The sequence below is a fragment of the Sceloporus occidentalis genome, unplaced genomic scaffold (genome assembly GCF_023333645.1).
Source record: "Sceloporus occidentalis isolate IW3139 unplaced genomic scaffold, rSceOcc1.0.p SCAF_25, whole genome shotgun sequence".
Taxonomy (NCBI): domain Eukaryota; kingdom Metazoa; phylum Chordata; class Lepidosauria; order Squamata; family Phrynosomatidae; genus Sceloporus; species Sceloporus occidentalis.
Window position 1 is genome coordinate 857,515 of NW_028317005.1, and position 72,089 is coordinate 929,603.

The 72,089-nt window shown below is 39.4% G+C and overlaps 1 protein-coding gene across 1 annotated transcript; it reads right to left on the bottom strand.

The window, feature by feature from the left end:
- Positions 1-30,678: 30,678 nt before the first annotated feature.
- On the bottom strand, positions 30,679-44,851 carry LOC149300239 (solute carrier family 25 member 36-like). Its single transcript, XM_089485254.1, has 7 exons — positions 44,772-44,851; positions 44,183-44,353; positions 39,118-39,195; positions 38,057-38,157; positions 32,787-32,853; positions 31,626-31,918; positions 30,679-30,872 (listed from the first exon to the last, which is right to left on the bottom strand). Exons 1-7 carry the CDS (start codon positions 44,849-44,851, stop codon positions 30,679-30,681), a joined length of 984 nt encoding a protein of 327 aa, XP_089341380.1.
- Positions 44,852-72,089: the final 27,238 nt, after the last annotated feature.

The window sequence follows — 72,089 nt, forward strand, 5'->3', positions numbered from 1 at the left end:
GGAACTACTTCATTCATATTTTACTTCTCTATCAACACACCAGCATATTCATTTCCCTTCTCATTCATAGGTACCTCTTTCTACAGTTAGAACATTTATTAGACTTTGTAGACATTGGTTATGAATGATTTAGTGGTTCATATGCCACACTGTCACATTGTGTATTCATTCTAATTAACCTCTGTGGGTTCCTTCTATGGACAAATCTACTCACGACAAGCCAGGTTTTAGCTAGCAGCTTTAAACATTGGTGAAGATACAGATCAACCTGTCCTTGGATTGCAGCTTCCTACAGATACTACTCCTAGCCAAATATGAGATTACACATGGATTAGATTAAATGCTAAAATACAAATGGAGGACAGCCTTGGGGACTGTGGTGTGCTGGTAGGGTGACCACATTGGCCTTGTTTTCCAGGACACACATATTTTTTACATATTGCTGACCAGCCCAGATAAAGCGCTGCCCTGCAGCATGGTGCAGAGCATGTATAGACTTATGTAAGAAAACCAATTAGTTATACATCCCTATACTGCAGGGCAGCATTTTGTCTGGGTTGGTCAGCAATATGTAAAAAACTTGGAAAACTTGGTTGATGTGGTCACCGTATGTGTTGGACACTGTAAAAGGCATGACCCAAGTCAGCACCGCAGGACCTACCCCAGCAGCTACTGTCCATGGTGTGGGACACAACATACTGTGGAGACAGGGCTGGCTAGACACAGACCTCCAAAGCGTAAAAGGGCCAGTTGGGGAGATCAGAGATTTCCCTTGCAAACTGCCCATTGACCACCGGTTGCTGCCATCCCAGACCTGCTGCCCTAGGCCAGTATACACTACTGCTCAGGGGTTTATTCACAAAAGTGGGAGTTTGCAGGCCACTTTTCAGTGGAGCTCCAAATTCAACTCAGTTTTGTGAAGGGAAGCTTACTAGCTTGGCGTACCACAATGCAAAGTGAAGTTGGTGGGTTGAAACTGAAACTATCCTTCAAACTCCCACTTTAGTGAATAAACACATTTGACATAATGATAATGCTTTTAATATCTCCTTGATGTTGCAGTTATACTGTATTTTTGTCTGCTGCTGCCCTAGGCCTAACCCAGTAGCCCCTCCACAGGTGTCATCCTCACTATGGTGCATTGGGATATGATGTCATATGTCAGAGATCTCCCTTGTAAGTGACCCATTGAGCAACAAAACTTTTTTTTGGGGGGGGGGGTGATTTCTCCAGAGGGCAATCTTTCCTCTGGTTTTGAGGCAAGGAGGCTTTCAAACCACCGGACCAGCTGAAATAGTTGGCCTAGGCCAGAATGCACTGATGAATGCTGCCCTCATTACAAAGATAAGGAACCAATGTATATGGTAGCCACTAGCCATATTTTTCAGGTGTATTTGCTACTATGTAATGTAGTGTGCTATAAATCTAAAATTAAATGTCAAAAAGGTGGTAAGAGCCATGTTTATGGCACTCATTATATTATCAAGTAAAAGATCCAGGGCTTGACTGTCTTAGTTTAAGTGAAAAACCCTGAAAAAGTATCTATAGGGTTAGTTTTAACTTTTAGGCGTTTGTTCTCCTTTAAGAATACATATATATTTGTTATTCATCTGCGCCCAGTTTCTCAGCTCCACAAGCATTCTCTTTAAGTCTAGCATGACACAAATTGCCCAAGCAGAATACAAATGAATCCTGAGTGATTGTGTTTGAAATAAAATCCCAGAGCACCTGCTTTTGGAGCCAGAAAGAGTCATCCTTAATGAAGTGAATTGCAAGGAAGGTGAACAGCAAAGCCAGAGAAATAACAAGGAATTACACAAAACAAAGAATATTGTCTGCATTTATTCGAACAGCAAATTCTTATATTGACACAACAGGTTTTATACTATGAAGTGTGGTGATACAATATAGATCACTAGACATATTGACTGCACTAATTTCACCATGACACAGGAATTATTGATGCCGAGTCATTATATTCAGAGGCCGGTTTCCCGTCACGTACTAACGTACAATTCTTACCTTTTTAATGTATCTATCTTTTAATATTAAAGTTTAGAATCTAGGTTATCTGGTAAAATAGTAATGAATGGGGATGGTGAATTAAAAAAACACGCTAGGGCCGGCTAGGAAAAGCTGTATTATATGATTCATGCAAGCAGCTGATTCTTGCAAATTTTAGAATCACAGAAGATAATGCCCTCCCATATAAAAGGTGTTTTCTTTTTCTAGTGCAAAATGCAGGTGAGGCAAACAGCTATAGCCCCTGGGGTTGCTCTGATCCATCTACCCGAATACTTTTTGTTTTACTTGTAGTTGCAGAAAGGGGTCTAGACTTAATGCAACATTTATTCCTCAACTAGGTTCTTTCTGTGCTCCTCTTACAGATTTTCTATGCAGTTTCTTGCTGTTAAAGTGTTTCGAATAGAGATGGAGCACATTGATCATGCTGTTTGCTAAATGTGTTTTTAGTCACTGTATTACTGGCCCACGTGGCTGGACTTGGCCTATGATAAAGGTCAGTATCCTTACATGCATGTGTAAAAAGCACATATAAACATAATTTATTTAAAAAAACTTGATTATTTAATTATAATAACATTAATGTCTCTTTACCAATATTCAAGCGAGCCATGATGTAACATTTTTTATCTAAGGATCATGTTAGATGCCAATATTTTCCTGCTTTTGCACTGCAAGGTCGGTATTTTGTTTTTTCCCTTCCGCACTTTTTTTTGGGATTGTCATACATTTTTACAAACACTCATATTTTACACACTCACACCAACACACTCATTAACACACACTTACACCCTACACACTGTTAACACATAATCCCTCTCACACACACATACTTATGCTTACACATAAACATCCATGCTCACTTGTGTTAACATATACTCCCTCTCACACACTTATACATCCATGCTGACACATTTACCCATACACATTCATACTTACACACTTACACATCCATACCTGCACACACACACATACATATACACATTCATGCTTAGACACACACATAGACCGATCAGCCATAACAATATGACCACTAACAATCTTGTTATCAAGACACCTGTTAATGAGTGGGATATATTAGGCAACAAGTTAACATTTTGTCCTTAAAGTTGATGTGTTAGAAGCAGGGAAAATGGGCAAGCATAATGATTGTTGTGTATGGGGCAGCAGAGCCACAGACAAGTCAGGGTGTTTGCTATGTTCCTGCCTCCTGATCTGGTCCCAGTTGACAAAGGGCTGACCCAACCTGGATTAGTGCTGATAGTCCTGATTATGGGGCTGTTTCTAGGACAGAGATTTTGTGAATAATCTGAAAATGATTCTTTGGGATAATAATAGGACTAACGTTGTTGTCACTGTGGTTAGCCAAACGGAAATTAATTTCTCATTTTTGTGCAGGGAGGAAGGTGATAGTAAAGGCCATAATGATCATTTTGCATGTATATACGTGACAATAATTGTTGTCCGAGAAACCAAACCCTTTTATTGTGTGACTTAATATTTGTTAGCTTGTACAACATAGTGCAGGTAATAAATGGAGGTAAAGCTTTTTCTAATGACTGGCAATTTGCACTGGTTTTCTATACTGGCACGTGGCTCTGATGATAAAGAGTAGTAATTAGCTTGTCCTTTGTTGCCCAATAATGAGTAAAAAGTCTGTTCTAGAGGCTATTTGAAGGGAAAAAATACAACTCATTATAAATGAAATTAAGAACAAGTCCAGTCCATGTTTAGATCAATATGTCTTGTTTATTTGTCCAAACAGTTGTATACAATTCTGATGAGCATTTTTATAATAGACAGTCACCCTGATGTACTAGTCTCTGATCTATAGAAATCCTTCACTTTTTTCAGCTTAGATTATATCATGTTGTTCCAGAAGTAAATTGTAAGCAAACATCAGACAAGGAAATATACTGTATGTAATTTTTAAGGTAGATAATAACATAAACATGTACAAGCATGTACTGGGAACTCTCCAGGTTTTACTCTGGGTGAAGCACCACTTCTTCGGTTCTCCGGGTCAACACCAGAATCCTCTGGGTCGCGGGAGCAGGGTCTTGACACTCCCCACCCATTTGCCCTTTAAATGGGGGTGTTTCCCGCTGATGTCAGCAGGAATGCCCACTGAGATCAGCAGGAACACTCCCGACAGCAGCGGAACTGCCCCCCCGATGGCAGCAGGACTGCCCCCCCCGACGGCAGCGGGACCGCCCCCCCACACACCCGACGGCAGCGGGACCGCGCCGCCCGACGGCAGCAGGACCGCCCACTGACGTTATGGGACTGCCCCACTGATGTCAGTGAGCAGTCCTGGCCGTGTCCCGCAAGGGAAGGCTCCGGGTAGCCGGAGCAAAGAAGTTCCCAGGTATGGTGGCATCATCTGCCTGGACTTGTGTGCGCTGTCTGGGGGAGGTTTCCAGATTTATCACACACTCAGCATACCCTTGTGTGTGTGTGTGCTTTAAATATATGCATTTGACTGTAATGACAAGAAAAAGGGTGAATAGCATTCTGGTTTAGAGAGCACACCTGTCTTTACCGTTAACACATATCACTCATGGTAAAATGCTTGACATTTTTTAACATTGTGGGCCCCATAGGCTACTGCATAGCCTACCTGCTTCTATCTGTTAACATGATGTGTATGCAACGCACATAAATGTAAATGTGATATTTGCAATTTTCCAAAAACACTCCTGTTTTTCTCAAAGCTTGATTGGGCAATTTCCTTGTACTTTCAGCATATTAAGATATTTTTAGTTGAGTCGCTAAAAAGCTTTTTATATCATAATGCAAGAAAAACTTGTTGAGTGTCTTAGATGTTACTACATTGGTGTAGAAGTGAAGAACAGTCCTTTATGTGATCTGGAGAAGCTGGCCATTCACCTGGAGTTTGGTAAACTCAAGGGACTCCAGGGTCTAGCCATTTAAAAATAGACATCTATGAATTATACATGCTGAGGCACAAGGTTTGACAACCCATCAGTGTGTAACTAATTTAATCATACTAGTATGTATAGGTTTATGCACTACAGATCTGGCCTCCAATGTGTAGAATGCATGTGTGTCCATGGACAATCTGGCAAGACCCGAATGTTTAAAATCAGCAAATTTGTACAGAGCTGACAGATGCATTCATAAAGGAGGGTGGATTAAATTGAGCATGCAAACATAATTGGTACATTTAGTCTCTAAGACACAAGAAGAGCACAATAAAGATGATGACAGCAGAATTTGGGAATACAGGTGTTCTACTTGCATCAACATGAATGTTCCTTTTGTCTACATGCAACTCAGTAGATTGTAAAATAAGCATGCTCCAGTATATACGCACCCAGAATACCTGACTAGGGGTTCTACTAGAAGACCTTGAATATCACCTTTTGTATTGATTATTATACTCCGGACCAAAGCCCATGCATTAAACATATTGACTGTTCCGTGTTTCCATGAAACCTGTTGCTAGATTAAAATTGATTATACTTATTTGTCCCTTTTAGGTATTCTATGTCCTGCTAGTGATTGACAGTATTATAGCGGCAGCACTTGGATTACTGAAGTTCTCTGCTTACTTTTTCCAACTCTCTTGAGCTGTAGGGTAAGTAAGAGGCTAGAGGTATGGTTAAAAGTTGTACGTAGTATAAAGAGTTTTGAACATGGGAGATTCGTATTGTGTGGGCTGTGTATGAAGAGTTGAAAATGTGTTTAACGTTGACTCTTCTGTCTGCTAATCTGGTGGCAGATAATATACCATATACTGTACTGTTCTATTGAAACCGTACACCTGGCAATCATACCCTATAATCATTTGGCATTTCCAAAATTAGACTTAAATGTCTTAATTTAAAAAATAGATGTGACTACAAGCTATTGTGGTGGCTACCGAATGGGCCATTATTCTTTCTTAATAAAGCACAGTTTGTTTCAATGCACTCTCCATTCCCCATACAGAAGCATAACAAATTGCATTGAATTTGCAAATAATCAGATGTAAATTGCCCCAGGACACAATCCCCATTACTGAAATACATACATTTTGTTTAATTAACCTGCATTGCAATCTAGTATGAACTGATATGAACAATTACTCTCTTGCTTGAAATGCCAAAAGGGGATGATTTAATAGGTGCCTTGTCCTGGCAGGTAGACAAAGGAGTTGGAAGCACGTTTCTTTAGATCAAAGTGGCCATCTGTTTGCCGGTGCCAATTCAGCTCCACTTGAGGGTTTTCTATGAATGGAGCTACTGAATTCACCAAGCTATTCAGTTATATACACATTTCAACGAAATATGGTAATTTGTGCAATAGCTTTCACTTAAAAGCAGAAAAAAAAACACTGCAGAGGTTGTATTGCTGGTGGAACCCTCTCGATTCTATTTCAGTAGGCCATTAAAAGAGAGAGTAATGTATTTTCTGCCTCTCATCAAACATTAGACATTTTAGCCATTTTTTTATGTGAGTGTTAACAGCATTAGAGGAAATAGCCGGAGATTAACCTGACCTCAGTCATCTGTATAACGGAAGCTTCAGAAACATCTCGACTTAGAAAAATACATATTAATAAAAACAGCGAATACATTTTATAATCCTATTCTTATTTAAAACACATATTTCTTTTACAAAGAATGTTATGACGTACAGGCCAGGGTGCATACGTATTTCAGCTTCAGTCTTGTTTTTGGTCCCAACTATTACATTGTATGTAGCCATCAAACCAGTAACCTGGCTAGCAAACCACAGGCACCAATAGAGCATAACTGCTTGTTCGGTTAATTTATTTTAACACGATATAAATCAGTTTTAAATATTTAGTATAAGAGATTTACATTCTGGCTCTTTGTTAATAAGTATATATTATTTTAATACCTGACATTAAGACTGTTCAGATTTTTCTAGTTCTAACATCACCTCTGCCTCCACCACATGCATAGCCAGGGTATTTCTTAGAAGTTTTCCTTCATTTTCCCTAATGCCTCAGTCAAGATTGCAAAGGAATCCCACTATCGGGACAATTCAAATATGATAAAATCTATTGTTGAAATTATCTTAAAAATGTTAATGCAATACATTGAATATAACTGTATAGTTATCAGTTCTTCTCAGGTCACAGAGAGCTTGAGAAATAGCAGAATGCTGAAAAGAGACGCTAAAAGCCCTGCTTATCATGGATATGCTTAGGTGTAGTAAATTGAATATGTACCATAACTATGTATGGAAAATCTGGTGTCATGGAGACCAAGGATAATTTGGTGCATCATTTTTTGCCTTATTTTTTCTTTATTTATTGAAAGTGCCACAGTGGTTCTAAGTCCCAAGGCATTTATAACCAAAGACAAATATTTCTTTGGTGGAGATGGTTGGTGCTAGCCGCAACAACCCATGGTTTAGGGATGACTCTCTCCAGAGGAAGCACTGCCAACTGAAGGCTACCTGCCTCTATTCCTAGAGAACATCCAAACCTCTGAATTTTTGGACAGGAAGGCCAGGGAAAAGAAGCTTTTTCATGGCACCCCAAGTCTCACTAGCAAATGGTGATATAATTAATTGCCCCATGTTGCATCAAACATGAGTTAAGCACAGGATGGAAGTCATAGGGGTTTTTTTGGCTATGGAAACTCTGCATTTGAGCATTGATAACAAGGGATTTCTAATATTTTACAGCACTATGATGGGGGCTATATAAAACAATAAATAATAATGCATGATACTGGGTCTAGTGATATATTCTAGCCAAATGAAAAACAAATGTAATTGTCAAAACAGGTGACGATGTAAAGCAGGTCATTTTCCTGCCTTTTCTTGGAACACAATCACTGACTTATAAAAGAAGAAATAAGATGTGTGAGAATTGAATCACCTGAGTGCCTCTCTCTACCTCCTTCCCTTAACCGTGTGTCCTGTTGGGATCTGTAGCCCATCAGTAAACTTCAGTTCACAAAATGGTAAAGCAGATTAGACTAGCAGAGGTAAAATGCCAGGCCGGGAGCCAGGGGATCACAACAGGTGCAAGCTGTCTAGCATATGGTCCTCAGGAGCAGACACGCTCCACTTCCTCAACTGGTGCAGGATGGGAGATTGCTGTCTCAGCTTTTACATTATACTTGGTCATTTGTTTGTCTCTAAGTGCATTTGGGATACTTCCATTTGTACAACCCCTGTGTCATGTCAGGAGTCAGGTTAGATTGGAACCATGTTTGATGTTTTCTCCTCTATGAGAATAGTTCAAGCATATTTAAGTCAATCTGAACAGCCATGATTTATAGTTTCAGATACTTCATAGCATCCTGAATGCCTGAAGAGGGGAGTAGTGGGCAGGTATTTACTGAGACAGTTTATGACTGTATGCAAATAAGGAATTGAGAAGACTTGTTGTATTTTCAGCACACAATTAACGTTCTAAACACCTTTCTATGGTTTATGCACACAATATTGATTCTTTAAGGGGTGTACAGCACTGTGATACATTATACCTACCAAACGTTCTGTGCTGCTAGAAAAGGACATCAGGAGCAAAGAGGGGGTTGGTTCACAGAAATGGACTCCCCCCCCCAGGAAGCTTATTAACAGAGCAATGTAGAGTGTAAATCATCTCATAGAAGACTGTTCTTTAATCTGTTAAATGATAGATCACTTAGTTGTAATGATGAGCACTGGTGTTCTTGGGGGGGGGGTGCCAACAGGGGAATGCCACACTAGCACAGACCTCGAGCCTCGAGACGGTGACCTCCAGTCCTGCTGCTGCGTCCAAGACTTAGCACTGAGCTCAGAGTGTCCTTCAAGTGCACTGCTATATGGCTGGACTGAGGCGAGTGACATTGTGTGTCCCTTCATGATAACACCCCAATAGATTACCAGGGAACAAAGAAAGAAAGGGAGGAGAAATGCTGTGATAAAGCAGGGAGTTTTTGTTCTTGACTAAAAGAAAATCAATTAAAAATATAAAAAAGATAAAGCATGTAGAAGGGATACAATGGATATATTCAAGCATCGTAAGAAACAGGCAGCTGTATGATAATAAGGATCCACAAATATCCTCTTTTTAGAACAGTTTTTTCCTCACATCAACATCTGTCAATCAGACAATGCCATCTACATCTGCTTGTTTTTGCAAAGCTGTACAGTATATCCTAATATAATGTAAACAAATGCTCATATAGGTATGTACATAAAAATCCATTAACTTCCTATATATACAGGAGTATTTTCAAGAAAAGAAAAAGAACGAGGAGAAGTTTTTTGGGCACATGTTTGCAGATGACACTGTAATCAACACCAAAAAAAATCAACTCATAAATTGAATCTATATTACAGGATTAGTAGATACATTGATAACAAAACAAATTATTCCTAAATATTGGTAAAACTTGATAAAATATTGATAAAGTCTCCATGTTTTTAAGGACGATAAAAGTTACCTAAACGAAATGATTAACTTGTTAAACGCACTAAGATCTACCAATCCTACCTCAATCTTCCTCTCTTCCTCTTAGGAAGGGTCACCAACTGCCTTGCCTCTGTTTCAAACTGGAGTTTTGAATGATTCCTAGAACTTCTTTTTACCTAATGCTAATGTTTTTTGTTAGTCTCCATCAATGTCAATGACCCCTTCCCCACACACTAATTGCCTTGGTGTCACACTTGACTCTGACCTCTCATTCACTCCTCACATTCAGTGTGTTTAAAAACCCTACCACCTACTTCTCAAAAACATGCAATAACGGTTCTTGTTCATGCCCACGTTATCTACTATCTTGGCTACTGCAACTCTGTCTTAGATGGCCTCCCTCATTCCAGTCTTACATCATTACAATCCATCAATAATCCTGCTGCCATCTTATCTTCATTATCCATTGCTCTACTATCGCCTCTACCCTTTGTTAGTCTCTTCGGTGGTTGCCTGTACCCTTCAGGATTCAATTTAAAATCCTGACTCTCACTGGTTCCCAAGACTGCCTAAAGAAAATGGAGTCTTTAGACAAAGCTTATCTCTTCAGAGATCTCTTCTTCAGATGGAAAGCTGATTTCCATTTGAAAAAGAGACCTAAGCTTTACATATTTTTCTATGTTGACCAATAAAGGTTATCTTCAAATAAAGGCTTTACTCTGTGCCATAGGATATTAAAAGGTCAGTAATCAGATGGTGAGGTCATATAAGCTAATTAAGTAAAGTACTAACTCCCTTATGTCTGATCATGTCTAATTAAAGGCTTGTGTCAGATTAGTGCCACGAGTCTAGCCTGCTGCTGAATGAAGTGTAGATTCTTAACAAGAGCTAAATGATTTCTTTGGAAAAAAATATTAAATACATTCATAGTGAAACATGTCAGCAATAACACTCTAAAGGAATGTGGATCCGCACATAAGGTGTTGATTATTACCGTGCCTCTATTGGAGTTATTGGAGCGCTATAAAAATATACCCTTTTCTACTCCTGAGCTCCACCCTGTATGTAAGTGAATCCATACCCTGACACGTGTTTAGACAAGATGTTTTCTGTTACTTACCCATGCAACATATCATTGACAAAGTACCAGACACAGTTGTTTTAGTGTATTAGGATAAGTATTTTAGCCACTTTGTAGTAGAATCGATGTGTCTGAAATGACCTGCGCACTGTTTGCTAGACGCATTAGCAATTTCAGGAAAATGAGTGTGACAACGCTGACAAAGACTACTTCTTCACATTAGCACATTGATAAAGAACACAAAAATATGGTAATGCACATAAGGATTCTAAATTCATCAGGTATTTAATTTAGTACTAATAAGTTTGTTTAAGGTTTGTTTTAATGCTGCTTATTCCACGGCAAAATAATGTATTTTGATGTTCGAGTTTATACTCTAAACTATATATTGTCTCACATTAGAGTTTGTATTACACTGTACATTTAAACTATTATATGGGATCAGCCAAGTGGGTTGGTTATGTGAGAGGTCTCTCATCGGGCTAGCACCTTTTTGTTTGGGGGAGGGCAAGTAAATCCAAATAGGCTGTTTCTGCCACTGTACCTTTCCATGTAGACTACATTGATTAATCTCATAGTGACCTTACGGCATGCAAGTTCATAAATGTCTGAGTACGTGGTTGGAGAGTGATGCACCACCTTCAGTTCCCACCATACACTTCCTAAAGCTTTTTCTCTTCTAGAGGACTGGCTTAAGGAAGGGACATGGCTAGCTGTATACAGAGGCAGGGCTAGCCCCAGACAGCCCCCTTCAGCGGGAAACGGGAAGGTCAATCACCTCTCTCCTGCCTGGAGAAAGAAGAAACTGACCCAGGGAAGCAGGGCTTTACCTAGGGATTCACAGTCAAACCTCAAGTTTCAAGGTGTATCTACCACATTGGCTTTAATGGAGTCCTACCAATATGCCCAATAAACTAGTCTGGAAGTGACCGTCAAAATCAATATTCTTTGAGGTAGCCAACATCAGTCTCTAAAAATATAAACACTTATACATAAGCTGAGTGACCTCTTTATCAGCAGAAGATGGACATTTCACCTGTATTACAAAGTCATGGTTTGAGGTTAGAAAACTTTGTAGGGAACTGTTGGCTTGGTTGATTGTAGAATCTGCACACATTGGTCACTTGCATCCTAATTTTTGTATTGCTCCTTAGGTTAGTGCACATGTTTATCCAAAACCATAAACAGAAAATACCAACAAACCATGTAATTAGACAGTTATGCAATGCTACCGCCTAACGGCCAGGCAGACTATGCACATGGCACAACATAAAATTATATGGAAAGGGAAGAAAGCTGTCCCTCCACACTGTGGTATGCTTTCCAAGCAGTACACGTGTATTTCTGTACAATATATGAAAAACGTCAGCAAATTGTGGACACGCTGAACGTCATTGAAGATGTTTATTTCTTTTTGTGCGTAATTTATTTCATTTAGTTTTCCAATGGAATAGGGGAATTGTCAGCTATATCATAGATATTTCATTTTGGACTTATAATATAAAAGCATAAAACATAATTCTCCTTTCTTGGGTATATTAATAACAGAATAAAAGAAACATATACAATTGTGTAATACAGTGTATACACAATTGTGCACAACCATATAAATATATATATATTTAAATTGAAGATTAGATATGACACTCTTGACTTTAAGAAGAAATATTTTAAATCAAGAATACCTGAAAATCATGATAAAAGGATTTGCTTTAGATCTGGTAATAGGAAATATAATCTGGCCACAGATAGGATGCTGCAATGCGCAGTGGATATGCCACTTATAACAATTAAAGTGCCAGGGTCGACAAGTCATCCCCATTCTGGCCCTGTCTGGCCACAATGGTTGTTCACACCAGACTGTCCTCTTTCAGCCATAGATCACCACGTTACTATTTACCTCATATTGAACATGTCAGTTGGTCACGGGTGTTTCAATAATGTGTAAACAATTAAATAAAGCAACCTTGAACCATTAAAAATAGAACAAGTACAAAAATACATTAAAGAAAAAAAAACATAAACATTACCACTAAACGACAAAGCTAAAATGAGAAAGCCTGCAATTGCAAATTACATTTCTCAGTAGACACTATATTCAAGAGCTAAGTAGCTTTTATCGTCCTAGGAGATAAGGAAAGGAAAAAAATAATTAATCTTGAAGTTATTAAATGAAAAGTGTTTTTGGAGTGCTGCTATAGTGCTACTAAAAAGCCTGCATTAAATGAGCTATAATTTATGGCATCCCTTTTCTAGCATAAAATCTCATTAACAGAAATAAATAATAATATTAATAATAAAATACTGCAGGGATAAACTAGGGAGTGGGTATTAAAGGTTCAAAGCTTTAATACCTGCAAATACAGGGTTTGTAAGTCTTATTCGGTTGATCTTTACACTCTATGCTGTGTTTCCATGTGCTTTTTATTTTATACTTGAACTACATGAGAGAAGAAAAGAGAGTTGTGGCACAGTCATGGAGGGGACAAAGGACCTCTAGAAGAGATGATGGGGGAGGGGAACCATGCACAGGGTGTCTGAACACCTAAAGCCGGCCCTGATCACGACTTGCATGTCCGTTTCAGGTCACTTGCCGAACCCACACCATTTATTTGCTGTATGAGTGGCCTAGTATTGTGCTCCTCCCCTGTCCTGCGCATGGGGCATGAGAACGTCTCAGAAGGACACACTGGGTCAGAAGAAGGAAAGACCGCACTGCACAAGACAGCATGGATGTGGCCTTCTTGAAAAAATATGTATGTGGGGTGTGATTAACATCAGGAGACATTGCTGCACATAAATTGGGTTATTATTCAGCTGTGGCACCTACAGTATAGAAGACATTTTAAGCAAAATTTAAATTTGATTTTCTATTTTATCCCATAAAAAATGATTATGTGCGCGTTCATCAAATATAGAAAATGAGAAATCATGGTTTAACCAATTTATGGTGAATATGACAAAAAAATAATGAAAACCTATGGTAAAGAGGTAAAAGACTATGCCATGTAAGCAAAGCTTAGGGTGAAACCTTACAGGGATCCATTGCAAACCACTTCCTTGGGTATATTCACACATATGGCTAGGGTTAACCCCACCTAGGCTTTAAACGAGTCGGCATGGAGTGGTAGAGAGTAGGCAGAAGTGGCAGTAACTTGTGTGGAGAGTGGAGAAAAAAAGATAGCCCTGGGGAAGCAGCACTTAATCTGGAGACTCTGTGTCAGACGCGACAAGCATAGCAGAGAACTTCATGGCTTGCACATAGGGATGGGGCTAGCCAGGCAACCTTTAGTGGTTGATCATGGCTCCAAGACATGCTGGTATATTTAATTTAAATGTCTTCCTGCAGAAAGTCTCTGGGGTAGGCCTTCACAATGGAAAATTAAATCAATGGCATCTGCTGTTCCTAGAGAAAGGAAAAATCAATCCCACAGTGATTCACAGTATTAAATAAATATTTTTTTCTCTATGAGATTAGCTATTACTCAAATGATTAAAGGCAGACAAAAGTATATAAAAGTGTTCAGACCATTAGTTTAACAGATCGCAGCACCAGAAAAAAGCTATAATTATATATTAATTAAAGTACTTGTCAACATTGCATAACAGACACCTTGCAGGACCTGGTCAATCACAGAATATGCTTGCAGCCACACACTAGCGTGCCTATTATTATTATTATTAATTTAAAAAGCACCATCATATTCCATAGGGCTGTACAATGGGAAGGGATTTATTCACTAAAGTGGGACTTCTAATCAACTTAGGGTACTATGTACCCCAATGATTTTCTTTTGCAAGATGAGCTTGTTGGCCCTGTTTGATGCATTGTTAAATTAGTTGGAGCTCTTGAAAGTCAGCTCATTGATTGACATATTGACTTATACATTATACAGAAAATTGCCTCTCTTGCAGGACAAACTTGCCCAGTGTGCCTGATGGCTCTGCCAGACATGATCTCAAATTGTATGTTTTGACTACTGGATTTTTTCTTATAACCCTTATTAATTTGGTTGCCTGGTGCACCATACCATTATTTCCAGCCACTGGGTGATGTGCTGCTTAGTAGTGAAATGCCCGATAATGTATGCAGGAGGCAGTATTAGGTGGGGAGGGGGATTGTCAATAAAACAGGCAGAAGAAAAAAAAGTGTGAAAAAAAGAAGTTAGAAAAAAGAACATTTTTATAACTTATTTGTTATTTGTCTTGTTTATTTGTTATTCAATAAACTAAAATCCAAAAGACATTTGTCAAAAATAACTCCAAGTTAACCCCTTCAGTACCGGGACGTACCTGGTACTTCCTGGTTAACAGTCACCGGTAGACCGGGACGTACCAGGTACGTCTCCTCCAAAAAACACCCCCACATCACCACAATCGCGGTGATCGTGGGGGCGCAGCTGCTGCTGTCTACCCAGGAGTCCTGGGCAGACAGCACAGCCTGTCTAAGCCCGCCCCCAAGCCCACGATCACTCCCACGGAGTGATTCTCTAGGCAGAAACTGCGATTGCAGAAAAATCTGCAATCGCGGTTTCAGGGAAGGGTGGGGGGGTATTGAATGGGTCCCCACACAAGTGTGGGGACCTGATCCAACACCCCCCTGCTGCCTGATCGCTCCATGAGAGCGTCAGTGCAGCGTTAACCCCTTCAATGCCGCAATCGCGGCATTCAATGCCGTGATCGCGGCATTGAAGGGGTTAATTCCCGTTTTTTAGGGGGTTCTGCTGCTGGTGGTCTGCCTGGAAGCCCAGGCAGACCAGCAACAGCAAAAACGAGCCCCCAGAAGTCCTCTGATCAGTCCTGTAGGACCGATCAGAGAGACTCCTCCCCTACAATCTCCAGTCTATTGGAGATTGTGCCCCAGCTGCCAGAGGCAGCTTCAGGGACAGGGAGACAGGGTTCTTTGGTCTCCACATGAGTGTGGAGACCAGACCTCCCCCACCCTTCCTCAGTTAAACCCTACCCCCCTCTTCCTCAATTAACCCCTTCAATGCTGCGATTGTGTATGACCCCCATCGCAGCATTGCAGGGGTTAATATTAGTCCCCACAAGCTTGTGGGGACTAAATATCAATCAATGCTGTGCTTCAATGGAGCATCAGCATTGAAAGAGTTAAAAAAAATAATGTAAAAAATAATAATAATAATTAAAAAAAATTTGTAAAAAATAAATAAATTAAAAAAAATAAATAAAATAATAATAATAATAAAAAAAAAATAACAGCACTGACCTGAAAGTCCAGGGTGCTTCCAGGTCAAATGCTGGGCTGATCAGATCACTCCTGGCCAATAGGAGTGATCGGATCATTATGGTAGCCCACGGATGACCCTGCTCTACAAAGAGAGAGGGGTCATCTAGGGTAATTATGAAAAAACACAAATTATTAATAAATGAAAAAATCATAATTATTACCTGATGACTTGTCGGTGACATTTTAAGTCGCTGATTATTGATCGGTCTCCCTGATTGATGTCAGCGGCCTAAACCTGTCACTTACAAGTAATCTGATGAAAAAAAATATTTAAAAAAATGTAAATGCACATGTTCCAGTTTTGCCCTCATAGCTTCCTCAAAAAATACATGAACCATGCATGTGAGGCCTTGTTGGAACCGGGGGGTGTTGGTGAACAAAATGTGGTGTTTTTTTTCCAGTGTTACACATATGCTGTGCAAGAAATAAATTGCAACATTGAAATGTATGCGTTAAAAACGCAATAAAATAATTTCCCTGTGAAGTTTGGCAGACATCAGTGAAGAAATGGCTGGCTGAAAACTGTCAAAACTACCCTAGTTGAACACCTTGACTCGTCTACTGTTCATAAATATATACTTTTATGGGGTAATTTACAGTGGGGGGGCTTCCAAAATGTCCCAAATGGGATATGGGCCCAGGAAACCAATTTCTGAAAACTTGCGCATGTTCCAGTTATGGCCTCATGGCTTCCTCAAAAAATGCATGAACCATGCATGTGAGGCCGTGTTGGAACCGGGGGGTGTTGGTGAACAAAATGTGGTGCTTTCTTCCACTGTTGCACATATGCTGTGCAAGAAATAAATTTTAACATTGAAATGTATTTGTTAAAAACGCAATAAAATAAATTTTCCGTGAACTTTGGCAGACATCAGTGAAGAAAAGGCTAGCTGAAAACTGTCAAAACTACCCTAGTTGAACACCTTGACTTGTCTACTGTTCATAAATATATACTTTTATGGGGTAATTTACAGCAGGGGGCTTCCAAAATGTCCCAAATGGGATATGGGCCCAGGAAACCAATTTCTGAAAATTCCAAATGTGAAAACGAAAATGCGCATGTTCCAGTTTTGCCCTCATAGCTTCCTCAAAAAATGCATGAACCATGCATGTGAGGCCTTGTTGGAACCGGGGGATGTTGGTGAACACAATTTGGTGTTTTGTTCTGCAGTTGCACATATTCTATACAAAATGTAATATAAAATCTAAAGCAACATTGCAACATATGCAAAAAAAACCCCAAAAATATAAAAATACCTCAAAATTTGGCAGCAATTGGCGATAAAATCCCTATTTGAAAAGTGTCAAAATGACCCTAGTTGTACACCTTGACTTATCTACTTTTCATAAACATATAATTTTGGGGGGATAATCAGTATTTGTGACAACTATTGCAGTTATTAGACTACCATGCCAAATTTGAAAAAAATTACATTTCAAAAACGTGATGCATGCCTTGCAATATTTGCCCTATACTGGTCAAAATAGATAAAAATCCTGGCCATGTTGGGTGGTTTCCAAATCAGGACAAGTTAATGAATATATTTGGGATAATTTTTTCCCATTGGTTTAATGTGTGTACAATTTGTATGTATACAAAACTGTAAAAAAATGCGTTTTTTTCATTTTTTCCCCACTTTTTCCAGTTTTTTTCAAACAAAACAATGTACTACCCAGCTTACTATGGTTTCAAATGAAAGCCCTACTTGTGCTGAAAAAAACAATATATGATTTGTGTGGGTGCACCAATTGATAAGAGAGAAATTACAGTTGAAGAAAGACATGGCAAAAACACAAAAACGGCTCCGGTCCTTTAGCGACACCCTAGCTTAAAAATCCCGGTCCTGAAGGGGTTAAATATGTTACTGCACATTGTTTACAAGCAAGCTTTCTATCGATCCCCACAGTCCTATGATTGCTTAGCTGTTGAGATACTTTAATCAGTGATACGATGATATTAGGCTGGCTTTTAATGAAGCTTTAGCTTTGGCAACAGGGAGTCTGAAAGCATCTTTTATATGGAAATTTAACTATTTAAGAAACAAAGATGTTGACAGAAACTGGAAGTTAAGCTAAATAGACTTTTTCACAGCATGCTTCACCCTTTTTATTGAGAGAGATATCGCTCTGAGAATGTTTTACCTGGGCGGGATTTTCCATTAGGAAGACTACACAAGTCCATCAAGCCTTTAGGGTACTTCTGAAGGTGAGGGTGGCCATTAACGGTAGACATTTTGGACAGCTAGTTCTAATCCCAGTCCCCTTTCTGCTCAGGGCTGTGAATTTACCCTCCGAGCGCACCTACCCCCACCAAGGCATTTTAATAGGTTTTTTTATGCATAATGGTGGCAGTAATTTTTACTTAGGGACGTTACATTTATTTATATAGCCCAGCTATAACAATAATAAACTGGCAAAAAAGGAGAAGAGGGCCCTACTCTTGTGAGCTTTCTATCTCAATGTTGAGGGGAGGTGAAGCAGTAGGAGATTACTGCTTGGATGGGGATGAGTTGGTCAAGTCAGGATGATCTGTTGAGGTTGTTGGTTATTCAGATGGCTTGATTAGCATGTTCAAAAAACAAATTCCACTAGGGGGCGCTCATATAAAACAAAAAAGAAGAAGAGATACAAAATAATGGTGTAGATTGTAACAATGTGTACTTAGTAACACTATAGGTTATCCTGTGCACTCACAATAGTGACTTTTTTTTAATTGTTACTAAGTACACATTGTTATAATCTACACCATTATTTTGTATCTCTTCTTCTTCTGTTTTGTTTTATGTGAGCTGTTTCAACATTTGTTGACCTTATTTGCATGCGCATACCCAGAATCCCTTTTGGTTGTGGCAGCACCATGAGATTTCTGAGGGAACAACAAGCCTTCTGGCTTGTCTGGTGTCTGTAGATGAGTGTTTAGCAATTCTTCTACGTACCCCTAAATTTTAGTGTTTCAACATTTGGAGAGTGTTGCTGTAGAGAGGCAGCCTAAAAACCATTAAGGGGAAGAATTATTATTTTATCATTTTCTCTCGCAGGCAAACTATAATTATTTTTATACACTGTATTTTTTGGTGTTTCAAAATTTGGATATAGTTTGGGATATTTTTTATGTCACACTGTTGATACATTTTTTTTTTCTTTTTTGTTTTTTTCTTGATCTTTTTTTCATATATATATATATATATATATATATATATATATATATATATATATATATATATATATAATTGATTAGCATGTTAGCTGAGAGTGTTAGGAGGAAAGGTTGTACGCTTCTCGAACAAGATGGGATTTCAGAGAGCTTTTGAACGTACAAGGGAGAAATTGTGACATAACGAGGAAGGGAATTCCAGAGAAAGGATACAGTACGGGTGATGCAAGTCATGAAAGGAACAAAGAGAGCGGTTTCGGGTGTATTTGTATAGGAGGGTAGAGATATAGGGGGTGCTCTGTAGGTCAGAATTGTGAATTTGATTCTGGAGGGTATGGGGAGGGATTGTCATAGTGGAGCAGCAGATGAAGAACAGCGACAGAGAAAGATTAATCCAGCTGCAATGTTAAGGAATGATTGAAGCGGTGAAAGGCAGGAGGGGAGGTTACCAGTAAGTAGGGAGTTTTAATCATCCAGACGGAATACCACAAGGGAGTGGATGAGTATTTTGGTAGTTTTTCGTGTGAGGAATGGGTTAATTCGGGATATATTTTTCAGGACTAGCAGCTCTGCTCTCACAGAAACATCAACAAAAAACAGAGGACTATTTCTTAAATCTGGCTTTCATATACTTTAACATATGGCTTTAAAGATTACAAATTATCCTACATTCCCAGTTTTAAGTGGTCACTGACAGGAGTGTAACACAGGCCCCTGTACTTACTAATTTACTACACCCACTGCCACAAAGCTCCACACACTCACCTAGTTATTCTGGTGCAGATTATATAACAGGTTCACAAACTGATTTTCCATTGCACCAGTAGGATTTACCACTGTACCCCAGGACTCTTTAGTTTGGGGGGTAGCAGGTACAGGTTCTGGGTTTCTATATCTCCATAAAGGGGAAGGCCCAGGCAAAGAGACTCTTTTTTTTACAATAGCTCTATGTTAAAATAAAGTGATGTGTGCTTTATAACCAAATCTTGGGTCTCTTGCTTCACACACATAAATTATGTATATATATATACACACACACATAGGCTATATAGACATATAGAGGCTGCTTATGATTAAGCACTTCCTCGTGTAAAACGCGTTAAGCGTCTATCCTGTGTTTACATTCTGTGCCTGTCTATGTACCCCTCGTTTTGATTTTATGGTCTATGGACTTGAATTAATTTTGATACATTTTACAATGGATGCTTCCTCTCTATTCCTTGGTGTCAGCTGGCGACCAGTGATCCTTTGTACTTAGAGGATTTTTGCACCGGATCCCATACGCTTCAGCACCCATTGGGAGAGAGATCGCTACACTACAGGTTTGGAGCTACTCTCAAGTTTGTTTTTGCTATATTATATATATATATATATATATAAAGTCCAGAAATAACAATTGCACACCAAACACCACTATTCTGCCTGGTGCCAAGTAGCTGCAGCAGCGAATCATATAATATCCAACAATAGTTACCGGCACTCCAGGGACTTCTCCAGATAACTACACGAAAAACTCCGGTTTTCTGGTCAACGTTTCAGTCTATTTATTATAGACTTTCATCAGGACATCAGTTGTATACACCCAATACCTAGATTAAGCTATTAACAAATGACAAAACATAATGAGTGCAAAAATAAAAAAATATTACTACTAATATACTATGCTCTGCGCATACATATACACTGCCCTTACACATACAGTACCAACCCATACACATGCATATACACTGCCCTTACACACACTTGCCCATAGACACATATACACTCCTATCCTTTCCTGATTACAGTTGCGTTCTTGGGGTGGTGGTCTGCCACGGGTGCTGTTCATCATGAAGGTCTCACATTGGCAAACAAGGATGGGCTGCCCCCAGGCCGGTCCAAAATTGTTCACAAAGTGAACAAGCCCTTACTGAGCAACTCTGGACTAGACCAGGGAGGCAAGAATGAAGCGGGAGTTACATTATGTGTGGTAGGTGTGTGAGCATGAATGAGGATGTGTAATTGTGTGTTATCTAGGTAGAATTCATCAAAGCAGGACCACAAACTCATTGTTAATATTGCCACAATTACCCATCTTAAGGAATATGCTGCATTACAAAATCTTCAGCAGAGGGAGCCATTTTAGCTCTTAACCAGATAATAGCGCACTAGATACAATGTCCCATGGGAAAAAATAAATTTTTATTTGAACATAAAATGCATCTGTATGCAATAATGTAGGTTAGCACTAAAGAAAAGCTGTCTCTCTATAACTTTGTTCCAATTAACATCCAATATATGCAGACCTGGAGGCTACAATTCTCACTAATGATGTAACATGTTGGGTGATTTTCCCTTCTCAAGGCTACATTGAGCTGGTCAATGTCTGTATCAGTATATAGTGATGGGAGTTATGCTGTACCGCTGTCAATGTCTGGCTTAGTATATAGTGAAGGGAGTTATGCTGTACCACTGTCATTGTCTGGCTAAGTATATAAGCATGGGAGTTATGCTGTATGACTCTCTGTGTCTGGCTTAGTGTATAGCAATGGGAGTTATTCTGTACCATAGTTTGTTTCTGGTTCGGTATATAGTGATGGGAGTTATGGTGTACCACCATTAATGTCTGGCTCAGTATATACTGATGGGAGTTATGCTATACCACTCCGCTCAGATAGGAGCTATGCTGTACCACTCTCCACCAAGTGTTCACCTGCAGATACAAAGATTGATTTATCACCTTCATTCTCTGCATATCATGTTTTTATGGGGAAATTATTTCATAGACTATGGACCACAATAAAGAGACAATTTAAATTTTACTTAGATTTGGACTTTGCTTTATTCTCCCAAAGAGTGCTGACGGTCTTGCAAACAGCTTAGAAGGCTAAAAGGAGTAGTTAAGGAATAGGTAAAGTGATGTTGGTATGTTTTGGGGGTGTTCATGGCTAAGAATATTGCTGAATGATATCCTGTAAATATTACAGCAGCTTGTTTTCACTCAATAAAAAGGGGGAGCTAGCTTAAAATGTGTAAGTGAGAGCTACACAAGGCTACCTCTCAACATTCCCCTTTTAAGAGAGACAGTCCTGATTTTCAGAACTCTTTGGCCGAGCAACCTGCTGTGCTGATTTCAGGTAGTAAACATAGACAGGTTGAAGATCATCTCTGACCAGCTCAATAAGTTGTAAAAAATGCAAGACAAGTTTTATTTTAATGAATATAATCCTCCAAATTTAGTCACTCATCTAATCAAATCCATTCCCATTCAAGCAATATATTTATCATCACACATCTCAATTACACATAACAGTTATACAACATTGTATTATTTCCCATCATTGTATTCAAGCATCCCACAAATTCGAGCTATATATATATATATATGATACCTACTGTGTAGTGTTTTACAGCTCATTGTCAAACTTGACATTTAGTCTACATTTTCTAAAGTCTGTGTATTTAATTTAAGTAACATGTGACACCTACTGACCTATTTGATAATTACATGTCCTTCCTTGAAACCTCAACCAGGAATAAACATATCCAGTTATAAGCATTACTGTTTTCTCTAATATGTACAGTATCTAATTTGTCAACGTTTGTGTATTTGTATATATATGTTAACTAAAGTGTTTATTTGTGACCTTGCTGTAGCTGTGCTGGCTCCCAGCTGGGATACTTAACATCCTTGTATCCCTACTGGAAGCTAACCAACTACTAAGTCCTGTCTCTATGGACGAAATGTGTCAAGTGGTTTACTATCATGTTTTCTGTTGCACTGTGCTATTTTGTTTTTATATTGAAGGAATAATAGCTACATTTTATTTTTGAAGACCATTGCCTTTGTGTCTCCTGTGTAAAGCGGACATGCATTACCCATTTCTTTTTTTACTTCTGTTATTTCCCAGTTGTCAAAAATATATTTATATGCCAATATGGTTGAGATATTATTCCCTAGGCATACAATTAACAGCAAAACCATTACAGACAAAGTGAACAACACACCAAAATTATATCTCCATGGTTTCCGAGTTTGTACTGAACATATAATTGAACCAATAAATAAATCCAGGTTGTATTGGGAGTATTTACGTCAGTTATAATGGTAATAAGTCTTATTTTATTATTATATTACATGTTATATTATTATATTACATGTTGAACACCAAGAAAGCCTAAATGATCATAGGTTATTCTAAAATATTTCTCGAACAATGTTCTTTTAAATGGGACAATTATGTTGACTTCAGAATAAATCCGTTTGCATTAGAGGCAGCCTCAACATATTAATGAATGTGCAACAGGACAATATCCCATGTCTTCCATTTGCTTAGCAGTAATTCCGATGTCATTGGGGTTTATTCATGGGAAGTCTATTACTTTTACTATAGATTATGAAAGCAATTTTCTCCAGCAATTGAATTGTTCACGTTGTAGGTCACATTAAAGGTGGAAATTTTTTTTATATGATTTATCTTTGTCTCATTCTTTAACATCACAAGAACCTGCCATTTTAACAGGGGTGTGTAGACCAGGCCCGGACTGGGACAAAAAATAAGCCCGGGCATTTAAGACTGAGCAGCCCATTTTTATTTATTTATTTATTGTTAAAGCCCACCCTTCATGTACCATCTTTGCATTTCCCCAAATCACTTAAACATTCATGATAGACACAAACACTTACTCACTCATTCACACATACTCATTAATGCAGTCTCACAAATCATTCAAGCAATTCATCCACACATGAATTCATTAATTCTCATACGCATTCACACACTTCATCCACACATTTACTCATTCATTCTTGTACGCATTCACACTACCCCCCTCTCCCCATCCCCTTCTTATCTGCCCCTTCTAACTATGTTCCCCCTTATCACTATGTACCCCCCTTCCCCATTTCTCAATATGTACCCCCTCTCACTATCTATCCCCTCTACCCCTTTCTATCTAACCCCCCTCCCTTACCCTACTTACCTTGTTGCCGGAGATGTTTTAATTTAAGTCCTGTGCGGCCGCTCACCCCTAAGGCCAGCCCTGGTTGGGGCTGCCCGGCCCCCTAGAGTGGCGGACCCGGACGCAGTTGCTGCGGGTTTAAGGGGCAGGTGCCCCTTATGCCCTGCGTTAATGCGGCCGCATAGGCCCAGTCAGTCCGGTCCTGACTGAGCCTATTTTAAGGTAGGGGCCTGGATCTGCAGCTCCATCAGCCCCTACGTCAATCCGGCCCTGGGCCGCACGGCCCACCGGGAAAATGCCTGGTGTAGACTTTTTATATCCACTGTATGTATAACAGTTGTCAAACTTATCTATGTAGCAGGCCCTTTAATTCAATTCTAAATCATACTGGTAACTGTGAAAAATGTGCTGAAGGGTCCCATTCATTACAAAATCACAAAAAAACACAGCAAAACATTACTTGTATAGATGAAACAAAATAAAATTAAGATTGACAAATGTTTGTGTGAACAGGGATTATTTTATTTTAAGCTAAATTTAAACAAAGAGAACATTCATTGCAGATGAAGCACAACACGTTTATAATTTAATGCTGGGATCACCCTTTCAAAATCAGATGATCTTTAAAGCCAGACCATATATGTACTGCATTAAGCATTATATCACAAAACCTTTAAAAATGTTTGCATCTGAACTACTAAGATAAACAGTTCACGAGTAATAGAATACGGTTCAGGAATTCACATGAAGGTAAACGTAGGCATCGACTGCAATCATCAGGCATGTTCAGGAACTCTGCCATCATTAAAGCATTAGAAAAGGACAAACTGATCATTAAGTGGCCCTTGAGGGCAGCAAGATGGACGGAGGGGAAGGAGTTGAAGAACTATCAACAGCTATGGCTATATTTATCTTTTGGCACTAGGCCCAATGCAGGGCAGTACCACAAGCTTTGTCCTTACTACTGGGTGTCAGGTTTTCATGTTTTTTTTTAGTATGCAGTGCTGTCCTCCATGGTGTTAATGAGATTGCTGGGGGGATCAGGAATCTATCTTTTCCAGTCCATTAAGCACTGGCAGTATAGGGACCACACACCCTTGACCATGAGGATAAAAGAAAAGCATCTTCCATTGAGAGTGGATTAAATGAAAATAAACCAAAATGTTCTATTTTTTTGACAGCTGTGTGTGTGTTTTTTGGGTGGATCAGATCATATCTTAAAATAGGATGCTACATAGTTCATTTGAAGAAAATCTTATGTGATTTTACAAATTCTTCTTATGTTGGCCCAATAAAAAGTATCAATCCCAGCTGATGATTCCATGTTTGGAGAATATATTGGTTTTTTTTTATACATTTTGTTGCCCAGACTTAAGAATAAGCCTCTATGCACTTATTTTGTTTTAACACTTTAAACATGCAGCACTCAGATATATCAATATCACAATCTTTACTGATTAATGTTGTAGCAATAAAGTAATAATGATGCCAAATGAAGAAATGCTTTAGCGTGAACTTCAGCTGTTGACCATGTGTAATGGTGTGAATGGAAATGGCTTTCAGAAGCTAGATAAATGCTGCACAGGAAAGAAAGGCCTACAGCATGACTAATGTGGATAAATGTAGCATGGTGTTGAAGACTGTGTGTGAATCTCTATGATTTCTAATTGAGATGCTGTATGTACAAGGCAGGTGTGGCAATTTTATTTTCAATGAGCTGTATGGACCAGGTCTCTGCCCCATTGCATTGAAAGTACATGTTCCCAGACTTCCAAAGTCCCTAGCAGCTAAACTCAAGACTGCTATACTGGCTAACCCGCCATATTACTGAAAACATCTAGGCTGCAGAGTGTTTATCATAAAAAACCTTGCAGCGCATGGGGGAATTACTTCTCATTTCAGTAAGTGCACAAGCAAAGACATCCTTATATGCCAAAAACATACAGTATGTGTGGTGGGCACTAAAAATTATGTGTAAATGTAAAAAGATATTTCTATAATCTATAGTGCTTATAATTAAGGGCTATCTTTGAAAAATTTAGGCTATGGAGTGAAAGAAACACCTGACAACTGGATCTTATAAACTGTGTTTATGATGTCAGGACAAGTAACATGCTGTGGACAGAGGTTAAAACTTAGAGATAAACAAGTCTTTAGATTTCTACTAATACATATCGTAGGTGTTGTTCGGGGCATTATGTATTAAATTTTTTACATAAACTCAACATACCAATTGAAATCATTACATATGGCAATTCAATGTATATTAGAGTGTTGTAAGAAATTCTACATCCTAGCAAAACTAACATCAGCAATGAACTGCCAATGTCATCTAAAAATTGTTGATGGAACACTAATTCCACCTAGTGGACATAATGGTAACTGCGGCAATAACTGAATGAGGCTGACAATTATATTCACATATTCAATATATTAAAATCCAGCAAATTGTCCAGACCATTGTTATTAGGACAGATAGAAGGTAATAATCATTGAGTACTGTCTCCCTTACCCAATAAATAAGAATTTTTATCAGTGACCGCAATCTGGCACAAAAACGGCTTTAGCCCCTAATAAAGCCAGTTCATACATCAGTGAAATGCGTATGGTGCGCATTAGTGTTCTTGTTGCCATTTCCTCCTAGTTTAATTATTGTTATACATAGCACCACCAATTCTGTAGCACTATATAGGCTTGTGTTTATTAATGTATCTGAAGGTTATTGTATTGGTAACTTCTTAGGAGGGATCAATTAAAGTGTATGTTATGCACTGGAGCTCTGCATGCCATACCATTTTTTTTTTTAGTCTTTAGAGGCAGTTGTCTTTAGTGTGGCGGTCTCTTTCATGACATCTATAGAACTCTCAATTGATCTCTTATCTATCACTAGATTTGAAGTCACTGAGGTGCCCCTGGAAATTCCACTGATCTTTGGGACACATATTGTGATAGCATAGTTGCCGTTTTTAATGGTGCTTTCCAATTTAAACATCTATTACTTGTGCAACATTGATTAAAAGTTTGATTGATGTTTCATTTTATTTGCTTAGAGAGATATTTCCTGTCTAGAGTACTCAAATACTGGCTGAAAAAAGCAATTTGGCAGAATTTCCTAATCGGGAGGCTACTTTAGTTCCATTAAAACAGTATTTTTAGAACTCATGTAATATAAATAGGTATTAAGTCACTATTTTATTGCAGTCTATGCCAGGGTCATTAATGTCTTAAGTAAAGTTATTGATATGTTGTATTGATGCCCTTGTTGTATTTTATACAGTGAAGACCAATTGGGTATGTCGTTTTTTTGTTCCCTTTCTGAAATTGTAAGGCTGATATTTTGTGTATATGACTTGTGCTATTGTGAAGTATTTGCATATGAGAGTTAATGAGATTTTCACTGTATGCATTTTACAGCAAGTTCACCGCCAACTCAAAGCTTTGTGAATCACAATAATCCTCACCAAGAGGCTTCAGTAAAAACTCTAACTTAGCAGCACCATATGGCATTTTTGTATTATGCATTAGCAAGTGTTTTTTACTCATCCATCTAAAATTAAAAGCAAAATAAGAAAATGAGGTTTCATTGCTCAGGGAACTGTTTGGATTCTAATAAGGCGGAATAAGTGCAAACGACAGACTTTTTATTATAACTAGTAATGAGCAAAGACCAATATTAAAAGTATTTTGATAATGGCCCATAACCTCCATTTGTGTTTTTAACACACTGCCATGGTCTATTACAAAGCTTAACATCTAACACCGGAAATATCATGCCAGGCGGTGGATGGCTCTTTAAAAGATCCTGTTCCACCTGCTCATTGGTGGATTGGCAGCATTGGAAACACCATTCCTAGTTCTGGCGTGGATCCATCAGTTCGTCAAAAATTATTTTCAGATTTTGTTCACTAAAATGTATGTGCATACAATGGCACGTATTGTTGATTAAGTAGTTGCCGATTGCTGTTGAGGAGAATATTACCAGCCCTGCCACTCTGAGACAAACACAAAAACCAAAGGTTTCATTAATTAAAGAATTTAGTACTGCTAAAGGTTGTGACTACATTTTGCAAGCACTGTGCTTATCCCCTAGTGTCTGGACAATGCAGAAAAACCGTGACTATTTCATACCAATTTGCCTCAAATTATAAAACCATAACACAGTAAAGGGAACACATTAAGCAGATGAATCCCAGAAATACATTAACTGAAAAAAATACAATATTCTTAAAAAATACAAGGTCTTCATGGAATTGTTGTGCCTAATAAAAAAAATGATTATTATTAGAAGAGCAGCTTTGCATTTGACTAATTAAAATAGTTTTCCATCAATTTGGTAACATAATAATATCTGCTCTGATTTGAAACCATTTCCTGTAGAACAAAAGTGGGTAGCAGATCCTCTGGCTTAAAGGGCTATGATCTGGAAACAGGCCCCCTCGACAAATGTTCCGTGGCTTCCTTCTAGAACTGTAGCGATGCCGTGGCTGCCAAAGGGGACTCTCCTGCAGCTGGGTCAGGGTTAAATTTGGCACCAGTGTAACCAGCTCTATTGTGGACGACCATCAACAAAGGAGAAAACAGACAGGGACTATTAAAAGAGCAGTCTTTGAAATAAAAGATAGCTCTTTGCAAGTGTCAAGCTCACCTGCAAACACCCCATTTGTATTATTAATGTGAAAGACTGCAGAGTCCCCCACATAACGAGGGATAAATTGTTTCTATAATAGATTGCTTCATCTGACAGCAACTAATTGTTTGGTGAGATATGTCTGATGACCGCTGGCTTGCTTTCTCAAAGAACCAAATGATAAATGTATGTTTCCTTCACGTATTGAACCATATTAACAGCAATACCATAAATGTAATAAGCTGAACTGTGCGTGCCAGAGTATCTACAAAAGACCAACTGTCCCAACTAAGTGAAGTAGTAGCCCTAGTAACCTTACTATCACAGTCACTTCACTTTTGGAGCATAAAAAGAAAATATTGCTTATGGTGGAAAAACACATGCTGTCAACCAATATTGTCAAACATGATGTTTAATGCTATTTAACAGTGACTGGCTGATATATATTATGTGGGGGGGGGGGAATCATAAAGCAGAGCGAGACAGAAGCAGGAGAAATGTGGCCTTGGTCTCCACAGTATCACTACAACCCAGGAAGCTCTCAATACATTGTAGCGAAGGAACTAGGAACCAGACGTTGTAGCGAAGGAACTAGCAGGTCTGGCAGAGCTCCCAATGGGTGCATGATCACCTAAGAATGTGATTATTCTCCAGCGGGGGGGGGGGGGGGGGTGGGGTGGGGGAATAAAAGGGGCTTTATTCACTACACATTCACAGACATTGCAGTTTAGATGCAGAGTTGAAACATTTCAGCTTCATTACTTGACACTGTATGTGTCAGCATAATGCATGTGCCAGTATCAATTTAAGTATGCGTTATACATTCATGCGAGGGAAGCTTACAGAGCTTGAGCCTTTATACTGCTTAGATAATTTTTGATAAACAAGCTTCTCAAACTCACAAAACAGTGGGTACTGCCAGGTCCAGTTCTGGTCTTCCTCCTGCCACCCATACACAATGTTGGTCTGCTCACCGGTAGCCACAATCAAAGGAATGCTCAAACAGCAGAAATCCCCACTGTCATTTTTTTTTTGTTCTATTTTTATTCAGCTTATCCCGCCATGGTTGATACAAATTAAGTATCCTTAAAATGATTTTTTATTTTTATTCAGGAGCTTAAATCTTTTGCTATAAAGAACAGACATCTTTTGAATAATGAATAAACAAATGTACAAATTATTTATACCATTCAGAATACAAGATGCCTACAGTGCAGCATACTACAAGTCATTTGAGCACCAAAAGGTTCTGCCAAGAATCCAGCTTATATGACCATGAACAGGGCAATTAGCAATGGTGAGTTCAAGTTTTTTCCCCCTCTCAAGCTAACAGGCATTTTGGGTTTGTATGAGGATACTTTATTTTTTGGCAGACTTATAAACACATGCAAAATCTGCTCCCTGTTTTTTAAAGTAACATCTTAACTATTTATCAGCGTGGTTTTATTTTAGTCATTAAACAGACTTGAACGCACGCATCCGGAACGTTGCAGCTGCAACTTTTATAACCAAGGTATAATCGAGGCATCTTTCTGTTAAGAAAACTCTTTAGTGTTAACTGGGATTGAACTGATGAGCTGCCCTTGACAGCTGCAACTCTTATTGTGGAGAAAACTCACACAACAGTCTGGATCCAACAGAAAAAGCTCAGATTCTAAAAATGGCCAATATTTCCTTGACTATCTCCATAAGATTATCATAACATAGCTTGTGGCGGTAAACTAAATGTAATAAGAGGAACTATGATGCTTTATTGCAAACCAAAAGCCGGCAGAAAGCTCTGTTTACACCCATGTAGTAAGGTTTAAAATATGGAGGTCATAGGGAATTTGTACAACCTGCATATCCTATCCTAGAAGTGTAGTGATGTCTTTGTGATGCATTCTGCTTCCCATAACCATGATGACAGAGCTGAATAAATGCCACAATTTTGGAGAAGAAATGATTCCGAATTAACTGGTGTTTAATAGCATTCCCTGATCCGGCACTATCTGTTGCATCCCGCCTGTGGACAGACACCGCACACAAATTAAAGCACCAGGAATGCGTTTGCCTGATGCCTTCCATATCATCTGCAGCTATTGCTGCACTGCATGATGGCTTCTCTCTGTGTCTTTGCGTGCAGTCTTCATCATATTTGGTGTTGGTGCTTCCTGGTCCACTTTCAATGCTTTTGGTCTCCCATCTTCTTCATGGATGAGAAAATGCAATGCCTTTATCCATTTAGAAAATAAACCACCACCTCATATGTGCACATCATTATGGCCGTGTTAGGGATTTGTCTGACCAGGTGAGTTGTGAGGCCACGGTAAAGGGCTCCATAGCCTTCTTCCTTTACAAGTAGAGACAGTGTCTGGACAAAGGACCGGTATTTTGTTCCTTCTTCACGTAGCCTCGTTCGCACAACCTCTGCAAAACAAACACATTTAACAAGGTTACAGAAGATAATCAGACAACTGATAACCGCCAACATTGTCACTGGTTTGAAATGCGTTCAGTAGTTGGGACACTGTGCACAAAAAAGAACTTTCGCCTAAAACTCAAACGGCTCGTGCGAAAGATTTACACATGGACCTTAGACAACAGGTTGTAGTGGGATGAAAAATGTTATCTTGCCATTTTAATTATGCATAATGCAGGTCCAGCTAGCCTTACTTGTAGGAGCAATTCTTTAGTTTAGACATCCATAATGGACCGTTATATCAGCAAGACAGAATGTTTTATATAACCCATGGGTTTAGTGGATCAACAAGACTGAAGTATAGACGTCTATTGACAAGCTGGGTTTTGAAGAGATGAAACCTTCTGGGCTTTTAGCTAACCCATTTTTTTCTTGGGTCAAAGAAATAATAAAAGTCACTGCTGAGCCTACTAAAAATATGCACGTTCATAAGCTGCACAAGATGAAGGATCTTCCGTGGCAAGTCCCATCATACATACACATGTAAGTATGAATATGCAGAAATTAGGTGACCCAAAACATGCAGCTACAGAGAACAGGATAACCCGGTATCAACTAACAATTTAATTAAACAGTTGTGTTTTCATCTTCACCATGGTTTTCTGGTAAGTTTGACTGTACAACCCACATTTGGCCGATAAGTGGCAATGTTTTAATAGGTAAAAGGGTGTCCAACTCGTTAAAAACAAAGCATATCTTACCATGTGGATAGGCTATGGAGGTGGCGCACGTTTTGGAAGTTGCTGCTGCCAGCATTAGTCCAACAAAGTCCGAAGCCTCCTTTACAGATTCATCCTCGTCATCAATCGCTGAAGAAGCAGTCTTATGTTCCAGCAGTTTGCGTTTAATACTTTCGTAAATAACAAAGTGGATAACAGTTTCAGAGATGCCAGCATAAGAGGCAGACATGCCTCGGTAAAACCCCTTCAAGCCATCAGCCCTGTATACTCTTTGGACGCACTCAAAAGCGCTCATTCTTCTTTCTCCTCGGTTTCTAAGGGGAACAATTAATAAAAGAATCAGGGATAAATTTGTACCAATGTATCAATACCTCATATTTCCTGCTGACAGCCTTACAAAACTACGCTTATACATTAGCACAATATTCAGAGCAAAATGAGATCAGGAGATGGATTCAGCCAAATGCATCTCTCCCTGCACATGATTTACACACCTGCTGGCATTGCTGATCACTGGAAGTACTTCCTACCACTGACTGACTGTATAAGCAGCCAATCAGTGGTAAGAGACAAGAAGAGATTGTATCGTTTTGTATCGGTTGCGTCCAATAGAGGTAATATACAAATAAAAACAAAACACAGTGACGGAAATAAATTGTGGCTGGGAGCAAAGAGAAGGTAGTTGATGGTCCCCTCAGCACCCTTGTGGTTCACAGTTGGATGATGTTGCTTCCAGGGGCAATTTGAAACTGTAGAGGCAGTGAGTGATGCTCCGAAGACGAGCTGCACACTTGACCACTTGTTGCCCCAGCATTGAGTGCGCGTTGCCTACCACTTGATCATAGTGACTCCTAGATGCTTGCAATTCACAATATCACCACTTACAGTGGCCCGGGAAGAAATTTGACAAAAATGACTTGTGGCAAAGATGCCATCCTATGAGAGTGATAAGAGCTCTTCAGTACGACCTATTCTACAGCCAATGCTTGTCTATGGAGGTGTCATGCCAGTGCGGATGAAATGCCTAAATTTAATAACTGTAAGGGGTGTCCACGTATTCGTGGTCGTATAGTATAACAGAACCTGGGTAAACCTAGCAGAAAACTAGCCCAATTGTTATTTAAAAGTCGTAAAATAAATAGTGTCTTAATGGCACACTTAATAGCATAAGATCTTTCTTACCTTGCATCCAGTTGTAGCCGAGTCTTAATTAACCAGATTGGATTGGTGGCTGTAATTGCAGTGAAGCCTAAACAGACGAGGCAATATAATATTTAGCAGCTGAAGGACAAAATGGATGTTAAATGAAGCATATGATATAACTAGTTTATACTTGGACAGCTTCCTCCACAAATAACAACTGTTTGCTTTATATTGGGGGAAGAATTGCAGTTCTATAAGAATTACTACAGCTGGTGGTAAGCAAACTGAAATATTTCCTATACTATAGATCATATTAAAATTAAAACGCAGGCTAGTTCATTATTACACAATAATGGACACAAAAATACAACAAAACTGTTCTTTTTAATAAAAAGCATTATTTATAAGACTAGGAAACTAAGCTTGTGTGATGTTGAAACGAATGTACTTTGTACAAGAGATTGCAGAGTCGTCAGTAGGTTAAATGGTGTAAATGCAGTGCCACGGGGGAAGGTTTACAGAAGGTTATTTTCAGAAATGAAGACAAAACCAGCTGATGTATACAATCTACAGACAATAAGGCACTGTCCATGCAGTGATGTGGCAGACCATGACGTAACAGACAAATCTATTGTTCATGCCTACCAGGGTGACAAGCTTGTGTAGGCATCTACTGCACCCACCCATTCATTCAAGAAAAACAGACATGGAAATACGCTACAAACCAGATGCCTTGGCCCACTTGGACAGCTAAGTTTTTGCATAAAGCCCATCGCTGACAGAAGACCAAGTGTCCCCTGTGGCGATAGAGTGAACGTGTGAACTCTGTGGGATCGTAACTCTTTTCATAAATCTTTTTACGAGCTGTTGGTTTTCTATCTATATCTTATATGGGAACAAAGGAAGTCATGTAACAGCAAACATGGGATAAAATATGACAGACCCCGTGTCCACACCCCTGTCTGGCATTCCTAGCATAGATAATGTTACATTTCATTAATTTCAGAGGATAGTTTTTGGACACTCAATTATATGAGTGTGTATGCAATGATTATATTATATATATTAGCATAGGTGACTTTTTTGTAAGGATGCCTTTTTAAAAATATTTGGGCCTTCAACCCATGGTGGAATTCCGACGGTGTGTATCCGATATACATTTATATTTTAAAGAGCAGAGGTGACCCATCTCGTGTAGCATGAATTATTACACTATTTTTTTCAATCCAGAACAATGACCTTTTATATCCCTGAGGCCATGGTCAATCATGGAGGGACAGGGTTCTTATCTGCTATCAAACTCAATGGTTACAGAAAATTAAACCCTTATTCATGAACAGTAAGTTCCCCTTTGCTCAAGTTAGATAATATTTTTATATTATTTATAGTTAGTTTTGTTCCAGGTGGAAATTGGGAAATTTTATTCACAACTGTGTAAAAGATCATTATAAAACGAGTTAGGAGTCCACAATGTCCTTGATTTCAAACAGTTAAAGGAAATCTATCATGACATTTTGCTTTGTCGATCTAATTTCATTATGCAGTCATTACATTTCAAACTAATAAGTTACTAATGGTAAATTTAATATGCCCACCTTTTTTCCTTGGCATAAGCATGCTTATTTATTATTTTCTAAAATCCTTGGCTCCTTGTCAGCATGTATGAGCAACATTACCAATCTTATGGTACTGACAAAAGAATACATAGATGGACTGGACAGAAAAAAAGAGGGATGGCGGGCATGCCTATAAATCTTTTAAAGCAGACAGTAAGTAGTCGCATATGTAGACTACTCAAAAATGTTCATAATAGACTCCCTTTAAGTATTTCTGGTCTATAATCTTTGGGCCAAAAAACATTTGGTTTGAAATAGTAGTGGAAAAAGGAGAGAAAACTATGGGGATGTATTCTTGGAAGCACTATAGTACTATTTGTGCAGTATTTAACTCCAACAAATGTTTCTAATAGAACCTATATGAATTTAATCTGAAGCTGCAGCCCACTAAATAGAGCTCACAGGTTCCTAGCATAGATAATACATGCCATGGAAAGATGATGGAGCTTCATCATGAACACACTCACATTTTAGTGCCAAACACATCTAAGGGTGAGACCTCCAATCTGGATTAACTAGGGAAGGTCAAAGTGCTACACAACATAGCGAAATCAAAAACACCTTGAGTGTTCCGTCAAAAAAAAAATAAAAAAATAAAAAAGGTAATTACAAATCCAATGTGCAGTTCTTACGCTTTTGGCTGCAGAGAGAAGCAGGGTCAAGTACTCACGGGGATTAAGTTAGTCCATATTTCAGCAGGACGAGACCTGCAGGAGGCGAGCATGAGATGACACAATCTCGCGCTTTTCACAGTTGAAATGTACAGTAAACGCCTAAAATAGACACAGGCTTTTCTGTATCGCAACAACAAGCAGTGGTCCACAACATTGCGTACCAACGAAACCCACGGAAAGGATTTCACAGAAGTAGATTGTAAGGATTACAAAAAATAGCTGCAAAATGTTCTGAAATTTTAATTAAAGTGGACCTGTCCGATAACGCAATAAAAAAAACTGTCAAAATAATCTCAATATATAATAATTTTAAACATAGTTTGTAGTAGATGTTTTAAATACCACAATGCACTTCCACATGGACCCACAATAAGTGATTGTCTATTAATTTTGTACTGGTGTGCACAAATCAGGAGACATGCGCATTGTGAAGACGGTGTGATTGCTGCAGGGCATTATCAAAAATATCTTTTTTTTTTTTAAATTTATTTTTAAGTAGGTCAAGTCCACTTTAAATAACAAAAATATATTTAAAATGGTGTTAATTATACCCACTATTAAACTTATGACAAAAATGTCTCAGTTTGGGTCTGAAAACTGAATATAAACAATTTTTCCATGAATGAGGCAGGAGGATTTTGTACAAGTATTATAAAAGCACAATATGTGAACAATCATCCTTTTGTACTTATTTTACATTCAAACAATGTTAAAACTGTAAAAACAACATTTAGGAATGCTTTTTACGTAAAGAATAGACTGGTGTGAAAAGTAAATAATTAAAATATATAATCGGTAATAATTAACCATTGTAGCAAACAAATACTCACCTGTCAGATATCGCAATTGGCATCGGATGAGTTTATTTACTTTAAATTTAGCAATCTTCGAAAGTCTTATGTAATATCATATGTCTGGCCCCAGGAGGCTAGCCCCTGAAACTGCCAGGTGACCTGAACAAATAGCCAACAGACCAATGAAGCTCACTAGTGACCTTTCAGATAGCAGACATCCATTAGATTTCAGGGAAAAAACTGACAAACAATACTACGCTAGTTTCAGAGTTTTCAATAACAATATCAATGTCACTTTAGAGGTTCTTGCGCTAAAAGGATATACAATATCAGCAGACTGTTAGTCAAGTTAGTCTAAAAAAGTTAATATATTATTTATAATGTTACAAAGTATGGCAGTTGAATTATTTAATGTACATTTTGCTTAGTTTAAGCTCTACCTTATAGTAAAACCAGAATATATAACACAAACAAAAAAGGTTGAAAGGCTATGGAAATGTAGACAAAACATCGTTGATATTGGTTAAAAATGAAGAAGAAAAAAAGAAACGACAACAATAGGCACTTAATACAAAATGAGGGCTGAAGTGGACCTTTAAGAAGCAGGATGACACTAAAGTGCCTCATGTGACATCATATGAAGCTTGACTGTTGGAAAGTGAAACTATAAGACAGTAGAAATGGGTAGGGCAAGAGTAGTTAGGGCTACATGGCTACATTTAGAAGCCACATGGCTATATGGCTGCTGGCAACTGGCCATCCCTGATCTTAACCAGTTGCCATAAATAAACAAAGCAGCTCTGACATAAAAAGTCAGAACTATCAGTTAAATGTTCCAGTTAATTGGTCCATTTCTACCGCTAGGCACTATGAATCACACACGATCAGAGGAGATTTTGGTTACCCTATGGGCTTTTGAATTAACGTATGTTTTTTGAAGATGGAGTGCAGAATTTGACTCTCTCTTTGATATCTGGGACTATTCAGGAGAACCTAGTTATTTCTGCACCTTTCTGGAAGTACTTATTTTTAATTCATTTACATTTTTATGGATTCCTACTCTTCCTACATTTTGTAACCATTCCATACCACACCAACATATGCCATTTACTTGCACTCACAGGTACGGAACAATTAGACAAACTCAATCTAGTTTTAGAGAAATTGTTCTTTATATGCTAGGCAGGAATTCATGTTTAACGACTTAAACCAATTCCAAACAGAGTAAAGCAGCTTCTCAGTGTTTTGGTCAAGTTCTTATATGCTCGAGCATTAACAAATGCTTTCAGAAGATTATTTAGTTACGAGACTACATACGGAGATGGATACGCACTTGCCAAAGAAACTTATGTTTAGTACAGAGTAACCTTTGCTTTTCGAAAAAGGATGAGAAGTGTACAGAATCCATGGTCAACAACTGCGTACCGATCAACATCATAGATTCTTCCTATTAAAAATAAATGCTATAAACAGGCCTGTATTCTTATATACATCCTGTCAATTTTATTCACTAAAGAGAGAGTTAGCAGGAGAGTTGTGGTTTTAACCCCCTCGCTTCACTAACATCTGTAAAGGGGCAACATATTATAAATATAAATAACCTATAAAGGGGTACTATAATGCATAAATGCATGTGGAGACTAAATAAATCTTACCAATTTAACTATACATTATACAGCACCAACCAAGCTCTCCCTGTAGCAGAAGCTCATTGAGGTTGGATCTTTACAATGTATAGTGAATAGACATTTTCTTACAAGTAACACTAAGTTCTGGACCCCATCACTCCTGTGTTTTTACATGCCTGGGCATATCTGTAAAAAGCATGGAGGAGGAGGGGAGTCTCATAAAACATCAACTTAAACCTAAACTAAATGGTGTGGCCCCGAGTCTGTCCAAAATATTTCCAGATTATGTATGTGATCTATATTAGTGTTGACCAACCTTATATCATACAATAGTGCAATGGCTATGCCACCTGGCATTACACTGACCCACAAAATAAAATCACGTCGTCGGCTGTTTTTACTTCTTTGGAATATATTGCTGCATACTAGATAAAAAAACGCTATTAACACAATAAGACAACCCACTATTACAATACAATACAGCAAAACTAGCTGGCAGAAAACATTAAATGCGAGAGACTTAAACAAACAAGACATCTTCGAGATCATGATAGTATTTCTGCTGTACAGGAATCCTTCACGAATAGAGAAATTTACCTGCTGCACCTGCAGAGACCATATGTACCTGCGTGGAATCTGCTGTAAACACGTGGTTCAGCCTCTCTTTACAACTGGAATATGCTGCAAAGTAAATGGCCCTGCAGAGCAATGAGATCAGTGCGTTAGAGTCAATTCTATTCCTTACACCGGCCATTACAATGACACTTCCTACAGAAACACAGACTTTTATAGTAACAAAAAAGGTATTTAGTTCACCAAGTCTGCCCATTTGTTCTAACCACTTCATGACTTGACCTTTGATTTTGTCTTTAGGATATTCTTATCTGTATCCCAAGCACATCTACATTTATTAAGCATTAATATCTCCCGCCGCTGCTGGAAAGCCATGGAATGACTCAACAGAATAAAGGATAAATATGCGCAGAAATGGAAGACATTGTTCTGGTTGGAAAAAACTTTGATGACCCTCTGCAGCATTCAATTTCTCTCTTGTGAAACAACTTTCTCTTCCTCTACCAAGTACCAGTATTTGCTTCAATAGATGTGAGCATGTATTTGTTTCATGTGTCCGTAGGATAACTTTATTTTGCTAGTGAGAACAAATCTGATTTAGATTAACCTACTTTTCCACACGGCCCTACATGGGTTATACATAAAAAAAAATGTCCACTTCCTGCAGCCCCCACATAATACCTTCCACAACCCCTGCATTCTAGCACACAGACATCTTTATTGTTCTCCAACTCCCCTTGTGCAGCTCCATATATGTGAGGAAAGCTGCAGTCTTTACAAATATACGAATATTATCCACAAAATAAGGATGTTGGGGGCAGTCTTCCTGCAAGCTATGGCTGCAAGTGACAATATGTCAACATACTAAGAAAGTAAAACTTGCCTGAAAGGTATTTTCTAAAATATGCATCTATAGAAATGTTTTAACTGATAATCTAGCAATTCGATCAATTGTAGCAAAGATGAATGTCAGAAGCTATTATAAATTTAAGTAAGCACATATTGTATGCATTAAAAGTGAATATGATAGCAAGTGTGTCCCTTTAAGGTCTAATAAAGAAGTGATGCAGAATGATGAGCAGTACCTGGAAGGGGCCACACCCACGAGATTAGGGCCCAGGCCTCTGAACAGGGAACGCATACCTTCCTTCTGCAAGATCATCCTGAAAATGAAAAACAAAGGCAGACTAAATGAGATGTCTCCACAGAAGAGTATGGTGAGGGACATACAGCATTCTACTGGGAAAAATAAAATATATATATATATATAGTGAGAAAATAGTTTTCAATTATAGCAGCAACTGACATAGATCTTCTTAAAGTCCTGCTTTTTAAAGCTTGCTATGTCTTTTAATCAAGGGCATATCCACAGATGAAATGCGTTGGCTCATTGTCAGCACACCCAGTTTGCATACCGTAGGTGCTCTGTTGCTTCTCCCTGCATGCACAGGCTTTGCTAGTAACATTCTTGTACTCATATTTTTCAGTTTAAGTGGAGAATGAGTCATGTAGCTCGAAGCCAAGCAGAAATTGAGCCAAAGCGAGGAAACATGAGCCACGCTAACTGTGCCGATTGTACAACTCTATACAGTCTGGTTTTGCATTTGTTTGTGGACACATTGTTCTGGGAGACCCTTAATTTACGGAACCACCGCTATGGTTTTCAGAGACTTTCCCAAGAGAAATCATTTCCACCAATATTTCACTGTCCTTTCTATCCACAACTAGTGTTTTTTTTTCTTGACTACTAGTGGAAGCAAGCATGTACGTCAGTTTATAAATCTGTTTTGTCAAAGCTATCATAGAGATTGTGATTTAATCCCAGCATACGGATTCTAACAAATTCCATTTTCAATTTGGAGAAAGCCTGTGTGTGATGGAGTGTGTGACGGAACTGTTCATCACTGGGGGCCCTGGAGAGGACTGAAAGCAAGCCTGCTACCTACAGATTATGTACCCTGTTTCCCTGCCCTGGCGAGTGGGACTGTTGTCCTCGTCTGGGACCCGAACTCCCGTCTCTAAGTGCACCCCAGGACTGGTTAGTGGGACAGGTGCCTTTTGCCAGCCCTCTGCATTCACAACTCCAGGAGCGACGGAGCTGTGCTGTCCGACTGAACTGGATGCAGACCCGGTTTGGGTCTGGCCCCAGTTCAGTCTTCTTTGTAAAAGAGGAGATATGTGACAGAATGACCTGTCATACAAGGCCCCAAGGTAGTCAGAGATGGCTCCAGCCTGGCTGCCAAACAGGCAGGAACTCCATTGTTTAATTAACCCCATCAATAGGATTGCTGATTGGGGATTAAAGGTTGGGTTGAATACATGTATCTGTTAATTTATGTTAATGAAGTTCTGTGGCTATCTGAGTCTATGTTTTACTACAATAAACTGTTCATTCCTGCTGTACTCAGTTCAAGGTAGTTGTATGTCTTCTTATTGGGTACACATAGCAGGGTTCCAAGGTGCGCATGCTGACTGGTGCTGGAAGTGATTCCGGGGACAACAGGAGGATACATGTGGGTGATCTCTGGGAGTTACTACAGCTCTCTTGGTGAACCCGTTACACTGTGTTTTAACCAATTCCCATGACAAACTGTGTTTGGATTTCTAGTTTCTTGCTATAACCATTAGGGTAGCAGCTAACAGATGTATCACTGTTTGGTCTGATAACATTGTAGGCCAATGTGTGTGTAGTACAGCGACTCCAGGAGTATATTTTAATTCCATCCATGAAATTATTTGGATTTTCTGAAATACTTAAAGCCATAAAGTAAAGTCCAAATGTTTCTAAAATATTAAAACATTGTGTATGTTTCTGTGCTCTATTCATCGATACAATTGGGATTGAAGAATGGATTTTTCCCCCCTTTCCACATATACCGTATTGGCTCGGAAATAGGCCGCCCCCGTGTGTAGGCCGCACCCTAAAAGTTTGGTGCTTTTTAAAGAAAATGTTTTTTGGTTTTTTTTATAGACATGCTGCCACTCTGTCCCCCCCCCCCGAGATATGCTGCCACTCTGTCCCCCCCCCGAGATATGCTGCCACTCTCCCCCACCCGAGATATGCTGCCACTCTGTCCCCCCCGAGATATGCTGCCACTCCTCCCCCCGAGATATGCTGCCACTCCTCCCCCCCGAGATATGCTGCCACTCTGTCCCCCCCCGAGATATGCTGCCACTGTCCTCCTCCCCCCCCGAGATATGCTGCCACTATCCCCCCCCCCCCCGAGATATGCTGCCACTCTGCGCCCCCCCCCCGACTTACCAGAGCAGACTCCCGGGTGTCTTGCGGGGCCGGCGGGGGACACCTACGCAATACGCATATACAACTTCCGGTGCCGGGACTCAGCGGGTGTGTCGGCACCGGAAGTTGTATACGCGTAATGCGTAGGTGTCCCCCGCCGGCCCCGCAAGACACCCGGGAGTCTGCTCTGGTAAGTTTTGGGGGCAGAGGTAAAATGCATCGTGCGGACGTTCACCGCTGCCGGTGAACGTCTGCACGATGCGCTTAGACAATCTCCCGTGCCGGCACCCCCCCCCCCCCCGTGGGAAGTGCTGGCAGGGGAGGCTGTCTGAGCGCATCAGAGAGTAGGATACGGGTCCCCTGCACCGCTGCGGGGGATCTGTATCCTAACCCTGCTGCCTGCCCGGCGCTGCATGTCCCGGACGTCGGGCGCTAGACCCCGAATATAGGCCGCACCCCCACTTTACCGACTTAAAGTGGGGGGAAAAAGTGCGGCCTATATTCGAGCCAATACGGTATTTAGAAAATAAGGACTGGATGATGCTGAGCCATGGTGCTCTAAAAAAAGATAAAATCCACTTGGGTAACATATAAGACTTTATTATGTTTATTCTACCCCACTATGATGATATTTCAAAGCTTTTTAAGTCTTTTCTACTTCATAAGGTTTAGAATTAATTTCAATTAATTTCTGAGGGCTAGTTATTTGAATACCCAGATAGTTCAGATGTTCCTGGGTCTAGCAAAAGCCGAACTTGGCTTTCATTGATTCTATATCTGGCTTCACGTGAACTTTAGTCTTATTATATTTTTGTATATACCAACGTATTTAGCAGTGCTAGCAAAAGGCAATCTTTAATATATGACGCAATCAAGGTCTACATTTTCTAAATTATTTAAGTGTTACTTACCATAAAAAAAAAAATATGGTATGAATGCCCCTAGCACTATAACTCACACAATGCAGGTTACTATTGATAGATTGATAGCTACCTTTATTCTCTCTTGTTCCCTGTAAAGTTTCAACAGTCAACCAGAGTATAACTAGAAGTTGATTCTCAGTTTAACGGATTAAAGGGCCAACCTCAGAAGGTTTCTCCTGGTAGATGGGCTCAGCTGGCCTTGTACAATGTATAATTAAATGAGGGAGATGACTCGAGAACTCACGCAACATTAAAAGTGCATTACGCAGAACCAACATGGCCCTTCACAATGCACACAATGTTTCAATTTCCTACAACTGACCTACGCACTTATTGATTAAACAAATGTCTATTAGATGAAAGCCAGTCCTTAAAAAAAAAAAATCACACCAATGCCTGCTAGGGTAATACTAGTCTTAATATATCTTATAGAGATCGCACACACAAACCACGTACATCGATAATTAATAAACCAAAATAAAAGTGTATTTCATATTGTAACCAAACACAAACAAAAGCTCATGGAAGTGTTAGAGAACAAACACTTCTGATGACAAACTGCTTTTATAAAATTGAATGAACAGCGCGTTGAGTACACTTAATAAACCTTAGTGGCTATATTTCATGTTTAATGACAAGAAACCACAGGCAGGATTTAAACCTTAGGTCTGTAAGACTAGCTTACGCACAAACCATCTAGCGATATGACGTAGTTTCCCTTATCCTGTACCCCTTTGGAAGCCTCTCGCACTAATGATGTCTAATCAAGCTGAAAAGCAAACATTTTAGAAAAACCGAACAAGCCAAGAACATTCACAGATGATTTAACTATACACAGCATTCAGTGAACATAGACCAGTTTCAGGTGCTTAATGCTATCAACCTAGCCACTCAGGAAGCAATTTCTTTTGCACCCAACAAGCATTAACAAAAAGGTGTGGGTTAGACAAATTAATTGATCTGGCCATTAAAAGGCACCGTAGTACAACATCCAGTTGTCAGTCCATGTAGCTCCAATGGCAAACTAGACTCTGGAAGACAGCTATAAATATCTGGTAAAAGTTACTCAAGTCTGTTCAGGAAACGTTTGTCATCCAAAAAAATAAATAAATATATATATAATCCAAGTCATCTTTAGCACTATTGGGGGCACCAAAGGAATCATGTGAACTGTACATTTGACACATTGTATTGTTCTCTGTTACACCAAAACAGTGTACTCAGCTCATCTATAATCAATTATCAATTTTTAGAAGATAATTTGGAGAATCAAAAAAATCCCAAAGTACGGCAGTTATCAATTACGGCATTCAAACGGCACTTTATCAGTAAACCTATTTATAACATATGAAAACTAAGTAAACCTTACCTACCCACTTCTGATCGCTTCCAACCTCCTGCTTTCTCTATCAACAGTAAAGGCACCAGCAGTTCACTTTGGACAGAGGCTTATGGACACTGATGGCATTTGTACTGTTGGAGGTAGGAAGTAATCAGCAGTGGGTAGGCAACGTAGGTTAGTTTTTTTTTTTACCTGTTATAAAGACTAAGTTTATGGGTACTTTATCAATATCAGTTAACAAGTAAGGTATGCTTAGTCAATTTAAAGTGTTACTGGCTCATTAAGATGTCGAGTCACATAAGCTTTCAAGATGTAAAAGCCATATTCAATCTTGGTTGTCAGCTTTTGCATGCAAAGTGCTTGAAATAATACAAAGGCCATATGTCCAGTTAGATGCATCATCTGCTCAGTTGGGATTAAAAGTGTTACCGATTTGTTACCTTAGTTACACGAAAGCATGTTCCTGTTTAATGTCTCATGTTCAAGAACATCATTTTGATGCACCTACCAGTAGATCCTGATGGCACAGCTTGTAATAGGCACAAGATAAATAAAGTTCAACTCTTACCGTGGCAAATGGGGGAAAATGGTAGATATTTTAGCTTTAAATATTCAGAAAAATCTTGTGTAGGGTCTGTTCTTACTTTAGACAAAGCAGTGGTCCAGGAGATACTCTTGCCACCCTGTTGACACTGGCGCCATTCACAGTATTTAGTTGCACATCAGAGATATAGAAAGTCACTGAAGAGGATTGTAACCTTGTCTTCACAACTTCCAGAGGACATGTTAGTATGGCACCAACAGTTCCCCCACACCTGTATAGAAAGCAGAACCAGAGAAACATTTTAATTAGTGGATTACTTCCCAGAACCACAAGTCTCAGCAGTCTATAATAATATTACACACACTTCAAAAGTTGACAAGTGATATAAATGGGTAGAGCTGGGTTGAAGCGAAGAAGAGAGGCCTAGTATTCAATAGCATAATACACACTGAAGCTGAAAACATTACCCCGCTATTGATATCTAAGGGCAAAATATTCACAAATGTCTGATGTTTTTTTTACGATACATAATCAATATAAAGAGAGGAGAATGTTTGAACGCCTGAAAAGCAGCGGTTACACTTGACATCATATAAACAACTTACACACTTCATCTATGTTAAAAAGATAAAAGCCGTAAGAAACAGCCGACACCCAGCGGAAGACAGATGCTTTGTAAGTCCAAGTACCAGGAGCACTGGTCTATCCTGATGGATCTAACGAAACAGGCATTACCATCACTGGTACGTAACTTGTCATTACCACACATGACTAAAATGCAAAACCGCTAATAATTCAAGGGCTCCAGTAGTTTTTTTTTTAATATTTGGTTTTCCTAATTAAACTAAAAACTCACGTAGAGAGATACAAGTCACACGTAGGAGTTTTGTTATTTAGTTAAATTATACATAAAAAAACCATATCTCTTGGACTACGTGTTACTTCTCGGATAACAAGGTCGCCGTTGCACATAGGATTGGAGCGGAGTTGGAGCACAACAGAAATATTCTTATTTATCTCAAGAGAGTCTGGGGCAAAGTTGGAAAATGGATCTAATCATAGTAACCACCGAAGTGTTCCTGTTGATGGGACCAATTGCTTGTTATTGTGAGCAGTTTTCAAAGTTGCTAGAATTGCTCTTTAGAAATAACCCCCTATCCTCAGACAGGTGAACGACCGGGCAGAGATAGGTTCCTTCTCCCATGTGTCAGTCCTTGCATTACCATTACAAACCCTACAAAAAAAGGATTGCCCAATGATGATGATTAGGCAATGTTTACATATTAATACATTTCCAAACCACACTTAACACAGAGAATAGGCAGCAGTTACAGAATATATAGTTTAAGAAATGCCAACAACGGTATTGTTCGCAACAGGAGTATAAACGTCCTTGAATAACGGCATGGCAAAAGTGCCAATGAAACACGAGGAGAACTTGAACTGTGATGATTGTCAGAGATGCTCGGTAAGTCCTTGTCTAGGTGTTCCGGTGTTTAATGATCCAGAGAAACAAAAAAAACAAAAAACCCAAACCAAAGATCACTAAGCTGAAAGAGCATTGTGGGAGATGTAGTCCTGCAGCAGCTGGAGGGCCACAGGTTGCATACCCCTGCATTAGTTCATTTTCCAAGACGTTCTGCAAAGTCCTAAACCAGATGCAAAGCAATTTAGTAACATGCAGAACATTATCGTTATTCAAAAGGACAGGATGGAATAGTGCAAACGACCAGGAAGAAGTGAAGTGTCTTTACCCAGACACCAGGTTCTGCAACAAGGCTTGTTATTATTTACTATATTGTCTAGGACCCGTATTATTTTCACATGCAAAATGATGGCCCCGATTGAATGATTAGTCTAATAATTAAATACATTTAATGGAATATGATAGTCCAAATAAAAATCAGTATCTCTAATACAAATAAGATAAAACCCTAGAACTGGCCATGAGTGAACATTATCTTATGATCTCATTAATCTTATGATTACAAAGCATAGTTTACATTTGTTCTACGATTGCTCTACTGCTACTTGATTCTGTGCAACTTCAGAAACAGGACGCCAGAAAGAAGCTGGTATTTATAGCCATGTACTCAGCAATGACAGATCATGTTCCCAGTGGCTAGGCTTCGGGCCTTAACGAAAAATAAATATGCAAATATTTTCAGAGCGATATATGCATTATTCCGAGGGCAAGGGGTATGGAAAGTGCATTGCGTTGATGCCAATGGAATCCCGCACTGATTGTAAGGACATTGCGTAGTCATTTCGAAGGTGAATTGCACCGGTAACAAGATAACATCGGCTCCTTTTATATTATACGCTGTGAGCACTTGAAATGTGTTTTCTATGTTAAAAATATCCACAGCAAGGCCTTTATACACCTTTCGAAAAGGACATTCCGGCCGTCATATGCACTTTAATGCCGATAGCTGCTCCCCTTCAAATGTTCGTTTTCGCCCCCTGCATAATGCAACCAAAAGTGATGAGAACAGCAGACGGCGTGCTGCAGCTCCGATTAAAGCCAAGTAGCCGTTTTCCAGGAAAATCATGGAATACATAATATATTTTAATATGCAGTTTTTGTTGGGGCTGCACAGGACATTGTATTGCCCCATTCAATAATTTAAAACAATGTATGGCCTATTAGATCCCAAACAAAGGTGAAAACGCATGAGCCTTCCCTTCTTAGAATAAATAGATTAAGCAGGTACGGCCAACTGATGTTATTTTGTAATACGGTGATATGACGAATCATCGTATTATGTGGCGAAGCTCTTCAGTTTAACTCTTTAAACTCACTTTACTGCATGCGTGTGCATGTCTTTCTTTCAAGTGCCACTGAAATCAAAGTAAACGGAGGGCGAAATTGCAGCTTTAAATGAGCATCCATGAAGTTGTCTGATGCTGAGACTCATTGCTTTCAATTGGCACCCGGCTTCCACGGACTTCAATATGGGTGCTACCGAGCATGTGCAGGACGCATGTAGCGGGGCAATAGAGGACAATGAGAAGAAGTCATAACTAAAGAATGCATGCAGTAAAACACACTGCAAAAATGGAGTGTCCCTACAAACATATAAATATAAAATTTATTTTATGTGTATGCGATATATATATATATATATATATATATATATATATATATATATATATATACACACATATACACACACACACACCATATATATACGCCTGTGTGTGTAATTTCATCCCTTCAAAGTGTGTCCCTGAATGGCAGAAATAAAATGTGGTCATCCCATCAATACCCCAAAATTTTCCCCAAAAGACACAAGTTTAGAAATTCTGAGGATGTTATTACTAGTAATACTTGGCGCTGATTTAGCCCCATCGTTACCAAAGCCAATTTGATTTCTCTATAATAGTCCGTTTTCAAAATGTTCCAAGACGCAAGACTTAATATCTATGGAAGTCTATAATTTTCTTCGTAAGTATAAATACTCGGACGTGAACGTGTGTTGTGTCTCATTCCACCTCTCCAATACGATTGGATCGGCAAGGGGGAGGAAAAAGAAAAACAGTTTTCACTTGTGAGACTGAAACAGGCTTGCCATTGTGTCAGTCAAAATCAGCTTCCAAGCCTTGTCTTTTTACAAATATATAGTAAAACATAGATACCCAACAGCAACGAGATCTACACAAGAAGGGTTTCTATAAAATCCTGTGCTGTAAACCATCATGTAAGTGTGCATTGTCAAAAACCCTGTTTTATCTTATTTTGTTAATAAAGTCCCTTTATCTGCAGACCTGAAGGCCGCCATTGTTGTCAGTCATGTGATATTTTGGTTGACTTTTCCTGCTCAAACACCACACTTACTTTATTCTTTATGGCAATGCTAATGAAATACGTTCCTTTGCAGATGTTCAGTAGACAGTGTCCAGCTTGGCCATTCTATCGTTTACTGGAATAAAAGAGCCAGGGTGGTTGTCTAGTTGTCAGGGTGTTTGGAGCTACAACACAACCAAATGGCTAATTTGCAGCTGCTTGAAAACATTGTATTAATGCAAAAGCTAGAATGAAAGATTATTATGGAGAAATATGTTTCAAAAAGTTATGAAAAATGGTTAGAGTCCCATATTAAAGTAGTTACGCATACATACCAGCTCCTCTTCCACGTTCCATACATATACTTGATCTGAAAAACCATCAATTAACTCATGATTAGCGACACACCTGTCCTGTCCAACTAGTCTGTAGCACTAGAAACGGGTGCTACAAGCAAGCGTTCTCCAATAACGTTAAATGCAAAACACGCCTTGGGATTAGCAGACACAGGACATACCAACACGTTTGTGCTACGTTACAGGAAACAGTAATAAATCACGCCAAGTGTTACACTTCAGAAAATACTAGAAAATACAAAAAAATAAGCTGGTCTTTTATGTTAGCAATTTGGCGAGACAAAGGGGACTGTTTTTTTCTGCACTACAAGTAGACCTGGCAATGTTCTCCGTTTGCCCCATTAAAACCAGCACGGGCGCTCTAATGATGCAATTGGGAAGTGTGGCCAGAGCAAGAAGTGTGTATACAAAACAAGTGTGTAAAACAAAGCCAAACAACCAAGTTACTTCTCCGGCACTCTTGTGTGACAAGTCCTGGCAGCTACAGCAAAAGTGGCGGAGAAAGAAGAGAAAAGAAGAAACAAAGCGTACAATGGCTGTCCACCAAGTGACCATGATCCCAAATCAACAGTAATTCAATTACACAGTTTCAATGGCCTGCTTGCTTAACACAGATTAACAGAACACCACCAGCGATGGCTCTAATGGTCAAAATGTAAGCGAATACTGCTTATGTAGTTATAATTATAGTTATTATTGGCTACAAGACTATGATAAATGGATATACCATTTTGTGGATATTTCACACTCCTCCATACTAAATAAACCATTTAGAATGGTATTTTAAGATTCAAATAAGTATCATATATATTATTCAGCATATGTATACCATTGGAGCAACACTAGCCCTAACTTTTAAACCGGTTTTCAGGATCAGTAATTATTGCCACCCTATCGTTAATTTGATCTTGACTCTTTGAACAAGGTTGGGCTCAAGAGATAGGAGGCAATGGCACACAACTGATTGCGCCTGGTGCCTCACGTCTTAGCTCCCCTAAAGTAATACACCAAGACATGTAGAAATACACACACATAGTCATTTGCCTTAAATTCTCTGGATGAATGAAGAAAAAAAAATAACGCAAGGAAACGAAGGACTTCCCAAACATGAAGTTAGATGTTTCTATAACACAAGTTCTGCGAAAAGTTATTATCTCTCTTCTACATCCCACTTTGCAACAGTATCTTCAATATCCTGAAAGGACGGGTTAACTTACAGACTCCTCTGTTTTACGAACACGATGATATGTTTGTAAACAGTGTTATCTTTGGAATAAGACTATTGTGTAACATTGCCTAAATGTTTCTTATGACATGGGATGGCCCATGGAAAATGACACGTTGCACAGTGGGCATTGGTCCAATAACTAGATCTGGGGTTGTAAAGTTCATCAACAAATTGGCGTCTCCCCAAATTATGATTTTTTTGAAGTTGAAATTACTTTATCTCCCCAAATAAAACCAAAGGTGCCTGGTTGGCTCTGTATAATGGATCATGCAATAGGCAAGACTTCTTGAATGAGTTACCATACATTACAACACGTTGTAATGAGTTTCAATGTATCATCCCACCTCACCTGGCCTACAGCTTAAGTTTTAGCGAATAGAATGGGCGATAAACAATTTCCTGTCCAGTTTTTTTTTTTCTATACAACTCATTTATCACATCCGTAAAAAGGCTTAAAAATAACATCGCAAACTCTCAGCGAACGGTCAAAACATTACAAGCATTGGCCACTCCTGATAATTTACTGCATGTAAAGTAAATGACAAAGCAATGCCGCAACATCATGAAATAATCTTGTGAGTAGAAGTGGAATTGTTGGAGGGTAACCAATATACAACAAGACAGAACAATAAGATAATTAACAACAGAAAGCACAGGTTTTCTATGGAATTTTAGGCAGGATGCAAATGAGAACAGACCTGTGTGCATGCAGCTTAAAAGCATCTGATAGAGGTCAAAAGGCAAGCCTATGTAATTTTCCCGCTTTCAGACAAACCCTTCAGCAAAGCCTTTCAGCTCAAAGTACACAACGTGCAGGGTCACTGTGAGCCCCCTTTATGTGTAGTTACCACTCCAGGGTCAACCTAGGTTCATTCTACATAGGATGGACCCTGTCAGTAAACGGGATCTACCAAACCTGAGCTCTACAGCATACAAAAATCAACATTTTTGGTCAACATTCAGCAGTATTTAAGATGTCTTTAGGTTCAATAAAACTGGGCTGGAGTTCATGATAATAAGGCACACATGTATGGAATGGTTCTCCTAATTCCATACCAGTTCCAAACATTCAAAAATAAATTAGCCGCTCACAGAGAGTGAGGTTAATAGTATAAGAATAAAGCAGCTCAAAAGAAACACCATGAAAACATCTGAATCATTAGAGAAAAAAAACAAAAAACTTTTTGTGCTTAAAGCTTTAAGTGATCAGGACATATATAGGAATATGAACAATATGAAGATTTTTACCATGACAAGATACCAGTGTCTTCTGTCGACTCATCCAGTCTTCAAACTACTGCCCAAGCTTCTCTCATTAACAGTAAATCCCCCCCCCCACCTACTACAGATAGACATTTTGGACGTTGGATTTCTGAGTGAACATAAAGCCATGATGGCAACTTCAGCTCGGTACATGTGGGTCTCATAGTGCATCTTAAAGCATTTGTATGCAGGATGGCCAAAAGATAATATTTCATGTTTAGTATTTACAAGTAAACTACAACTCCATTTTACACTATGGTTCCTGATAACTCAAACAATAAAATGTTGGCTGACGTTGGCACAAAGTCTAAACTGTTATCTCTTTAGCGGTGCATAAAGTGCAGATTGCAATGTTTTTTAAGTCCGCCTCTGGTTAAAGACTAATGGAAGTATACTTTGGGCCACTGTAATGCTTGGGACAGACACGGTGTGATAAACACAACATAAAGGCTTAAGCAAAGAGACATACAAAGATGGATTCTACTTAATTCTGTTTCTCCTCGAATACAGCACTGGAAAGAGAATCAATGCAAGAAGCATATCATTATCCAAACAGTTCATTAACAAGCCCAGAAATAAAGTTCCAGCACACTAATGTTGGGCCAAAGTTAGTTCCAACATAATCATTCACAAACAAGTTGGCTAACCCTCACCTACACATAAGTGACCTTATAGCACCCGGGTGCTGACACCGCAAGAACAATCATCCGACTTGTTCCGCTTTTATTAGCCTTCATTCAGAGCCCAAACAGAAAGTTCATCGATTCAGCTATTTAACTAAACACCAAGATGTAGAAAAAGGTAAGATGAGGTGAGTTCATTAGATGCCACTCCTCAGATGCTCTTGGCATAAACGGAGCAAATTTACAACACCGCAAACCTCTTGACTTCTGTACCGAATCTGATACAAACACTTATCTGAGACAATAAAAACTAGGCATGGGTGCCAGTGAAGTGTTATTCTTCGGGGGGGGGCGGTGTGTCTACGTATTCTATGAATATTCGCCCATTCCCGTGTACGTTTCAAGTGAATATTCTTACATATGACATCATATCCCAGAGTGCTGTGTCAAAATCCAACGAGGCTCTGCTGAGCCGGCATAGCCTCCGTACCATAAAAAGGCAGGTCTGAAAAATCTCCCTTGAAACCGGCCTATTGTGCAGCGGGACAGCAGGGGGTCAGGATACGTCACTGCGTACATACAAGTGATTCTGCTGCCATCGCACAATTACTCCATTGCTTTATAACATTTAGCTCTCTCAGGACTGGATATTATGATTTGTCAAAAGTGTCACTGCTGCCTCTTAACTTCACACGAACATTCTAACTGACCTTCCAACTTAACTATGCATCTTGAGGGTCCTTTACCAGTAAGTTTTCCTCTGAAAAACCACAGTGTTGCGCTTATACAATGCATAGAATTCCTGAAAATGACGTAGGCAATTACACTGTGCATTACGCGGAGGAGACAACTCAGCCCATTGTCCGGGATTGGCCCTTTAAAAATGCAAAAGTTCAGTGAAAACCCCTATAAAGAGCTCCAACTCGCAATGTTAAAGCACAAAAAAAAGGGGAGATTTACTTTCGCCATTCAGAGCTCAATGCAAAGTCGAGCTGCCAGCGCGGAGACATGGAGGGCGCACGGCCCAAGCACTTCATTTCTATAGTGACAATAATCAAGCTCGTGCTGCGTGGCAGACACTTAATAGAAAGCAAGTGCTTCCCGGCACCGCTGATTGCCAACATCAACCCGTGAATAAACACATCAGTTTACTAATGAAGCCATGGGTTAAGTGGGCAAACAAAAATAAGTATTTGATCTATAGAGAAGAACCTAGTAAAGAACCTAATAAAAACTAACTGCCAGACCAGCTCACTTCAGCTATATTGCACCCCTATTACGTCACATAATTACTACAGTGCAAGCCACGGGGTTATGTCATGAAGGTGACTTCAATGCAACTCTATCGCTCGGTGATTAAGTAAAGCGGAAGGAATCCTGCCACGAATCCGCCACGAGTATTATACGTTATATCTCCTTGAGTTTATGCAGGGAAGTCGGAATTAAAAATGAACACTTTGTCCCGATTATCCGCCTCTCGCTTGTGACGTGTAAAATTCCTCTGCCAGAAGCGCTCTCCACGGGACCGGTTTCATTTCACTGCTTGCTGTGCGACCTTTGGCCTACTTAGCAGCCGAGAGGTTAACAATGTGTAACAGCACAGACGCGACTTACAAACAGATGACCGAGGCATTCTTTGCTTTACGTATTATTACTTTATTGTTTTATATAGCGCCACCAGATTCCACAGCCTTGTACAATGTGCAGAACATAACTACTTGTCCCACATTATGGGGCGTTTTACACCTCTGTATGGGGTGGGGGGGTTCGCAGACTTAACAAGGTCGCTTGATTTTCTCATATGTTATTGGCTGACTGAGCATTGTGAGAGTTGACTTCCATACAACCTGGAATGAGATTTTGTAATACTACAAACACAGGGGAAACAAGCCATGGCTACCTTGATTTTATTTGACTTGTGTCACCCTTTTAGATGAGTGCAATGGGAGTTGCAGTCCTGAAGCGAACTCAGCAGTCGTACTTGCAGTAAAGGGAAAGCTCTGGTTGACTAGTGATGGAAGCAGCCCGTTAGCTCACGAGGCGAGTGTAAGAAGCACACTAACCGTGAGTTTTTGCCTACTTCCATTGGCAAGCTTGGACAATATTCTGTAATCTGCAGCGATGTAGCTTGATTTAAAGTTATTACAACACCTGCTAGGGCATTGCCCTCTCTGTGACAGTACAGCTGCCAATGTCAACTAATCATTGTGTTGTCATGTTTATCCTTCCTAAAGCAGTCTAGTCCAAAAAAGTCTTTGCATAGGCAGGTGAGGTCTCGATAGACAAACAGCGGGGTGCAGCAGGTCACTACGGAATAAAACGCTCTGCAGAAACGTAACTTCATAGACTCCGGCGTTATGTGAATGAAATATCCCAACTGCGTATCAGATCATATACCGGGTAACATAACACTAAAAGTTATCCATGTCATCACCCAGCACTTCAGAACGCTACCCTTCCAAAGCCATGTCGCCCTTCACTTAGATAAGGAACATACAGTATTATTCAGTACAGAATGACATTAGGTTTAGGAGATCTGGGCATTTTCCTAAGTAGATAATGCAAGTAAAGCCCATTCTATAGATTGCCTATGTGTGCGACTGTCCCTTGTTTTGGTAATGTAGCTGTAAGAGGAGGTCACTGCGTAATAAGAAAAGCTTACAATACAATATATTCTACTTCACAAATGATAGTAGACTTTTAAAGTCCAAAATACTTTTTTTTTCCCTGCAGAAAATCAGGTTTAGAACAAAAAGCAGCGTATTATTCTACAAGTCACTGCAGTCTCTAAAAATCACGGTGATGCAGTAGTTTGTGGTCTTTGGATTTATTCAAGATTAGAAAGACAGACAGTATTTATTAAACCACAATAAACACATTGAAACTCTTTCATTTCTATCAGAAAGCAAGGGAAGAAAAAAAAAAAAAAAGGCTTGTTTGGCAGAAGGGATAAACATGCGCAGACAGCCTGCATTTTACTAAATCCAAACCAATAATAATCAAAATAAATATTAATGCCCAGCCTTGTGACAGCACCAGTTATATATATATATATATATATATATATATATATATATATATATATATATATATATCTGGCTAAGGCAACTTGGCAGCATCCCCCTTCCAATGTGGAAAGTAACAATACAAACCTACACACTGTAATCATTCTTATCTTGTATAACAAGACGTGTTTACAGATGGGTTAAAAGTGTTTGTATATACAACATACAGATCACGTGTTCTTAAAGAAACATGCCTCCCGTTCAGGCATATTAAGGACACAAGGCTGCCCAAATCTAATACAGGACACATCTACTAAAGATTGTAAGCTTCTGAGCAGGGCTCTCACCACCTAATATATCAGTTTGTCTTAGTCTGTCAATTCTCATCTTGTCATACCCCTTCAAAAAAAATAAAAATTATATATATATATAAAAAAGATAATAATAATAATAATAATAATACACCCATGTAATTTCATACAAGGCTCGTGATCAGATTTTTTTTTTTCCTTTTATGTACTGGCTTCCTGTATCAGAGCAGGGTGTTATGGGTAAGATATTTTAACTCTTTTGGTGCCAAAAGTCCAAAGCTACTTAAAAGCAGGTTACTTCAGTGACAGGTAACCTCTGTATACTAAGGTTAGATGTTGCCGTAGCTACAGTCCTGGAATCTGACCGCACCATTTATGCTGAAACGCGGAAAACCAGTTATGAGCAAAGCCATAACAATAAGAAGAAATAAAGCGGAACAATTATTCTTAATTTTTTTCTGGTATAACAAAGTCCTATATGTGATGGCTCATAACCAAATTTGAACAACCCAAAACTGTACTACTTAACATTTCAATTACATAAGACTTTGTTATGGAAGGAAGGGCAGTAATTACAAGAAGCAGAATAATATAATGATCGAATTCTCGGATTAGTTTGCCTGATCCCTAAAAATACAGACAGCACTACCGAAAAAAAACAAAAACAAGAAAAGTGATGACAGCAACATATACAGACGCGTAGTACTTGCGTAACATACCCTCCTGCAAACAGATGCACCAAGGTGTCTCTCTGGCTCATTCTCTCTCATTCTTCTTTCCTGCAAACAGGAGGAAAAGGGGGGGAAGCACCGGCGCAGGGTCCACGGGTGCTGATGGGCTTCTCCCCTACTCTTCTCGCAAATTAGATAGCAGGGTTTATATGAGCTGTGCCCTTCCTGCCCTCACACCCTCTATAATAACCTCCCTGCCCCTTACTGGGTTTGTCTTTTCTTTACCCCAATTATGCAAAATAAATCCCTATAAATAGAATTTAACCGCTTAGTGAATATCGCAATGAAAGACCGCAGTCCTCAGCGCAGACAGCAGGGCAGTGCCTGGACCTAGGCCTGCCAGCAAGCTCCACACCGGTTAGCGCCCCTCCACCTCTTAATTACCGATAATTCGCTGTGCAGGTATATTAATCCGCCAGCCTATAAAGCGTATGTATGTAATGCCCTCATTAAAGGTCGCCTGTGCCCCCCATGCCCTCACACAGCCAGCCTCCTTATTCCGACATGCGCTGCTCCCCCGCCACCGCCTGACTCTCATGAATATGCAGAACAGAACCGACATAAACACAGCTCCTGATTGGCTGGCGCGCGTCGCCGGAAGTGACGGTGTAGTGCTGATCCTCTTCCACATGACCGCGCAGAAGCTGGAGCATTCTGTCAGGAGTTTGCTGTTTGCTCGCAGTTTGCGATATGTCTGTGTGGGGTCGCATTTATAAAGTAGAGTGCTAAATCCGGAGCAGTCACCATTGGTTACCACAAAACGTACTCCTTGCTTAGCACTTTGTGTAAAGGTGGCCCGTACACCTTAGCTAGTTTTAAGGGACAGGGCTGGAAATGTGAAGACATAATAGAACGTAAGCTGGCCACATTTTCATCATGAAATGTTTTTTTTTTTAATAATAATTATTTAGTTATAATTTATAATAATAGGTGCTGGCCAAGGGAAGTATCGCTAAAGTTGGTGGAAATGTAGCCATGATAAAGAGTGAAACCAGTCATTAGCAGGGTTTGTTTTATTGATAAGGACTACTAAAGAGTTATTTGGTGATGTGCCTATTGGCACCCATTTTTTTAGGGTGCAGGAATGTTGCGCTGATCGACTGGGTCACCGTTGCTATAGACACAGAGCGGTGGCGCAGTTTATGTTTTTATTACGTAATTTATCTGTGATTCTAGTTTTCTGAATTGTATTGAATATAGTGAGTGGCTGGTGGGAGTTTTTTGTTATATTATTAACCCCTTCGTGACAAAGGCTGATTTAACTTTTTGTACCCTTCGTGACAGTGGCCGTTTTAACATTTCTGCGCTGCTCGTGTTTAGCTGTAATTTTCTTCTTTCTCGTTTACTGAACCCACACACATTAGATATTGTTTTTTTCAGGACAAGAAGGGCTTTCTTTAGATGACATTGTTTTGATTGTATCATATTATTTACTATTAAAAAAAGTATAAAATATGGTGAAAAATTTAGAAAAAAATGACTCTTTCTAACTTTTAGTTGAAAAATCTTTTACTCATCTATAAAAGGTAATAAAAAAACCTGCTAAATAGATTCTACTATTTGTCCTGAGTTTAGAAATACCCAATGTTTTTATGTTTTTTTGCTTTTTTCTGCGCGTTATGGAGCAATAAGTACAGGTAGCGTTTTGCTATTTCAAAGCCATTTTTTCCAAATCTGGTAATTCTTCCCCCCATGTGCCATTTCGGGTATCTTTGAAGCCGGCCAATGCAATTTACCCCATCAAGTCATATATTTTTGAAAACTAGACAGCCCAGGGTATTCCAAATGCTGGTATTTTAACCCTTTCCAAGCACTTATTCTACCATCAGCCTTTGTCAAACTTTATGGTAGTAATTTTTTTGCATTTGTTTTTTCACACACATTTTACTTTAGGTATGAATAAACAGGTTCTGGTATATGTCACTATCAAAAAACACCCCAATATGTGTTTAGCAACATCTCCTGAGTACAGCGATACCTCACATGAATGATTTTGCCTGGCTGTTTGGGGGCAAAAGGGCCACATTTGGGGCATGCACATTTTTCAATGTTGAACTTTGGCATTTGGGGATCCACTGCCCGTGCCCTATTTGGTACATCTTTGAGCCGGGCCATTTCAGTGTGCCCAACAAAACCATATATTTTTGAAAACTAGACACCCCAGGGTATTTTAAATGCTGGTATTTTAACTCTTTGCATGCACACATTTTACCACCAGCATTTTTTCAAAGTTTGCAGTAGTATTTTTGTGTGTGTATTTTTCCCACACACACCTACTTTATGTATGAATTTACAGCTCCTGGTATATGCCGCTGTCACACGACACCCCAATATGTGTTCAGCAACATCTCCTGAGTACAGTGATGCCCCACATGCATGGGTTTGTCATTTGGGGGGGAACTAAAAGGCCACATTTGGTACGTGTGCATTTTTCTAATTGGAAATTAGATGTATGGCCATCCTTCCCCCCGTGTTATTTGGGACATTGTTGAACCCGGCCAATTCATTTTACCCCATCAAATCATACATTTTTTAAAAGTAGACACCCCATGGGCATTTAATATGCCAGTATTTTAACTGCGAGAATTGTTTTAAGCTAATATGCTAATTTTAGGACTTGCTCACAAAAATATATTTTTTATATATATATATATTTTTTTTGCCTTTTTTTATTTTTTTTACATTTTTTTTCAACTTGAAGGTTCCCCTGATAGTGACATCAGTGGGAAATTATTTTTACATTTTACTGGTTTTTTACTATTTTTTTTCTAATTATTATTAATTTTATTTTATTTTTAATTTATATTTTCTAATCACACTGTGATTAGAAAGCTGAGCTCCATTGACTTGCATGGTTGAATGCAGTACCTATATTCAACCTGCAAGTGGAGCCAGAGTTCTCTAGAGGGTCTGGAGACCGTCTAGCGAACTTTTTAGACTTTATTGTTTTTCTTTATTGAATTTTCCCGGACCGCCGCCATCTTGCAGATGGTGAAGATCACTGGCAGCTGCGGCTGTGACCGCTCTCCGCCAGAGATGGCCCCTTTGTGCCGATAATGGCGTTGCTGAATGCCTCGAGGTCGAGGCATTACAGCAACGCCGTTTCGGTGCAGAAAGCGAAAATAGATCGCTTTCTGCACCCGTTTAATGACGTGTCGGTTCTGGCACGTCATTTGTCGTTATCGACATGAATTTCCGTGACGTGCCCGGACCGGCAATTGTCATCAAGGGGTTAATTCCATGTGCCAGCTGTGGTATGTAGTTGGCAAAGTCTGCCTATGAAGCCTAATATGTGCCATGTGTTTAGCCCCCCCAAACATAATTATATTGCTTAAGGGGGTCCTTGCCTCAAAAACATGAAGCCTTAGCAGCGCTACAGAAAAGAACGAGATATGTGATTGGCAGACTGGTTGTTTCTTGCTTTACGGAATTTCACGTGGTTGGCACTATGATGATTGATAAAGGTTGTATAATGGGACCGAAAATGGGAGGACACTTTATTTTTCGCTATCACCTATACAGACATATACAAGAGGAGTGCCTTGTTTCTACTGTTAAGTTGTAGGCCTTCTACTTGTAGAAGAGAAAGCGCCATATTGTTCATACACCGATCAATAGCTTCTCTATCATTAAAAAAAAAGAGATAAGAGCACTGTCTTTGTATGGCCTATACATCTAATATGTCTGCATCATACCATGGTAACCAACATTTTGGGGGGGGAAAGGAACTCTAGATTGTAAGCTTGCGAGCAGGGCTCTCTCCACCAAATGTATCGGTTTGTCTTAGTCTGTCAATTCTTGTCTTGTCATATCCCTTGAATTTATGTATTGTATTAAGCGCTGCGTAAACTGTTGGCGCTATATAAATAAAAGATAATAATAATAATAACTGCGCTAGCATGCTGATTCATTGCTAGCGTGTGTCTGTTGGTTGATGCCACATTATTCAAATATCTGGAATCTGCTCCATAATGTACCTAGCTCTGATGAGGGAGCCCATGTAACCATGAGTGAGGAAATTAAAAAGTGATATACCATGTAGCTTTGTGTACATGACTTAGACATGGCCATACTGGTGTAACTGTCACTTTTCTGTTCACCATAAGCGTATAGGATCATCAGGTACATGACTTTCTCTTCCGGTTAAACACATAATCACTTAACATTGCTTCCAAGTTTTTTTTCATACTTGTTTATGAAATCTAAGTTCAAGCCTTGTGACTAATAGGATCCTAAGGTGGAATGGATTGACTCTTATCCTGCTACTGTTACCCGTTATTTATTTTTACATTGTTCTATTATCAATACAACAGAATACAATAACAGCAGGGGACATCATATATATTAAAAAAGAGCTGGGAAAGCAGTGTGTTTATCAATATAAGTCATTCAAAGAATTAGCCATCAACAGTAATATTTTAAGGGATAATCCCAGCCCCCAATGCTTAGTGTGGCCCTGTCAGTTTTATCGTAGTTCTGCTAGGCTATGTGGATCCTCCAAACTTTTTTGTAACTTAAGCAGTGTTGATATTGGCAGGCAGTTAGCTAATATTGATATAACCTTGTGCCAGACAGGACAGTATTTAACAGGCATTCCACAAAATCATGTTTATAGCAAGTATGTGACCAAGTAGTTCAGGTAGAACACAGCATAAAAAATATGCAACGTAAATTATACATTTCTTTTGATCTGCATATATGTAACGACTCTCAGACTTCCGAAGTTGCAACAGCAGCAATGGCAAAGTGTAAAGATCAATAGAAGTGACATGTTCACAGCATTTTAACCATGGTGATTAAAAAGAGATGTCAGCTGAATTAGAGAGAGGATTTGAGCTGTACAATGGGAGTTCTTCTCACCTGTTAAATTTAGTGGCACACAATTTGCAAATTCAATACGTGAAAGAGTATGTAACTGAGATTATGGAGTACCGTATTTGCTCGATTATAAGACGACCCTGATTATAAGACGACCCCCCAAAATCTGAATATTAACTTAGGAAAAAAAGAAAGCCTGAATATAAGACGACCCTAAAGGAAAAAAGTTTTACCAGTAAATGTTAATTCATGTAAACTATTTTTTTAAATAAAAGCTATGATTGAGAAAAATATTTTTTTTGTTTTTATTTCCTTGTATTTTCCAACCTGTCCCCCAGTTACGCACATCTGCCCCCAGGCTTGCCACACCAATATGGCACTGTGGCCCATGATATGCCTTTTAACCCTCTATATGCCACTGTGCCCCATGGTATGCCTTTTGACCCCCTATGTGCCACTCTGCCTCCAGAAATGCCTTATACCCCTATATCCCATTCTGGCATTTAGGGGGTTAAAATGCATATTATGGGGCAGAGTGGCATATAGGGAGGTATAAGGCATTCCAGGAGGCAGAGTGGCATTAAGGGAGTTAAAAGGCATTGTATAGAGCACTCTGCCTCCAGAAATGCCTTATACCCCTATATGCCACTCTGGCATTTAGGGGGTTAAAAGGCATATTATGGGGCAGAGTGGCATATAGGGAGGTATAAGGCATTTCAGGAGGCAGAGTGCTCTATTAAATGCCCCCTTAACGCCACTCCAGAAATGCCCTATGCCCCCATTTAACACACACACACACACACACCCTATACCCCCATTTAACTAACACACACACACACTCTCTCCCCCCCCCTCTCACCCCTCTCTTCCCTCTCTCCCCTCTCAGCCCTCTCTTACCGGTGCTTCCAGCCGGGGCAGCAGGTTGACGTCGCCTTCCGCTGCAGCCGGAAGGAGGTGGAGTTGGCAGGGGGGGTTTGTATGCGTCCGTCGCGTATACTTTCCCCGGCTGTCAGAGATCAGAGTTCCCCGCACCGGTGCGGTTCCGGTGCGGGGAACTCTGATCTCTGACAGTCGGGGAAGGTCTACGCGACGGACGCAGACAACCCCCGCTGCTAGCCACACCTCCTTCCGGCTGCAGCGGACGTTGTCTACGCGAATCGCGTAGACGTCAACCCGCTGCCCCGGCAGTACAGCAGGAAGCACCGGTAAGTGTGTGTATGATGGGGGGGGGGGTGAGACAGGAGGATCCAGGTCCCCTGCAGCGGTGCGGGGGATCTGGATCTTAGTCTCCTAATCAGACCTCTATTTGAGGTCTGATTAGAAGACGACCCCGATTAGAAGACGAGGGGTATTTTTCAGAGCATTTGCTCTGAAAAAAACCTCGTCTTATAATCGAGCAAATACGGTATTTTAGAAATACGCTTTGCAAGTGCAACATTTAGACAAGAGAGTAAACTTAAACCTATTCTGCCTCAAAATGTACTTGCTAATGGTTAAGCGTTTATCTGGATACATAAAAAAATTGGCAATTTCGATTAAAAAACGACACATACCGGGACCACATGAACAAAGTTCTAAACATGGAACTGAAGAGAAATGCAGAGGCCCTGTTAAAATATCTGAAGCCAATTTCAATCACGCTTGACATGATAACTCTACTATTGAGTTGATTTATCTTTTGGACCCCCTTTACCACGGCAGCCTTTTCACATCATTAGAAAAATCTCAGGCATAATTTTTGCCAAGAAAAAGTACTTAAGTGCTAAATCTTTTCTAACAATATTGATTACGTTTCAAACAAAGACAATTCCATCTTGACTCTCTGACATCTGATGAAGATGTTGTCTCACAAGTGACTCATTAGAACTGGTGGAAGATCTTATAAGACAACTTATATGTTCGTTTAGCTGGAATGTAAATAGTTTGTGACAGTGAAAGGTATGGTCTTAAACAGTATGTACCGTATTTAGGACCCACAGTGTTATAGCTCCTGCCTGAATATATGGAAAGTGCCGCCCCAGGGAGAGCATAGTATAATATTTTCTATGCTTCTGTGTATTTTGGGTCCCTGAGTATGGTGGAGTATCCGGAAAGGCAGGGTCAACCAGTTCTCCCTCCACCTAATGGTATATTCCAGTCCATATTTTCTAAGGCCTGAGAGTCAGTTATCTGATAAATTGATTGGGCCTGTTGCCTGGTTGCCCGCATTTACTCTCTGACTCTCTAATTCTCGTTCACTCTCTCTCACACTTTCTAAATATTTCCCTAACTTCTCTGCCGACCACTTCCGCATTAGTTGATGCCAGATGAGCCCCCTGCCTTTACAGACTTTTAAATTCTGGTATACTACGGAAGACTTAAGATAGGCCAGAAACAGTGACTTGTATGGGGGGAAGAGACCAGGGCACTGGTGTAACTACAGGTCGCAGCTGCAACCGGGTCCACACCTCTAGGGTGCCCGGTGCAAACCCTTCTTTTCTGTATCCTCGTACCAGTTCAAAATAGTTTAGAAAGGAGGGAAAGCTGTAGGAGCGGTAAGAGGTAAGTGGGGGCGGGATATGTATGTATTTATGTGTATTGTGTGTGAGCATACGTGTGTATTGTGTGTGTGTGTATGTGCATACGTGTGTATTGTGTGTGTTTGATCATGGATGTGTATGTGTGTGGGCATGGATGTGTGCTTGTGTGATCATGGATGTGTGCTTGTGTGTTTGAGCATGGATGTGTGCTTGTGTATGAGCTTGAATGTGTAATTGTGTATTGGTAAGTGAGCATGGATGTGTAATTGTGTAAGTGGGGTGAGATGGAGTGTGTGTTAGTATGAGTAAGTGTGTTTACATTTGTTGTATGTTGGAAGGGAGGGGGGCAAAAAATGCACAGACCAGCTGTGTGGGAGGGATGGTGGCACACACTAGCTGTTGAAGTTGGGGGGGCCCGGGGCAATTTTTTGCACCAAGGCCCCGTGGTTTCTAGTTACACCCCTGGACTAGGGAGCTTAGCTAGGAGATATTAAGGGATTTTGTCTTAACTAATAGGCTAGCCTAATATATATATATATACAAAGATGAACACAAAGAAACTAAGATTCTTTCTGTTGTGGGTCTTCGTGTGTAACCGACGTATTTGTTTAATCGTGATACGGTTTGAACAACGAGAAATACGAATGCACAAGTCTAGTTAGGAGAAAAGTATAGTTAAAATGATACCATTTATTGGCCAACTGAGAGTTTAATTAGGAGCTTTCAAGACCAAGTTGTTTGGTCCCTTCCTCAGGGAGAAATACCTAATTTATATAGATTTTCCATACTTTTCCAGCACCAGGGAGCATACTATAAGGTGTACATTTTTTGTATAATTTTTATGCCTATGGCTTAACGGGTTTGGGGGTTGTGAATGGGGGCAGGAGGTTTATACTGGCTGGATGTTATGCTAGGGGAATGGGATGTAAGGTTTTTTTATTTTTTTTTATATATATATATATATATTTTTTTTTTTATATATTTTTTTTACACAAAAATGGTTAGAGGTCCTCTTAGGGACCTCCTGAACATGCCAGTGATGTCACAATGACATCACAGCTCACATTATTTTTTTTATTATTATTTATATTATTATTTTAATGATTTTTTTTAAATAATTTTTTTAATGAATTAACAGGTTTTTTTTCCTTCACTGTTTCAGGACGGGAGGGGGAGTGAAAGACATGGTTTCTCACTCCCCTCCCCGCGACCCCCCTGCACCGATCACACTGTGATCTCTATGCAGGTCCTCACAGACGTGCATAGAGATCACAGCGTCTGTGCCTCATCGGAGGACAGGATATCCCCTGCAGGGAATGCCGCGATCGGGCAGTTTGAAATGTAATAGCTTTCCGGCTTTCATGCCGGAAGCTATTACAGTAGATCGGACAGCAGAAAGCTGGCAATGCCGGCTTCTGCTGTCAGTGGGGAGTCCAGGCTGTCAAAGGACAGCCTGATCTCCTGTGCAGCGGCAGGGATGTGTCCCTGATGCTGCACGAAGGGCTGGACATACCGGTACGTTCATAGGGGCTTCTTAATAGGCGGTTTTTTGGACGGCCCGGTATGTCCATAGCGGATTGAAGGGGTTAAAGAAGCCAGCATTCTCGCTGTCATCAACTCCGAGATTTTGCACTTCACTTGACCTGAGTAGCTATGAACCACCGAATTCTATGCCAGTTTGGTTAGTGTTTCCTAGGGTCGGCACAGTTATCCTTTGTCCTCTGATCAACAGGACTTCGGTTTTATCAGGATTTACCTTTAACCATTCTAAGAGATCTGCTAGGCATCTGTTGAAAAAGATGTTGGATCCTTAGTTCCTGGTGTAAAGGTAGAGCTACGTCTCATCTTCACAGCAGTGGTATCTTAATCCATGTTGTCTGATAATGTCCCCCTGTGCCTCGCAGCCCACATAGGTCTTTTAGCCGCTCAATAAGAATCTTATGATCAATGGTGTCAAATGCTGCTGACAGATCTAGAAGAATTAGGATTGAATAATTGCCCTTGTCTCTTGCCATCAGGAGGTCATTCAGAACGCGAACCAGGATCGGTTCATTGCTATGACGTTTTCTGAAGCCTGATTGGAAAGAATCAAAGATATTATTCCTTGCATTAACACATTTTTCAATGATTTTTCACAGTAAAGGGAGGTTGGAGATGGGTCTATAGTTTATTAAGCATTCTGGGTCTAAGGAAGGCTTTTTTAGAAGAGGTTTCATGATTGCTTCTTTCATAGGTCTGGAAAAACTTGGACTATTTTTGTAAAAACTGGGCCTACTGTTTCTAAGCATGCAGGGAGGAGATATGTAGGTGCAGGATCAAGGTGGTTGCCCGCAGGTTTTGTGAGATTGAGATGATTTCTTCCTTGCCCAGGATGTTAAAACTTGAACCCTCGTTTTTGTACCTCTGTAATGCCGTTGGCTGTCCTTCTGCAATAGAGGGCCGGATGAAAGCTATCTTATCTGAAAAGCAGACTGCAAAATCTTCACATTTGGACTGTGAGATTTGTGGAGGTATGCAGGCAAGATGGCTTGCAGAGCCTTCCTACGGTGCGGAAGAGCTGGGCCGGTCAGCAAGGCTGATTTCACAAGACAGGAATGTAGATTCTTATTGTGAGTTGGTAGTCGGTAATGTGCTCAGTTAAGGAATGCTTATCATCCTGGTTGTGTGTTTTACGCCACCTTCTTTCAAGCTTACGGCCTTTTTTCTTCAGCATTCTGATGGTGTTGTCAAACCATGGAGCATGGTGGTTTTTATAGGTTCAATGCGAAGTAGCGCAAGGCTGTTCAAGGTGTCGCTCACCCTCTGTACTGTTGGACTAATAAGTTGGGGTGCCCAGTAATTCTGTTAGGTCGAGGTTTGATAAAAAGATTGGTGAAGTCAAACCCTTTAATGAGCGACGTTTGGCTAGCCTTGGAGGGGGAAGTTTGGTTAGCTCTGAGGAGATGGAGAAGTTTAGGCTGTGATGATCTGACCATACTACTGGGTTTACTTTTACAGCAGGGATTTCAAGTTGTATCCATCGTGGAAGAATCAGAGGAACAGGTCTTATGGCAACACCTATACTAATTACAATTATATATGACTTGAAGGGGTGGAGCACAGGACAGATATTCTTCACGATATCATAGTTTTGTGCTTCCCGATTGTTTCACTAAATGCGTCTGCTTTATATTACATTACGTAGCATGTTCAGAAGCACTGTTGAATAGGTTTTGTATAATCAGGAGACTTGTAAGTGATATCTACAGATTTTATAACTGGTACTTAATAGGTGGAATTAATTACGTGTGAAGCACTGTTGCTAACTATTGATTCCTACCCACAACTCTTAATGTTCTCCCAGCATCTGTTGCTGTACTAGTCATAGTCACCCACACCTTACTTTGCGCAATTTCTAACACAGAAGCTAGACAACCATTAAGTTTCCCATTTGCAAAATTATGTCCTATATTGTATGCATTATATGACCAAATGTTTTAGCCACACCCATTGGTAATAGGTGTATAAAATAAAGCACACAGGCAGCCATCTCCATAGATAGACATTGGCAGTAGAATAGGTCATACTGAAGTGTTCAATAAGTTAAAAATAGGATGCCACCTTTGCCACAAGTCAATTTCTGACGTTTCTGGCCTACTAGATCTGTTTCAGTCCACTGTAAGTACTATTAGTGTGGAAGTGGAAGCATCTAGGAGTAACAGCTCAGCCACGAAGCAGTAGACCAAGCAATATTACAGAAAGTTGCTGAGTGCTGAACTGGTAGCGAGTTAAAATCACCTGTTCTCTGTAGCATCACTCACTACATAGTCCCAAACTACCTCTGGAAGCAACATCAGCACAAGCACTTTGTGTCAGGAGCTTCATGAATTTGTTTTCCAAATATTAGAATCTAATTAGAATCTATTTAGCATGTTTTTTTCATTAAGTTTTGTAGAAGAGTAAAAGATTTTTCAAAATAATGTTATACTTTTTTTTTATCATAGTAAATCATATGATCAAAATAGTGGTGTCTAAAGAAAGCCCTTCTTGAAAAACACAATATATAACTTGTGTGGAAAATTACAGCTAAAGACAAGCACCACAGAAACATTCAAAGCTATTGTCACGAAGGGCACAAAAAATAAAATCAGCCATTGTCACAAAGGGGTTAACTATAAACACAATTTGAGCATCCAGATTATGGCTAACAACCATCACATGAAAACAGTGAACTATACAATTTATAAAATTTGTAAAGAGATTTCAATCTTGGTTCAGTAGTGTACAACTTGTCGGTCAAGAGACACTGGATATATCCACTTTGAACAGCAACTTTTAAACCTCGAGACTTTGATTCTGAATACAAGACATGCTTTCTACTTTATTTTTACAAGAAACATAATTCATTCATCATGAATTGCCTTACTAGATAATTAGATTATGGTTAATACGAGACATTGCATGTTGCATGTGTTTCACATAACCTAAAATAAAGTCTAACTCAAATCGGGTTAATATGCATATGCTGTACTATTAAATCATTCCTCAAATGTACTGTACTTTGCTTTTGGAGTTATACAATTATATACACAGGAATAGTCTGTACCTTGTTTCCAGGTATCAATAGCAAAAGGATTGCCAAATTTATCTCCATTTTTTAAATTTTTTTATTTATTATTAAATGCATTCCATCTAATTGCACAGTTAGTTAAAATAACAACAGAGACACAATTAAAGAGGTAGTTGCTCTTGGAAATCTATTTTGTTCTGTGAAGATGTTTGTAGGTGATGGTTTCTCATATTTTAAACATTTTGCTGTAATTGGATCCTGGAGCACTTCAGTCTTATTTATAATAGTTATTGTCATGATTGCTGTTGGCAGTTTTTAATAATTTATAATTTGTAAAAAGGCTTAGATGAAATTAAGCTTAACTATGCATTATGATGGGCAAACCTTGGCTAGATTGTTGTCTGCAAAAAATTTATATATTTACAGTATTACACGAGAGCAACTGGGTTTGCTCCATTATTGCATGTGTAGCCTGCATTAATCAGCCAAGATCAAAAAATAATTTTTACAGTAAAGCTGCACTTGATCAGAGAGTTTGCAGGAGAGTTACGTTTTCTACTTCTTTATCCATTGTAAAGGGCCAACACAAGGTATCTTCTCCAGCAAGAAAAGATTAATTACTAAGCATTGGGGATCTGACCAGGGAGACTTTAAGGAATATTCTACCTTTAGAACTGGCGGACAAAAGCATTTTTAACTGGTTTATTAAGTTGAGTTGATCTAGGAATGTTTGTTTCCTCCTAAGAATACTGCATGCCCTATATGAAACCTTGTCTTTATTGTCTAATGGACGGATAACAGCTATTTCTTAAAAACTCAAATCAAACCATTGATTACACAGTACCAGCATAGACCTTTTTGCCCGAGGAGGTCATTAGGGGTTGGCCTTTTATCATATAATAAAGTCAGTGGATTGCATGCTGCCAACTTCCAGCAGAGATGAGCCAGTGACAAAAGATGTACACATTTAAGCTTCCTTCATAAAGCAAATAATTGCTAAAGAGAAAGGAAACTATAAGGTTTATAGTAGTTTAGGTTGAGAAAAGACTTGCGTCCATTAAGCTCAACCCTTTTCCTATTCCTTGTTTATTGCTGTTGATCCAAAAGCGTGCGGCCTTCATCATGGAGAGAAACTCATCAATTTGCTCTCCGCACAATGCAAAGAAGAGACATGCATCCTTACTCTTAAACAGCTTTCTCAGCTGGTTAGGCTATTCAGGCCATTTATACTCCCTACTCCTCAGTATTGCTTTATCCAAGATCATATAGCTTTGTTAGATACGGAGCAGCTCCTTTAACATTTGCAGGAAAGCATTCTGCTTTGTTGCCTTAAGGAATCATCTCCATCACAGACTCATACTGTATGGTTGCTGTAATTGTTATCCAGATCTACATTCATTCTAATGTGAAAACACAAGGATTTAAATAACTTTTACTTTCTTATATTTAGCACATTATGTTTGTTTTGGACATTGTGTTATCACCTCTTCACCTATCACTAACAGGTAATGGTGCAGCAGTAGGTAGGTTAATGTGCCGTACTAATAGCTGATAAGGTCATGTATGTCCTTAAAATACAGCATTTTGTTTGATCATTCAAACTGTAACTGGTACAAAACACAAGAGGTTGTCATACACTGCTCTGTAAAGTAATTAAGGTAAAGTACACAGGAAATTAACCATCCGATGCAGCACAATAACAGTGATAAAATATTCAACATATTGTTGGGGCAAAACATTCTGCACATAAAAACAAAGAAGGATGGGAACTGTACATTTTGTATAGTTTTTATAACAAAGATACAAATGTACTGTTCATAATAGATTGTTAACGTAAGCAAAAGCAAGGCCCACTTCTTATTATGAACCAGAATGTTTGTATATGTGTGTTCATGTCATTGATAATTCTGAATACTGGTTGCTAGGGGTGGGTTAAGGGGGCTAAAGCCCCAAGTGTTTCAGTGGTCAACCTAGAATGCAGACTCGTTTGCTGAAGTATATTCCAGCCTAGAGCCTGTGGAAATGACTGTTGATTCCTTCTTTGGTACCCTTCCAGGCCCCATGCGTCCTGCTCCCATTGTCCCAGAGAAGGTGCAAATTAGATTGAATATAGGGCTGTACACTAGTTAACAGGGAGCGAGAAGTAGAGCTGTGGAGGGGCCTGTGCATGTACTGTATGCATGTATAAGTGGATGATGTTAGAATGAGTGCGTGTTATCATGACTGTGTGTTAGAATGGGTATTAGCATGACTGCATGTCTTAGTGTTAGGCGTTAGTGTGTGGGTGTAAGCATGACTGTGTGTTAGTATTCGGCATTACAATGTGTGTGGCTGTGTCTAGGGTTAGCGGCACCTGAGAAGAGAGAGATTAGGAGAGGGAGAGAGAGTGTGTGTATGAATTAGCGTTGAGAGAGTGAGTGGGTTTTACAGTGAGTGTAATGGCACAAGTAAGCTAAAACCCAAGACTGATCAGAACAGGGATGCATTGTACGACAGGTTACTAAGTGGCTTTCAGTTCTTGGTTGAGTTGATCTCAAACATTTGTGTATGTTAAATTTGCATTTAATTAAATCTACCTTCTGTCTCAGGCTGCACTGTGGTATTGTACAGTGAAGTACTATATAGTATAAATAGCACAAAACCTGTTAATTCCATTAACTCTGTTCATCGTCTAGAAACATGATCAAATAGACAGCAGGTGTGATGACTGACGTTCTTCTGTAACACCTGCTTATGCATATAATTGATGAGTGCTAAATATTTGACAAAACGTTCTCCATAAATGTATGAATAACATTTTCAATACACTTGACTGTGTGTTTTCATGCCATGTCTATTAAGAAGATGTGATTATTTGTCGTGGTTGGACAGATAATGTTTAACAATGAAAGAATGTTAATCATAGTTAACCAGGGGCAGAAAGTAATTCAATGGTGGAAAGTAGCTAAGCTAGAAGTCACAATTAGTTGAATGTATATAAATGGTATGTCTCAAAATGACACTATGTCCTCCGGTAGCAGGTCAAAACATGTCATATGACTGTTGTGTATTTACACATATTTTGTCAGTGCCTCAGCAAATTCAATCATTTAAAGAAGCATTCCTTTCTTAATTATAACTGTTTCCAAGCTAAATGACATTTCAAGAGAGAAGCAGACATGACTGTTTTCGAAGAACTAGTACTACATAATTCTTTAGTCCACACTACTAAGGCAGCATCCACAGTATAATATGTACATTTATCATTCCTATTGTCTGTGTCACCATAGAAAAATGTAAGTGTTATTCAATTGCGTGGAACACCTACTGAGTAGACTGAGGACCAAGTGCTTATTACATTACTTTCCCGATTTAAACCCCCATTGGTGTCAAAACGTTGATGTTACAAAATTTTAAATGAAGGAAGAGAAAATTAGAATTACAGCTGTGTTATAATAGCTTTTTAAACATGCAGTACTTGCTTTGCGGAAACCTTTTCTAGAGAAATAAAAAACATTTCAAGGTGGGTTAGAGCTAGGATTACCTAGGATCAGCCGTGTTCTCCAGGACACATATCATTTTAATATGCCCTGCAGTATGTGGGATGTATAGACTTATGGAATGGAACCAATTAGTCACTGGCCACTCTATTAGGTACACTAGTATCGGGTTGGAGCCCCTTTTGCCTTGTGAGACTGTGAACCCCAGGGAGATGATTAGCATGGCATCTGGGTACAGCTGCTATGCAGATTATACATATGGGTCCCTGGGGTGGAGCAATTGGAGAGCAGGGTGGGCCAATGCTCCGTTCCCCCATTCTGTGGAAATTCCATGCCGGCTTTTCCAGGAGCTAGAAGTCTGCAGGATCCGGTCCGGGATTCCTATGGGGCCGGCGTCAGGCACAGGTGCTGGGCATTAAAAACCCCTGGAGCCTGATACTCAGAGAGACTGTTGGGGGAAGAGGAAGTTTCCCTGAGCTCCAAGGGCAAGGAGAGGCCCTGAAGAAGACTGGGGGAGGTTTTCCAGAGCCTGGCTTAGCTGGGTCTGGCTGGGAGGTCAAGTTAGTGGGTGATTAGGCTGGTCAGTCTGGGCCAGCATAGTTTAGTTAGAGAGGGCTCCAATTGGGAGCTAGATGTTTATTTTTATGATTTGGTTTTGGGGTTTGCGTTGAAATAAAGCGCTGTTTTGCAACAAGCTGGTGTTCCTGACTCTGATTGCCCTAGAGGACTGTGCTTAGAACCCCTAAATGTGACATGTATGGCCCTCATGCTACAGGGTTTGTCACAGCCTTCAGACCTGACTTTATTCTTTGTGGCATACTTTCTACAAGGTGCTGGAAATATTCCTCAAAAATTTTGATCCATATAGAACAATAAAACGAATGTTAACTAGTAAAGGCTATTGACAGGTTTCAATCTACTGTCTTTATTAACAAAGATAACTGCACATTTCTTTGATGGTATTTAAAATAGCTTAATAGCTTACAATTAATGCCCCGAGCCTGAAGACGAGGCAAACATGTTGATTAAGATAATGTCTAGGTCATGCTTCTAGTAATCCATGTCAAAAAGTAAATTTTCCTTCTTCCTTCAAGATGAACTGTGTACATTAACCCCTTAAGGACAATGGGCGGTCCCTAAACCCATTGAAAACAATGCACTTTGAGCCCGTACATGGCTTTGTCATTAAGGGGTTAAATCTATGAGTAGAATATGCACAAATCTAGATATTGTAAAAACAAAATAAACTTGTCTCTAGATATAGTTTATTTAGAGCCTAATGTTAAAAATACCTTGACTAAACGATCTCAGTTTACAGCCAGACTGTTCTCAATTATA

Bases quoted from the DNA above. Each gene is read 5' to 3' on its own strand.
- LOC149300239 (XM_089485254.1), bottom strand. From the start codon at position 44,851: ATGTGTGGTAATGACAAGTTACGTACCAGTGATGGTAATGCCTGTTTC. The intron at 39,196-44,182 runs GTAAGAACAGAC...TTTCATTTTCAG, and splicing joins GGACCACTGCTTTGTCTAAA to GATGATCTTGCAGAAGGAAG. The intron at 32,854-38,056 runs GTAAATTTCTCT...TCGTCTGTTTAG, and splicing joins GGTCTCTGCAGGTGCAGCAG to GCTTCACTGCAATTACAGCC.